Source organism: Anopheles nili, chromosome X (assembly GCF_943737925.1).
Source record: "Anopheles nili chromosome X, idAnoNiliSN_F5_01, whole genome shotgun sequence".
NCBI classification, from domain to species: Eukaryota; Metazoa; Arthropoda; class Insecta; order Diptera; family Culicidae; genus Anopheles; species Anopheles nili.
The window spans coordinates 13,264,250-13,327,017 of record NC_071293.1 but is presented as its reverse complement, the minus strand read 5'-3'; the positions used below and the strand labels follow the sequence as shown (position 1 = coordinate 13,327,017).

Genomic DNA, 62,768 nt, shown 5'->3' with positions numbered 1-62,768 from the left:
TATATATATATATATATATATATATATATATATATACGTGTATATATATATATATATATATATATATATATATATATATATATATATATATATATATATATATATATATATATATATATATATATATATATATATATATATTTATACATAAATATAAGCATGTACATGAATCAATAAAGCAAGCAGTTTCGTTTTCTCAAGTATATATACGAAGTTTTTATTCTTGATTCTTTTGGAAATACATGCCAATATTATAGCCCTGAAGCCACATCACAATAATTTGCTCATTTCGTTCAATTGCTATTTCTTGCTTGATTCATTTATATTTTGTTTTTTTTTTTCGTTAAACTTGTACATAACAGAATGAATCTTAATCTTAAGATGTATTATTGTCTTTTTCGAGCAGCATTATTTGGTAATTATTTTGTTGCAATTTATTTGATGTAACTGTTGCCATGTAATATGATTGGGTACACATTTTGGTACACGATTGGCATATATTTCGCTGGAATGGTTTTCAAAACCCCCCATATATAGGGCTCTCATACAACCATAACCGCAAATATTTACTCAAAATGCAAAATATGCCCGATTCCGATTTAACTGAAATTTGTTGCATATTCATTTCATTCACAAAAACAAAGACTGTTGAAGTTTCAAACTGTCGACTGGGGTACAAAGGGGGTTTAAACATGCTTAGGATTCAAAATCAAAGGAAAAATTGTTGTCAATACTATGTTCACCTATAGAGATTGATACAAAATGAACCTGAAACAAGGAAAAACTGTACACAGTGTCGCTATCTGGATGCATAGTTATGGAAAAAAAAACTATTTATAACCAGGGTTCGTTCTGGGCTGCTGCACAGTGCCTTGGTGGTAGAATAATGAGTTAAGTTAAGAATTTCCAATCCACCATCACCTGGCATGTGACGTTGGTCATGGTCATTTTTATAAGCCTGGTAAGCTTGGTCGAGAAATTCCAAAGAGATCATTGCGTCGTAAAGTTTTATCATAGCTAAATTCGACAATTTAGGCTATGAAATCTATAAAGAGATGGAATGATTGGAGCTGCTGCTCCGCCATCTTCTCCAAGATCTGCCGTATGGTAAAGATCTGATCAGCGGTTGATTTTCCATTTCGGAATCCTCTCTGATAGTTTCCAACTGTTTCATCTACAATTGGGACAAGCTCTTCTACCAGACAAGGGAGAAGATCTTATTCAACATCGTAATGCCCCTCTAGTTACTGCACTGAAGTTTATTTCCCTTCTTATATATGGGATAGATGATGCAAAGATTCCAATCGCAAGGCATCGATTCGCTATCCCATATCTCGTTTCGAATGGTTGAATTTCTTGTTGTAGTGCTGCACTCCTATTATTTATCAGAAAATTAAAAAATATGTTCAAGCATACCAATCACGTCCGATTTAAATTAAATTAGCCATAAAAGTACATAAAAAGTCTATCGTACTAGATACAAAGAATGGGGACGATGTAACTCTCCCAGTGAGGAGCAAATGGGTGGAGGGCATTTAATATCTTTTCAGAATATTTAAAAAAATCTAATTAAAAAATAGTCCAATTTTACTAAATCTTGGCATGTACGTCTCAATCCAGTCCAGTGCATTTTTAGATTAGTGCATTTTTATTAGCTCAGTTTTCTTCGCCTTTTCTAGAGACTACTGAAGACTCTAAACTACACCAAAAAAATCAACTGTCTCTCAGTGAAATCATATTCGTCGTTTCTTTATAAGAGTCTAGAACAACTAGCGAAATGATAGAATTTTATTGGAAAACAACGGTGAAAGGATTACTCGCGCAAACACCCATTTTTATTCCCTCCCTGCAAACACGCATTGATCCCATTTCACGGAGCCTGTTTGAGAGTTCGCGCATCAACAGTAGAGAAGATCAAAAGTCAACGGAAAAATATACCTTTATACTGAAAATAAAACCTCCGTCAAACCACCTGAAGTATTGAATTAAAAGTCGAATAATATGTAACAGGTTCATTTTATTTTACATAAACGAACTAAGGCATTTTTGTTGCAAGTTCCGCCCAAACGACTGAATTAAATTACTTAATTTCAATATGCATTAAAATCCTTTTTTTCAAATGTTAGTACACGGCTCCTTGCTAGATAACGAATAAAATATGTAGCTCCTAATTTGGCACAGGAATATATTTGCTGTTCGAAGTTATCGAATTCAACTCACGCATTATTGTCCATGGACGAGTATGCTTTGCGTGTGGACTCACGGGCTCTCAGACAACTTGTTTGATCGACGTACCCGCGGATTGTTGGCCATGTTCCACAAGCTCGTGACAGTGGTTTATCATACGGAACCGGGTCTGACAGGTATCTATCAACATCGCTGGATAGCCGTAGTCTCCTTCCTCGGCAGAGGTGTGATGAAGAACATTGATGAACGGCAACCGTTGAGCGATCATATTTGGCATTTTGGAGATTAGATATTTTTGGCGATAATCAGCGAGCTCAAAACATTCTCGGTCGCGTTTGTTTTGTCGGTGAATACGAAACCCTAAAGCCTACAGCAAACCAAGTCTGCGCTCTAGCCTACAGATGTGATTCGAGAGGTCTACGCTTTCGAGCGCGTTTCACCGCTAAGAAGGTTTGATTTGTTTTCGCGGAGTTGACGGTTGTTGGTAAGTACCAACGATGGAGAATGTGGTGGGTGGGTAAATAAATATAAAGATTAAAATAAGAACTTACGGTATCGACAGGCGACCGGAAACAGTTAGCTTAAGGATTATAATTTTGAAATTCAAAGCATACCAGACGCAGGTGAGGGATCTAATAAGCAATGGTTAGAGAACACAGACTTTGAACAGAAACAAAAACGCGTAGCAGATGTTTGTTTCAAAAACAATATCACCGCCAGATATAAACCTTCTAATAATGTTAGAGCTAACTAACTACTGTGTAATCGGTGATCGCGTGTTATTGGAGTCAGAAGTTCAAAAATAAAGTTCGAGAAGTAGCACGAATTAGTACAAAAATCAATTCCTTGGACGAACAGAATTTACGCAAATGTCTTCAAAATAAAAGCGTATGTTGATTATTATAATTATAAAAAGCAACAGCGCAACATAAACTAATCATTTGTATGAATTCAATACAGAAGTCGATCGGCATTTTCTCTTCTGGAGGCTTTGTGTCACAAAACATTACCGAAATCACCTGTAATGACCGTAGAGAGAAACTATCCTACGACCATCGTTGTGGCAACGTTCTGTTGGCTAAAAGATATGTTTCGAGACTCACAGCGCAGCTCACTGACGCAAATGATGATGTAGCAACCTGGAGTAAATCGAGTGTGGTAACGCTCCGAAGACTTTAGTCATGCGGCGCTTCAGCCACCGTCGAGTCAGACTCGAGGTAAACTGTCTTTTCCGGATCATGTTGCCTGTACCGGCTCGCATTCCACATAGTCAGATCGGCTATAACCGGCACACCAAGTGTGGAATGCATCGTCTCAAACGAGAACGACGCGACTGGCCCACGCTTAATATCCTGCTGTGCGGTTCTACCGTCGATTCCTTCGGTGCTGCGGGAAGTATGCACTACCGTGGCCATATTTGCAATGGCATCACTGGATTTCGTTCCAGTTACAGCCTTCCGGCGACTGATAGGATGTGGGGGTTGCTGCGGGTCCTGTACGAGATCCTCACTAACATGCAATAGGGCTCCAGAGGGTCCATCGATCGGCGATGCTTCCAACGGTTTGAATGGTGATGAGGCGGTAAAACTTTTCGAAAAGGCCCCAGTACCGACCGGTGGCAGCTCCGGTACTGGTGGTGATGCCATCGACTCGTATGGCGTAGGTTGCCGTGCTGGAGGATCCGGAGCCGATGCCTTCCTGGCGACGCGCATGGAAGATGATGGAACATTGTCGCAGGTACCGCTAGCGCCGGGTCTTTCGCCACCACTGTTGCCGTAGGTATCTGGGTTGGGTGAGGTAGTAGTAGTAGATAGGAGCATATTTATTCGCATAGGCGATTTCCAAAATCAAGGTGGCAAGGAAGTGATGAATGGTTGGATAACTCGTACCCCCAAAGGACCCTCCGCAATCCGGATGATCTGCGTGAGCACACAAAAATCCACCACAACGCACCCCACCAGATGAGTGAGAAACGAAAGCAAACCCATTTCTTTGGCACATCATATGACTAATCGGCCCGGAACGCGGTGGATGTATCACCACAAACCTAGCGTCTAAACAGCGGCGGCTCTAGCTCTAGCTGTGTGGTGGTTACTGCGTAGCGAAGGATATGCGTTCGGAATAGCAGATAGTAACGATGAGTATCAATGATCTGAAACAGAGGTGGGTATGTGTGCATTTGGCGGAGCAAGGCTCATCAGCAAAAGCCAATGAATTGAGCTATGATGAAATGGATCGAAAAATAATCGAGGATATTCTAATGCTGTTAGTGCCGTTCTCTCGTCGAGAGAATGTCAAACGCAAAGCATACGAAAGGCAAAATGTTGCAGAAATGAAGCACGAAAGTGCATCTTTTCAAGCCTCTGGCGAATGAAGACTTACACGTACATTAGATGCTTACATGTGCACGTCGCGAGTGCGTATTATACTATTGCTAGCATTCCGAAATTACTTCAAGGTTAAGATTAATGGCACACTTAGGAGATACATGCGGACTTATCAGTACAAGAACGAGGTTTCCCCCTTTGTTCTGATCATTCACAGAAAGGTTAATGTTACAAACACACACACACAAACGCTTCCATACAGGCTTAATAAGAAGTAAGTTCGCATCAAAATACTAAATAGATCTTGATCCACCAGCGTCTGGACCAAGCAGGACACATATCGAATAGTTAGTGAGATGATTATGGCAATTAGCAAACTGGACGGGGCATGGAGAAAATGGCAGGAAAACTAAGTAATCCGGCGCCAACGCATTACCTGCAATCGAAGCGTACTCTGTGGTCAATGGTTTGTTGAACGGGTTTTGCCGTCTAGGAGGAGCCTTGGGCGGGGCAATTGTTGTGCTTTCAGGCGTCTGGTCTTTGCATTGCCCCTCAATTTCGTCTAGTTGGCGTTGCAGTTCGGCTATCATAAGCTTCATATAATCGTATCCCGCACACGTGAGCGCTTTCATCCATTGTTCCATATTTGTCTGCGATTCCGTGCTCAGATAGTAGGTACGATTGTTCGGACCGTGGAAAACGATCTGAAAACAATATTGTTCACCTTCTTCCGCTAACTCTGCCAATACAAACCCGTACGATTACATGAACGGATTACAAAATAAACGCGGGAGATATCAGTCGTAAGCATTTAGGTATTGCAAGCTATCCTGTATGCTTACCAACAGTACAACCCTCCAGGATTATCATGCCAAGCGGTTCCCTGTCGTTGCGCTTATCGAAGTAAAACAACAGATTACCCTTCAGCACGAACCACCTCCTTTGCCAGCTTTTATTTAGCTCGCCTCGCTTGTTTAGCCATCCTTCGAGATCGGCTGGGGGAGTTGTAGCGAACATGCATAGATTTTTCTCATTTATTTTCATCTCGCTCGCTTGCTATATGGTCACTGATTTGGTTGATAGTTGCTGTTCAAGCAATATCCCAGATATACTGTATGGAAGTGAACTTCGAAATGGCACTGCGCCGCCTGCGAGAATGGTGGTAGATACTTTTACTGCCTTCTTTTTCAATTGCTCATGGCACGCGCTTTTTACACACTCTTTGCAAATCTACCATATCTGGACAAAGTTGATTGCTCTTTTTACCGCCTTGATGTATGACTACCACCTGGTTGATTGCTGGTGGTTTGTATATTCCGGCACGCCTTAATATGGCAAGCTGAAATTTGCAAGGAAAAAAATGCAATTAGCAGTGAGTTATATCAAAATAATTCATACGCGGGTAATACACTCTCAAATTTTAAAGTATAATTGTTTCAAAATATTGTAACAAAAAAATCACATATTCTGCGCTTATTATATTTTATTTTACTTACAAATGAATTCGCACGTATTATCTCATATTATTGTTTTTTTTCTTGTTTCTGTTGATGATGAAACTGTCAATTTTTCCTGGCAATGTGTATAGCTCCTTGCGTGCCAAGCGTTTTTTTTAGGAAATCCCACACAATGCCACGATTCAAGCATTTCTTGCCCATATTTCATAGCCACGGTTGCGCTGGCTCTAATTTTTCACGTTCTACGTTTGTGATGAATTTTTGGCTTGTTTTACGTTCATTCGTATTTGTGTTTAGTCGTAAATATGATATTTAAGAATAATAGCTGTTCTAAATATAAAAAATTTGCATTTTAAAATCAAGTGTTTTTGCCGTCACCCAAAAATGGGTGACATGACATCTTGAAAAATTTGCCACTTTTTGGGTGACACGTTGCTCAAGGTGATTTGTATCTATAAGACCAGTTACCCCAAAGAATTGAAAGAAGTGGATGTATTTTTTAGCAATGAGTATGAAAAAACCATAATTTCACCTGTTTAATATATATTTATACCTATAAAACCATGCAGGAAGAGAAGAATGAAATGGAGTTTTCCTATTGATTATAGACGAAAATAATCACGATTTATTAATGTGATAGACGAATTATCACGAAAACTTTTTCAAACATATTTGAGTAATATGATGCTGATTTTAAACTACACAGTAGTAGGCTTTATTAATTACGCTTTATTATTACGAATATTTTGAATATTTGTATTGTGGTTGAGTGTAAGTAAGTAGAATTAAGCTCATAAAATGCATTTTTTACAATTCCCGGCGCTACCGCATTTGCCTGAATATTTTCAGAATGGTTATATAGGTTCAGAATGGTTATATAGTAAAAGTAAACCGGTACATTTTAAACTTTTCGTCCGTTCAATCGGTAAATTTTGAACCGTTTAACCAAATTTGACACATTTTTGCAATTCACAATTTCATTTCCACTTTCACGATACAATCGGGGGTATTCAGCGCAACTGCATTAAATACATTTTTTAGCTAGAAAATGATTCACATCGATAGTTTCATTGATCCCCCATCGTATGGTATGAATTACTCTGATTTACTAACTAAAAATAGATGGCATTGGAGGAATGTTAAGTTTAACTGTATAGCGCTGTATCATAGGTTTTTCATTAACTAAGTAAGTTTATAATTTAAACGTTGACTGCCACGTCAACCACTCGTGAATACCAGCAAATCTCCCAACAGACGTCACCCATTTTTTTGTGACAGTAGAAAGGCTTGATTTTGAAAAGGAGTTTTGGAATATTTTGAACAGCTTATTATTAGCAAAGACAAACATTAGAAACAAACAGAAATATGGATGAGGGCAAGGAACGCCAAGAGTTTATCACAAACCCAACACTAAAAGTGTTAGGGTGGATGCAAAAGTCAGGAACTCTTCTGGGGAACCTTGCCTCTCTCCATACAAATTGTATGAGCGGTATCCGAAACCATAGGTTCTGACAAAATTACGGGAACCGATGCAACGGACCGATGTCTTTTTGTAGTAGTGAGTGCTTACGATCGATTGATGCTTGCGATACTTGGTGTTACATCGCATAACACCTGAAATGCCAAGCGTTTTTCAGGAAATTCTACATAACGCGTTTAGCGATTATTCATTCGATTCAAGCGTTTCTTGCTCATATGTATAAGCAACGGTTGCACCGGCTCTAATTCTTCACGTTCTAGGTTTGTGTTAACCTTTTGGCTTTCTTTACACTCATTTATATTCCTGTTTGGTCATAAATTTAATACTTGTGCAAAATAGCTGTTCTAAATATTTTAAAACTGCGTTTTAAAATCAAACGTTTTTGCCGTCACCCAATATTGAGTGACATAGCCTCCTGAAAAATTTGCCGTTACTCACTTTTGGGTGTCGTTACATTCAAGGTGTTAAGGTTTTGATTGAGAGAAAGAGAGAGCACGAGCGTTACATATTTTGCTTTTGGAAGTGCAGGAAAAGTGCATCATTGAATTTTATAATTTATTTTAGATAAACAAACTTATTATTTGTTATAATTAATCATTTACATTACATTCCTAATAATACCGTGGTAAAAACTCAATATATACCCCCCCCCCTCCATTTTTCGACAGAACCCTGATAATTTGACGTATGGAATGGTGACATATATTAACAAATGGGTAAGCTCAAAGCTCGCAAATAAACGCATTTTTACCAAAATATTATTTGGGCAAAAACTATATTAACGATGAAATTTGTTTGACAGTATTTAACTTTACCATGTAAACAAGACATTTTTGAGCCAACCTGTTTGTTATACATGTCACCAACCATGGGTGACGTATACATGACAGCGCTCGAAATGTCAGGGTCCTTTCAAAAAATGTGAGGGGAGGGGAAAATATTAAGTTTTTACCAATACCATTTGCAGAGAGGACAATGAATCTTTGGCCTTTGAATTTTTGGTAAAAACTCAATATATACCCCACCCCCTACCCATTTTTTGGCAGGACCCTGAAAATAGGAGCGCTATCACGTATACGTCACCCATGGTTAGTGACATGAATAAACAAATGAATTAGCTCAAAGGTGTCTTGTTTACATGTTAAAGTTAGATACTGTCGAACAAAATTCACCGTTAATATAATTTATCCCCAACTGATATTTTGGTAAAAATGTATTTAATTGAGTTTGGGGAGGGGAGAGGGGTTGTTGAGTGCTGGAGAGGGTTGTTGGGTGGGGGGGTTGATATTTTGCATTTGCCCCCCCTCCTCCAACAACCAATCGGATTGCAAACCTATGCAATGCAATGCTATGTGACGAGGGCTTAAATACATGAAAGCCATGGAAAGTTTCAGAACGGCAGAAGATTAGATTTGTAAAAAAGCACTTTGCTGAACCATAAATTATGGGTACGATTTATACTACAAAAAAACTGTCCTTTTCATCATGCACTATTCATTATCGGAAAACGGATTTTTCACACAGCTCAGAGACCAACGTGGGTTCCAATAATCTTGAAATGACGAGATTTATTAATTTGCTCTCTCTTCCACTCACTGCCTCTTCTTCACTTCACCAAAATGTGAGCTTACTCACCCCCAGCGCTATTGAGTGTCGCACGGCGTTCTCTCTGTCTCTAATTTGAACGCGCAATGGAACTCTCTGTTTCGAAACGATCAGCTGTGTGCGCGAACGATAATTTTTCATCTGTCGAGTTATTAAAAAAATCACAATATTCAGATATCTTTTCTATTAAATGACACGTATGATGTTCGAAATACAGTACATGCCCTACATTGACATGCCCTACATCAATAAACCATGTCATCATAAATCAGTGGAGGATACTTCTGATAGAGATATCAGCAACGGTAAGAGTAAAAAACCATCCATTTGTATATTGACGATGATGGTAGATATGCTACTAAAATCAATCAGTATTTCATGAAAGCATACTAATACGAGGATAAGCTGCAATGGAAGTTCGAGAGGAGGATATGCATAGTTTCCTCTCTGAAGCTTGTGTTTTGAAAAAAAAACTCCAACTATCTGGACCATGTAATGGGCTCAATGTCTTTTGGCGGACTTCAATGTTGGATATTATCGATGAACTACTCACTAGCGCTCCATACAAATGTTTGCTGACTGAAAACTACTATTACTTTGACGAATCGGGAGCATTTGTTGTATTTGTTTGAATGAGCCCCTCAATTGTATTACATCTCAACACAAATGCTGTAATGGTTCTTTTGGCAACGAAGAGCTGCGGATTGGTGGGATGTTTGGCATAGAATACAGTAAAAATGTATTTAAGCCCTCGTCCGACAGCATGGGTTGGTGTATGAGGAAATTAGCATTGACAGCACTTAGATTGACAGCATTTAGCTGATATTTTTTGTTTTCAACTAGATCAAACATGCTATAGATCATTTATTCAAATTATTCACGTATTATTCAATTTGACCGTTTCAAGTAAAAATTTACCTCTATTCCAAACACGATTACAGTTAAATTTAAAAAAGTTGGTGCTTTGACAAAAGATTTGATGGAACAATTGGTGAAAATCGGGGATGGAAAACCTTCATGGTGCATAAAACCCCTATTTGATCTATCAAAACACACTCTTGTGTTGTCTTACTAGTGTTGTTTTTCAATAAACTTTGTAAAAAAGTTCCATATTTAAAGTAATTTTGCTTAAATTACCGTCAGAAGTTTCATTCCTTATGTCACACCATAACCTCAAAAACGGGTGGTTTTGGTCGTTGAACCCTGTATCGTGGCACATAAAAAATCAAAATGGTAAATAATTTTAATTTAGTATGCTTAGTTTAAGAGTAAAGAAATATTAAAGACACCATAAATAAATGAAAATTTTTAATTTTTTTCTCACATTTTTGACTTTGACAGGCTGTTACTCCGAGAATAAAGGACTTAGACCCATAATATCTTGGTGTTAACTAAGTGTAACCCTCTATTTTAAGAAAATAATTACAATTTTTCAAAAATCTAATTTTTTTTTACTTTTATCCCGGCAGTTGCCCAACGTGGACTAGTGCACCGAAATCGTAAGTACGTAATTAATTCTAGCCGTTGCATATATTTCACAGCAAGCGCGAGAAGAAAACATAGCACGAAGATACGAGAACGAATGTGTGTAAAAGCGATAGAGAGAAAATAGAGCGGTACTGCAGAAGAGCACTATCCAGTGAGTGCACAACAACAGAGAATAATGAATCTACATTAGCCAGAGAAATGAGCTCGCGTGAATCACTTTTATTTTGGTAATTTTTTTTTACAATGCTCCCAAGTTGACAGGAGCTTTTTCACCGAGAACATCTGTCCTGCGGCTTCATTTTCGACTCGAATGTTAACCGAGTTTTGTTCTAGCCAAAAGCCGATAACCCGCGTTGCTGTCAACTTGAGAAACAACCAACTTTGCACTCTCATAACTTAGAAGAAGTTTAATTTTTTATTTCACTGACGACCTGACCATATCCTTCTTTAAACTAAATTTAATGTTCATTAACACATAATGATTTCGTTCTTATTGTATAATTTCACATAACACATGGCTGGTGGGCATTTCCGTCCATCAAAAATTGTAATAATTTATAAAATTATTACGATTTTACCAAAAAAGTAAAAAATCGGAACATATATATTTATGAAGAATCTATAAACGCATGGAGAATCTACATACAGTAGTTGTACGCTCCATGTACCCGAGTACTGCTCGAGCAAAACTATAAAGGGGTCAAAAACGACTTTTGCTTGTTTGGCAATATTAGCTTTACACATTATTTTCTAGATCTAGCGGAAGTAGCTCGCTTAACGGCGTACAGTTGGCAACGCCTGCTGGTACCCTAAGCACCATACTCTGAGGAAAGTGCGAATGCAGGGGTGGATACCAATTTGCTATTCTTACAAAACTCGGGTGGATAAATGCTGTTAAAATATAGCTTGATTTGTTGTCCCATTTTTTGAGTGTTGAATTGTACGTATTTGCAAAATAGATTGACGTCAAATCTTAGAATAGCGAGGGTAAACATAAAATAAACGCTCAAATATAGAGCTATTCCTTGAAAATAGATTTTCTTTGCTGAAGCGACCCCTGTAATGTATTGATTGCTTTGGTGGTGTCATAGCCAATGCGCAAACCTATCGTTCTTTCTCTTTGAATCGTCCGTGAAGAAGGTTGGCTTCGTGCTTAACTCGTGCAATTAGAGAAGGTTTAGTCAGGGTTCTATTCGTTTTCAGCCGCTTGGTTGTTAATCTCATGTTCTCGTGAAACGTTCACCGATTGTAAAGCGTTCACGGGAAAGTCATTTGTGATTGTGAAACGTTTATTTAGCGGGCTACGTACCACTTTAGTACTCGTGTGTGACGCTAGTTGACAGCGAATTCTGAACAAAATGGCAGACGTTCAAGATGCGGAAATGAATGGCGCGGCTCAAGAAAATCAAGATAATTGTAACAATCAGCCTCAAACGGATCAGTCGACTGGAAATGGTAATACGGAACCCGCCAGTGCTAATGGAAGCACGGAAAGCCACACCGTGCGAGATGACGACAGGTATGTTAAGCGTTGAAAAATGGCATTTTTTTCTATTACTCACCGCCTCGCCTCCAGAGAGCGGCCATGTGGGAGGCACATTCTGCAATGATGAATCCTAACCTCACTTATTGTTAGCGTGGTATTTTTACGCGTTGTGTTACAAGTACTGTTTCAAGTTCACTATAACGATGCGCAAAATAAATTGTTGTTTTTTATGTTGTATTTTTAAAAAAATCATAAATCACTAACTTTTGCAAATGAATAAAACGCGCCAGAAATGTTCGAATAATTGATCACATTCTTTGCCTTCTCAAGCGTCATTCTTTTATAGGTGAATATGAGTCCTTCTCAGGTTCTAGGTAGCATCAACACCTATGCTCTCTCAAAATGGCGGGTAGTGGATCTTTTTTTATTTTATTTACCCGGGCTGGATCGATTATTGCAGCAGAGAGCAAAGCGAAAAGCGACATTTACATTTAGGGTGGGTGTCGTAAGTTTGTGCGATTTTCTACGCATCGCGTGTATTGGAACGTAATAGATTTTATATTCGTAATGCTGGAAATCATGAACCCTCGTGGCACCTCTTGATATCTTTAAATGTATGTGAACGGTGTTAATAGCGTACACATCGTCAACACAAGTGGATATATGTATTTAAAATTCGTCGGAACATAGGTTCAGCGTATTTAGTGGCATTTATTTTCCAAATAAATATAAGCCATTGTCAATAATCAATGCTTCAGTTTAACATTAACATGTCAAATCAGACTGTTGGAAGGTTTTGCGCTTTCGGTTAATGGCGTTAAATACATATGAATTATATCAAGTTTTAAAAATTGAATTCGATTTTGATGGCAAACAGAATATTAGGCAATTGATTCTTATGCAGCAAATTCTAGTATTCGTATCCAATGCCAAATAGCCATTCAAAAAATTTTATCACAGCGGAATTGATATCGGTATATTGTTTGGAAACGTTATTAGTTTTACATTTAAGTTTAAAGTCGCTCTCTGTTGAATAATCGTTCAGCGCCAGGGCTCGAAATATTTTGTAGGATGACTTATATCTTTGTATTACATTGTATATCCATTTTTGGGGGATGTAGTAGAAAGATTTCACAGTGACATGTTTTTTATAAACAAAATTGTGGTCGTTGGTACCACAATCCTAAATTGCACTGATGGCTTCTGTTAAGCCAATATTTTTAATCGTAAGTGTAATTCATTCATTGCTAATGCTCATCAGAAAAATAACTTGTATTGTGAATAGTTTCAAATTACTGTTAAATTTTCTTTGGTCTAATGAAGTCCGAAGAGCTTTTTAATTTCAAATGGCAATTCGTATGGCTTCTATTAAAAAAAATAAAGATGCTGAAGAAAACAGGTCACATCTAGCATTGCAGCCGTTAAGCTTCGATGCAGGTTAGGCCAAATGTCAAATTTAAACGTAACTTGGCAACTGTCAAATCTATACCAATCCCATCAATCGATGCGATTTGGAAGCCACAAAATACAACAGAAATGAATTTTGTTTTCAATTTAAATAATTTTCGAACCTATTTATAATGCCGAATCATCGGCAAATGATACATTCGCTATTAAATTTTTTAGATAGATGAAAATCAGCGAAAATATTACATGCCATTAATGTTATTTTTGCAGAAGGGTTTCTTTGTTTTTCTTTTAATTCAAGTGTATACCCCTCTGCTGATGTTGAAAATATATTTAATTTTCCGTTACAAACGGCATAACGAACAAAAACCCGAAACATTTCGTCGCGAGGCAAGGTTGATGTTACGCTGCATGTTGTTTATGTCTTAAAGTTGCTTTTGTTATTACGCGCGCGCTCTGTTTTGAATGTAAAATGTGTTTCCTGTGCGAGAAATCAGTGATATTCCGAGGTCCGTTTTTGGATCTTTAATAGTGTCAAAAACGTTTAAAATAATGCCCTTAAATGTGCAAAACATCACGAAGCTCGCGATCGTCACGTAGCTCGTAGCCAGTTGTTCCTGTCGCTCGTTCAATAATGTATCTGTACTCTGCTTCAAACCGGAAGCTTACAGTGCGATACAAAATCATAATTAAATCACAATAAATGTAGCCCGATACGCGACCATCTCGGAGCATCGAATCGCGTGTTTCATTGTTCAATTAATGCTGCCCGCGCCATATACACATTTCTTGAACTAGGATCGAAAACAAATTTAAAGCCACCACCACCACCACCACATGAACATAGCAAAACATTCCTGTTTAGAGCGAACGACTAATATTGTTCCTCTCCGACAGGTGTTGAGAAAGTGCAAAAATCCTGAACTCTGAGGACATCTGAGAGAGAGAATGAGAGTGTTGGGGATTCTGCACCAGGATGTGCACGTGAGAAGATGGTATTTATTCTAACATAAATGACATAAGCCAAAAATATCATAAAAATTAAAATTTCGAGATCTTCGTACAGAACCAAAAAAATAATAAACATAAAAATTATACTCTATGAAAAAAATTCTTCAGTATAGACAAAATGAAGAAAAACTTGTAATTTTTATTATATAATTAAAAAAATTGTTCAAGTTTTAATTAACTATCAATTAAAAAGAATCTCGACTCCAGTAAAAATAACCTACACGCTCTTCCGAAATACAAGTATACGCGCGCGCATGTTGCTGATGGACAAGTGAGAATCTTCACATGTGTAATTATGCCTCATTTATCGCATAATATATATTCTTCAGCTTGATAAGCGAGGTTGTATCACATATGGTCATTTCTTAACAAATTGGTTGGATTTATGCTTCCAACTATTTGTCAGCTGACGCTTGATTTAATGTTTGCATGATTCATATTACACCGTTTTCTAATCCAAGTAAACATTTGCCAGCTGTATATGAATACTGTAAGCTGTAAGTAAACATTTGACGTCCTAGTAAAATGTAGATGTCTGTCTGAACATTGTTCAAACGCCACTAAACATTTTTAAAACGCAATTAAACCTTTGGCACCTCCTAAGTTATTCGTTTACATATTAGAGCTATAATTTTGTTTGTTGTTTTCAGTTCGAAGATCCTTAGAATGAAAATAGAAAAAAATTAATTCAGGCTGATTATACGTAAACAATTTTCGTGTCTCACCAATTGTAGCAACGCTGTTGCCTGTTTCGTTTGCCGGCACAATAAGTTATCGATCTTCGTTGGAAGTTGTTTTACGTTTTCATGGATTTCGGGACGGTATTTTTCATTATTTCTTTCTGTCATGTCGAATGCGGTACGAACACATTATTTTTACCGGCGTAAGTATCCCTCTACTTCGATATTGTACGTGTTCATTGATTGCGTGAAGTACATGCAATTACAAGCAACGAAAAGATATGTTGTAGCGTTTGAACAGTGTATTGTTGCGTTCGAAGGATGTTCAAATAGACATCTACATTTTACTTGGATTTAAATGTTTACTTACGGTTGAACAGTGTTCATATGCAGCTGACAAATGTTTACTTAGACTCGAAAACGGTGTAAAATTTTCCAAGAATTGTAAGTTTATGTTTGTCGTTCTATAGTATTCAAAGAGATTTTTGACTTTAACTATTCTATCTGTTCAGTAAGTGGAAGGAAATATGCAAACGATCGAAAAGAGATAGAGGAGAAGGTTATGAATGCAATTGAAAATAAGAGATCCTTTATTTAACATCTTCCGACTGCGAGAATTATTTTTTACATATGTACAGTTATATTCCATGGTGCTTACATAAGAGCAAAACCTATAGATGATTAATTGGACGAAACGTTACTTGTGTTTCTTACTAATTATAAGCTTTTCTTTTCCTATATGTAAAAAATACTGCTCTACCAGAGAAAAGGGAAAGAAATAAAGAAATTTCATGATGAATTCAAATTATTTACGTAGAATGTGCCTGATTTTAATTTTGTCTATTTTCATTCTACTAATCTTTTCAACAACAAAAACAAACGAAATTTACACTGTATCATGTAAACATATATGTTTGGTTATATCGAAGGTTAAGTTGCGTTTTAAGAATGTTTAGTAGCGTTTGAACAATGTTCAGATAGACATCTACATTTTACTAGGACGTCAAATGTTTACTTACGGTCGAACAGTGTTCATATGCAGCTGACAAATGTTTATTTGGGCTCGAGAACGGTGTATCTTCCTTACAAGTGGAAATATTTCTGAAATTTTTGGAACATTTCTCTCATTAGTGTAAAACATTCCGCGATAAATGATGAGCTGGTCGGACATGTTGAATTTTTTTCCAAATACTAGTGCTCACACGAATTCTTCACATGTGTGATATTGGACATCTGGCGAATACAAAAATAAAACACTCATACCATCTCAGGAAGCATGCGCGCGCAGATGTACATCCCATTTATGATTTGCCAATGTTTCGTTTTTGGTTCTATTTTTATTACCATGTGTGTGTACATATGTATGCATATAAATATATGTACATAATATATGTTTATATTCATATAAGTATATACATATAAAACATCCTTTTTATTTTTCTCTTCCGTCCATAATCATATAGTATTTGTTGCAATAAAAAAATCTATTCAACACCCCTTTATATTATGTGCATACAATATTTTACAAACACATTATAGTTTTCAATTTCAATAATTTGAATGAAATTAAAAATCGGAATAAAGCACACCCGACTTCATTGGACTATTCAATAAATTTATGCAATTATTTGTATTACGAGTAGTATAAACCTAATGGAAGTAACGTTAAGGAAAATATAGAGATGTTTCCCATCTGCTCCAAGTGATGGGGGGTCCCCTAGTAACCGGCAATAATAAATAGCTCTCCCTTCATCATCTGTACGTTCTGTGTCACTAGTTGCGGATGTTCATTCTGTATTAAATAATAAAAACACGTAAATATATAATCAATATATGCGTACGAAGCAAAGCTATAAAATAAATATTCATTGATCATTAAGCAAAAAAGTTATCGTACATGTTTTCTTATTTTCTTTCGCTCACATAAGCCAATCTGTCATTGTCGTTGTTTTATTGTTAAGCAAAGCTCTAAATGCTCAAAATGATGTCAATTATGGGAAGTCGAAATAAAATTAGCGTCAATCCACAAATTAAGCCGCTCTCGGTCACGTATTTTTATTACATGTAAAGTTTTTTCCAATATTTTTACCTGTTAAATTGATTCGTAACGCTACGATTTTTAATTATTACTCTATAAGCAACTATTTTCTATGCAATTGCCAAAGATAAAATATTCTAATTCGTAAATTTTCATCCACTTTTCCAGAAAATTATTCGTTGGTGGACTTAGTTGGGAAACATCAGACAGTAATATACATTTTTCTTTTTTAAATTCAATATTTTCTTAAATTATACAAAGTATTTTCGTATATTACATTATATATATATAAATTTCTATATTTACAATGCCGTTTTTACCAATTCCTGTTTTATTTGATCCAATCATTTCCGTATTTCTTATTTTGTTACTTTTTTCAATTAACTTCGCTCTCTATTTCCAAATAATGCTCTTTGTGGCTCTTTTTTCATTAACTTCTCTCCCTTCTATCCTTTTCCAACACATATTTTTAGCTCCAGCCTTAGGTTTTCCCATCTTTATGTTTTATGATTTTTAGTGTTTTGTTACGTAGTTAGCTTTCCTTCAACAAACAACTAGAACATTTTTATCCTTTTTCCTACTTTTCTTTAATTATTCCCATGCCATCATGGTTTCATTTATCCCATCTATCGTAAAAGAGCAATTAAAGCAAAAATCACACACACTGATATCCTATACATACACTGTCATACACATGAATTTGCGTGTCCTCGTGAGAGCAAATTTTGTGTACTTAAACCAATTTTTCGTGTAATTTTTTTTCAACCTCTTCATCGTGGTTTAGAGGAACTGAAGGATCACTTTAGCCAATACGGTGACATCGAGAGCATCAATGTGAAGACGGACCCGAACACCGGCAGATCCCGCGGGTTTGCCTTCATTGTCTATAAGAATGCCGATTCAATCGATAAGGTCGTGGCGGTTAGTGACCACACGATCAACAATAAGAAAGTCGACCCGAAGAAGGCGAAGGCTCGCTACGGTAAGATCTTCGTCGGCGGGTTAACGTCGGAGATCAGCGATGAAGAGATCAAGACGTTCTTCGGTCAGTTCGGCAATGTAAGTGTATCCTCTAGAAATTGTAATGAAACCCGGTGCGGTGCAGTGTAGGACAAACATGATGATAACCTTTACAGTTCTGCTTATGATCGGCTCTGATTATACAAATTTATCCACTAAGCAAAAAATAATTACTGAAGCTTTGTCAATTACGCACCACCGGATTCGGATTGTTCTTTAGGAAGAGAAGGTGTCATAGATGGGCTTATTAACGTATATTTTATTGCTTTTTTTAGATCGTTGAGGTTGAAATGCCGTTCGATAAGCAGAAGAACCAGCGGAAGGGTTTCTGCTTCATCACGTTCGACTCTGAGCAAGTGGTGAACGAACTGTTGAAGACACCGAAGCAAACCATCTCCGGCAAGGAGGTAGATGTGAAAAAGGCCACCCCGAAGCCAGATAACATGGGCCCGATGGGACCGATGGGTGGTCGCGGTGGTATGCGAGGACCACCCCCGCGTGGCATGCGCGGAGGTCGGGGCGGACCGGGTGGACCGAAAGGTAAGTCAAAGGAGCCATTTCGAAGGAGATTTCGGTCCTAGATTTCTTGAAACTAGCAGGACTTGCGACCAGGGGTTGCAAGCACTCGCTCATCTGAGATGTACCTTTTTTTTTCTCGTGTACAGGCGGTTACGGACAAGGCTGGGGAGGACAAGGATATGGCGGCTACGGTTATGGACAAGGATACGGCGGAGGATACGGTGATTATGGTTACGATTACTTACCCAGATGGTATGGAGGCTACAATAATGGTGGTTACGATTTGTCCGGCGGCTATTATGGTCGCGGTAAATACAACAACCGTTTGCCCAGCAAACAACATCACTAATTGAAAAAAACGAAGAGAGAGCGTGATGGAAGAAGTTATCGTTACGATGGTGGAATATTTGAACCACAAACGAGAGATTTTTTGGAACGAAGACGACGTACTGACAAAACTGGCAATATGATATGATTCGTTCAGCATCATCGTCCTTAATCTCTACTTTTCCAGTCACTGGGTGCCCCTCTTCAATTTATATATATATATATATATATATATATATATATATATATATATATATATATATATAATATGATATATATATATATATATATTTTTATGTATACATATATAATATATGTATATATATATATATATATATATATATATATATATATATATATATATATATATATATATATATATATATATATATATATATATATATATATATATATATATATATATATATATATATATATATATATATATTTGACGATCCATATATATTGTACTATGCAATTTTTATCTAATTTTTATACTTTAATGGAGACCCTATCGTGTTCTTTGACATGCTGAACACAACCAAAGGCCTTGCAAAATGTTATCACGCACACGCGGACCGGATGGTTTGTGTCCACACTCTCGATTATCGAGTGACGGAGAAAGCAAGAGGACGCAAAGAAAAGGACATTTATATTTACTTTTTTCGCTATATCCATTTATTCAAATAATCACAATATTGCTTTTCGTCATAAGGATCTTATTGGCGAGGGCGCCACATATTTTAATGAGAACAATTTGGTGTGTGTACTCGTAAATTTTCGTTTACATTCGTGTGTCCAAGAGATGCGCACGCAATATTTAGTTTTTCGTATTCATGTATTTGTTCATAGCGTTTGAAACTATTTTTTTTATTGTATTTTTCGTAACAACGGCCCCGTCAAATTGTGTTCTTTGTTATCTGTTTGTTTGCTTTGCTTTTTTGGTTTGCGTCGTCCCTTACGATGTGGGATAATGAAAAAGATTCCCTTACGTCTTCCCCTCGACGATGTGGGAAAATGAAAAAGGTTTCCTTACGTCTTTCTCCTCGACAATGTGGGAAAATGAAAAAGTTTTACTGAAACGCACGCGGCTGTTCAGAAAAGAAGCTTTCATTTTCACCGTTCATGGGGTTTGTTATAGTACAGTCCTTGTTTGGGCGTCAATGGAGAAAAATGTTGTGCATTATGTATCGTTTTAGCAAGCGACAATTGAAGACTTCTCTGAAAAAGCCAACACCTATGGCGAATGCACACGACTTGAGCTATCTATCTTAAGCGAATCTATTGTGTCAGTGATGTTGCAAGGGCGGTTGTTGTGTTTAACGCGAATTTCAGTTCTCCTTTTCAATACCACTGTATTCTCCAAGGGCTTTGTTGAGTTTTGTGTATTTGCAATGGAAAACCATCCCATGCTAAGCGGATAATGTTGATAATTCTTACGATTATACCTTATCGGATAGTGTGGTTGGAAATATGGTACTAAGTAGTATTTATATTTAGTTGCGGACAAATAACGAAAGTTAGCGAGAGAGAAAGAGATAACGAGAAAAAAAAATGTAGAAGAAGCTAAGCGACATAAAGAGAATGAAGAAGCGAAACCAGCAAGGAGAGAGCGAGAGTGCAGAATACTAGAGAAAAGGGACTGCGGGATTAATTCGAAGAAAAACGGCAGGAAGCGCAGAATAGTGTAACCTTTAATAACCTCTTAACCTTTTCTCGTTTGCCTCGCAAGTTTCTTGAATGCTGTTAATTTAGTGTGTGTGTGTATTGTATGTCGTTCACGTAGCACCTTCCTATAGTTAATATGACCCTGGCAATGATTCCCTGTGCAAAGAATTATACTTATGCTCGTTTTTACACTTCATTGACTCACTCTTTCCGCTTTGTAGTTTCACGATCGCAGTGTGTAATTTATTTTATGCCACTCTACCTTTACCACTTATCATATCCGGAAGTCTAATATTATTTTGTCGATAGCTTTATAGACATCTCCGTGAATGTGCAAACATGTAGAGCAAATGTTTTGTTTATCCCTTTTTACATTATACCCTTTTTTCTTTTGTACCAAGAATCGGTAAAGTGTTATACACGGCAGGAGATATGTAATGGCAAGGAACGCTAATGCTGATGAATGATTTTAAATGTTGGTTGCACGGGTTTTTGTTGGCCCAGCATATGGATACAATTAATTAACTCTACCCCCCCCCCCCCCCCCCTCCTTCACCCTTCAATGGTGAGAGAGTGCGACCAGCTGACGATTTCTAGTTCTAGAATAATTGCATAATCGGATGCGACTGATAATCAATGTGATATAATAGATTATTTTTCTCAGAGCCTAGGATCGTATTCACGCCCGTTTTCCATCAACAGTGTGTGTAGTATGTGCGCGTTACCATTAATATTATTCTTGCCTTAATGACAATATTTAGCCTTCGCCCCTTGGTGCCTATCTCTGTCCAGAGATGAACAGTCAAACGTTGTTGGTTGAAAAAAATTAAGCGCGACACGCTAAGAGAGAAACATAACTATAAAAGCATAGCCCCTCCGGGCATGCAGGTGAGAATAGAAAGAGCCAGATTCGTAGTTTTTGGTATCCATGCAATCGAAAGATTCTGCACAAGCCCTTTTTTATTGGTTTTAACGAACAATTAAAGTTGACAGTTTCCAAAGTTGGTTTCTCAGTATTGCAAAATCAATCTTTTTTATAGTCATTTTTACTCCCGGCTAAATATTGTAAATTCTGCAGATATGTTTTGAGCTAAATTATATTTCAAAACTTTGATGCAAAAAAGAAGTAAAGCAAATCGCCAAATGACGTGAGGATGCTTGGTACACATGCTTGTTAAGTCAAAAGCGTTTTAAAACATTTAATCGCGTATTACTTTGCACATAGCGGTAAAATGCTTCTTTTATTGTATAATGTATGTTCTGTGTTCTTGTTAGTTATGAATACAAAAGCTGCGTCACACGAGAACGAACGAATGGGACATGTTTGATAATAACTCATGGCAGGATCGATAGTAACAGAAGCTATACGAACAAAATTAAGTGTTCCGGCAAAGAAGGGCGAGCGTAGAGAAGCGTAATTGTTAGTTACGTTGTTATGCGTTTGAAACCTGTTCGAGATAGATTTTAGCAGCATGTTGGCGCGCATGCGACATATGAGCTATAAGCAGCAGTGGATCTTGCGAGCTTCCTTACACATGATAGCCGTTTTATAGGAATCAGTGTTTGATTTCCTCTAAATCATTCCTTTCTCTTAGCCCTTCCAACAATCATCCATGTATCTCATTCAATCCTGCAAACAACCAGGAATCCTGAACACATGAAACAGGGGGAGACACAATGCAAGGGAGAGAAAGAGAGAGGCTAGGGCCCTTGGTCGCAATGAGTTTTAAGTGTACATGCACCGAATGCGCGACATTAGGTCCATTCATTTTGTTTGGTATTCAAAAGTGAAAATGAAGATGGCTGAACAATGGTAGTGTTTTATGTCAGAAATGTTTTGCTAACATTGTTGGTTGCTAACATCTTCGATGAATGAACAAGGATTAATTACCCTCATTCCGTTTCATCTCGGATAAGCATTGAAATTCTAAAGGAGTAGCTTTTGCTCCACATTTTTGTTCATGTTTCCAACAAGGGGTGGCAAAGATTTCGATTGTACGCTGTTGTAAGAAACGCTTTGTACGTTAAGGGCAGAAATGTGCACCAATTGAAAAACACTAAAATTAAACCACACACATACACATTCACACACGACGCTCCTTTCTTAACTCTTTTATTTGGCACGCTCATTTCAATTTGTGCTATTTCATGCCTTGCTTCTGAAAAAATATCTTGTTCTCAGTTAATTGTGTAGCTCATTCTACAGTTATTAGCAGAATATATACATTGTTGCATATTCTGTGTAGCATGGAGACGAACAGAGAAGATGCAAAGTCAGATTTTTTTTAATGCGTGCTGGAAGAGTAGTGTTTGAAAAGTTCTATACAGGTGATGCTTGAAATCTCGCTGGTACGATTTTCATTATGCCATTCCAAGCATATTGTAGATCAAATGCCTGCCTGCGAAATGAGTTTTGTTTCATACGGCACCATCATTATGAGGCGAAATCTGAAATGGAAACTTTTTTTTAATCAAATTTTCTTTCACTAGCAAAACCACCGGTTTGCTTAACAATGATTGGCCCCCTTGCTTTTTTTGCAGGTGTACCTGAAGAAAGCATCGTGTTTGAAATATGATCCTTTTCTTTTTTGTTTGTTTTAGCTTTTCATGTTCTTCTACGCTGTTTTTCTTTTCATTGCACTCCCATATGCTACTAAAAAACCAAAAGTAAATTTACGCGCGCACCGCAACTGTATATACAGAATAAGAACACAAATGAATGAAAAAAAACACAAATGAATATTAAATAAAATAAGTGATCAAAAAAGTGACAAACGTTATAATACTACCTCAGCCTCTACTTCATCACCTCGGTTTTTATTTGTCCTTCGTTTGTTTTCTGGATTTCTCGAGAGAGAGAGAGAGAGAGAGAGAGAGAGAGAGAAAGAGAGGATCACAGATAATCAGAGATAGGATGGTCGAAAATGACACAAACAGGGCTGTTGAAGAGTTAGCTTTTCTAGTTTAATACAATGAACGATAGGAAGATATAAAGTAGCTTGCCCTCCTCCCTCGCTTACAGAAAAAAGGGATGGTTATATATTTCGTAACATTTTCTTTTAAGCCTTTGCACATTCTACATTAGCACGTAAACCGATCTGAAGGGCAAGTTATAACGTTGCTGCGCTAAATCCTTTACACGCATGATTACTTACTTCATCAAAGATATTGAGTTTCGATTTTTACAACTGAGGGACCCAAATCGCGTTCGTCCCCTTCGTCTCTTTTACTAGCTTTACTTTAATTATTACAATTACCTTAGCTGCACGTTTCTCAATAGTTGTTCTCCATGCTGCCGTGTGTGGTTGTTTCAATTTTGTACTTTAGACGATCGAACTCTCCTGTTTGTTTTTAAGTAGCTTAGTTAGATTAGGCTCTCTTTGCGCTCACGTTTCGTAATTTCGTTTGTCCTTGGTGGGTGTCTTTCTCGCTCTCTTTCGTCTTATTTAAATACGCAACTAATATGTAAGTACTTAGGAAAGAATGTAAACCAGACGAGGGTCGGATCGAATGGCGGCCCCTCATGGTATGTGCTGGTGGTATTGAAAGGATTGCTGGGAACTTCCGGTGCAATGTAAACAAAAAAGGGAAGCCCTCGCTCGTCTCTTTTGACAACGTGTGCGATAATGCACATCCGTATCCGAAACGCATTTCGAAATTTCATCGTCATCGGCAACGAGCCAATCCAGCCCTTTGGGTGGCCCTTGGCCCTTGGTCCTTGGTCCCTGGTTCTTGGTACGCATGGAACAGATCGACCGCGCCATCATTGGTGTTATAGCCTCCTGCCACCACTCTCATCTCGTCACTGGAACGCGCCGACACACGTGTGTTGATAGTTGGTTTTCATCCCAGACAAGAAGAGGTCCATGTGTGTATACGTGGGTTCGTCTCGTGGAGTAGTCTACTATAGCTACACTGTACGTTCCATGGAGTCATGGAGATAACGAAAGCCTCATCGTTGATGCCCGCATTATTATCCTCTCGGGGCTGGAAAACCAGTGTGTATGTGTTTGTGGTTTTTGGAGCCCGGGAGAGGAGACGGGGGCGAACCACACATCCGCTAGGAAAATTGTGTGTGTGCTGCTGTGCTGCGCGCGCCTCTTGGTGACGACGGTGATGAGAACTCGTTTTGTTATCGATTCCCCCGCGAGCTAAAAAAAAAGCCACACGACACTCATCATTGTGTGTTTCCATTCTTCTAGATGACTATGGTTACGGAGGTTACGATGGTGGCTACATGAATGGCCGACCAGGAGGTCCTCGAGGAGGGGGCAAAGGTGATTTAATGCAATGGCGCTATGCTTGGGATCCTTTTTGTTTTTTTTTTCGTTTCTTTAAAGTGCACAAGCTCAAATCGAAAAAAACGCAAAACGACGAAACCCAAAACATCCAGGACACGTTTTAGCACAAGGCATAATTAGTCCTTTCGTACACTCGCTTATCTACTCTCGATAGTCGTTTAGTGTGGCGTTTTGTGTTCTTTGATTGTACACTTTAATGAACGAATCAACTCGATTTGTGATCCCAATTATACACCATGCCACCATAATCTCCCTTTAGTCAAAGATTCGATTCTAACTTCTTTCTCCCACATGTGGCTCCCTCCCACATCCCTACCACGTATTCTTTTCATTTGTAGGTGGTGCCGGTGCATACGGTGGTGGAAAGCAACGAGGCAGCGGTGGGGGTGGCCGCCAACAACGCCATGCGCCCTACTAAACGAAGAAGGGACCCCCTAACAGAACAAGTAACGACCGACACACAGAAGCGAGAGTGAGATAAACGAAGAGAACACGAGAACTATAGCTGAGCTGGCGTGATGCGGTTAATCGTACAAAAACAACAAAAATTACAAAACAACCATGCACACACATATGTACCACATTACACCACCTTCTCTCGTCCACGGTTCTCTTCCTCCCCGCGCGTAACGATACTCTCATGTCAGATTCAATATTTTCGATTATTACTTTTTTTTAAATACAACGGCCGTTTCTGTTCCCCACGTGGCAGCGGGAGCTGCAGTGACACAATAGGCGTGTGTGGCGCGAAGGCGGCTACCATGAACAAATGGTATTTTGTTTTTGTTTTAAATAAGGAGTGCAACCTCTGTGGCGTTGCAATCAATTTTCATGCCTATAGATATAGATTAAAGAAGAGATAGTGAAGATTCAGCTAGAGAGCAGGTCGTTTAGTGCACAGGAGCCAAATCCTCTCCCCTCCCTGCTTCTACCTCTCGCGTACATACTTGCACACACTGGCTTATCTCTCTCGATAGCTTTTGTTCTGACTCTCTGTTTATTATCGTGCTCACGTGTATTTGCTCCACAAGGAAATGTAGCTCGATGTTTTATGAGATTACGAAACTTTTCGCACTAGCCATGGGTTTGTGGCCACTTGTAGGAAGAGAGTGGGAAGAGGAGCTGGGAGGGAAGAGAGAGAGAGAGAGAGAGCTGGTCCCACCTTCAGGTGGGTTCCACTAGTATTAAGCGGAACCGTCACCCCCTTCTCATACATCCTACTCCTTAAATTAGATATGAAGTGGGATGGGGTGCATGTTTTTCTGCCCTCTTTTGTCTCCCCTTCTCTTGGAAAACGAGAGAGTGAGTTTGCTAGCGTACGTGTATAGGTGTATGTGTGTGTGTGGCAGACGAAAATGGATTATTTTGTAGGCTTAAGATTCAGGCATCATCGTAATTTTGTTTTAGTATCCCCCACTCCAGGTCCTCGTATAAGCGCGCGTCTGATTTACATTACTTATATAAAATCGAATTTCCAAAACGAATGGAAAAAGTCGCCCATCCACAATAGGAGGGGAGAGAGGAAACAGCAAGACAAATTAACTAATTATTGCACATTAACGCAACTGATGAATTCTTGCGTTTCGGCAAGAGAAGGCGCATTGAAATCATGAAGTTCAGGAAACAAAATTGGAAGCGACGTGTAATGATGATTTTGGGGGGGGGGGGGGGAGAGGGTGGTTGAGGAGATAAATCGTAACCAAATATAAGAATTGAGAAAAAATTACAACAAATGAGTTAAAAGAAACACACACATTAAGATAAAATAGGCTACTTACTGAAGGCGAGGAGTTTTAGGCCTCGGAGAATTTAGGGTTATTGTGGAAACAAACTACTATTGCCAGTCCCAGGTGCAAGATTTTAATTTTAATCGCTGAATTCCTACGGGAGGATTCCAATTTAAGATGAAACACTTATGTAAACATATATTGTATAGCTAAACCCCACATCCCTCCTCCTTCCCATTCTCCAAATCGATAAGAGAGAATTTCACGGAACAAACAGCATTATTCGGCCCCGTGAAAATCTCGATCCCGCCCTTGGTCGGATGGGTCGCGGAAGGAATAACCACCTCTCCCTACGGTCTTACTCGCCGCTCTTGCTGATACCTTGAAAATTCTCTCTTGTCTCGATCAGCCTCGATACTTATAAGAAGAGCGAATAAATGATAGGGATAATTACGGCCAACTTTACGATCCGGGTTTTCTTTGCTCGTTCGGGTGGTAGTTATACTAGCTTGATCCGGGACTTTACACACGCGATTCGAAGTGGGCTATATGGGATATCCTGGACGTGGACAGACGGACGGATGTGCTCGTGTCAATTCATGTCGGAGTCCATAATTGGACTTAAAGTTATATTATGTAACAAATCGCGCCACCCCCAAAGGGACAAAAACTGTGTTTAGGTATCGATGATCTGGCCCACGAAATTTGAACCCTTGTCTCCGTTGTTGTAACGCATGTACTTTATGGATGGCGCATCGATTTATAAGGAGTCCTGTGAAACCAAGGCCGCAACCGTTGGTTAGAGCGAAGCAGCTTATTTAGTTTACACCAGGGAGGATTCACATCGTGGGACAAGAAGTTATTTGCAGTTTTTTCGTGTTCTTACGGCGCAAATGCTAAGCACCTGAATTGTGTGTTTAGTAGTGCTTTTAGAGTTTGGAGACAAATTATGTGAGCGCACAAAAACGAAAAGCTGCAGAGTGGACTGAAAATTGTCCCAAAAACAAAATGTGCTGACATGATCTCGGGAAGAGAATGCATATTGAAAGATATGAAGCATGAGGGCGCAAACTCAGTAAATTCTCGATGAAAGCAGCAATATGGTCCGAAACGCGACCGATTGTCGTCCATACATTATGAACTTTCATTCCTCGAGCAGTTCTATATATATAAATCTATATGTTGTTAGTCGTGATTGCGTTTTGTTCACACAGATCTTATTTTCGGAAGATATCGGCATGGACTAAGAAGGGTATTGTAGGAAGTGGGCAGAATATGAAAGATGCGTGATGAACCATTTTCCTTGAAATACATATTAAGATAGGGGGCAAAGATATACAAGTTCATTGTATTTTTGAAATTTTCCTGAAAATAAAGAATAAACGAAAACTAAAATCCATTGAGCGTGTTTTTTTAATAACATTTAGAGTTAATTTTGAAAATTAAATGCAACGGCTCGTCGTATTTTGGAAAGTAACGCTTTTTGGAAGCATAAAGTCAAAAAATGCGCGTCACGCAAGCTTGAACAGCACACTATCTCGCAGAAAGCTAAAGCCTACACACAGTTTAACAGTGTACATCGCACCGCGGCAGTTGCTATAAATTGTTATACCGCTAACGCCATGCATGAGGGCTACAGCAGCATTGACAAGTTGTTGCGCAGTAATGTCAACGCAAAAGCACGTAACAGCTAGTCTGACCAAGCATCTCATCACCAGTGACATAAACAGCAGTGTAAACAAACTCGTTCCGTTCGCAAAATCAGGTGCACAACTAATTGAATCGCCGAACCAGATAGATCATCGAGAAAGAGAGAAAAGGGAAAGAAATATCCGCAGAAAACAAGACAATCTTCGAACGGAGCCCGTTGTCGTTACTTGGGGTTTGTTGTTGTGCCGGCTAACCCCCGGCGGAAACGTGTTTTATCTTGTTTTCCCCAGCCAGCGGCCCTCACTGCTGACTTTTCACCTTCCGCTGCCAAAGCAGCAGCTGTAGCGCGGTGCACCCCGTGAATGCAGTTGGCGTTAGACTCGCTGTTTCCGTCGCTAAGTGTGCGAAACGTACCGTGCGTGTGCCATCTGGGATCTACTTTTCTAGTGCGCCAACTGCAATTGTGTAACGTGCGTTAGTGTGCAGTTTGCGGTGGAATCGAGTCTACCGACGAGTTGATCAAGTGACAGCAGCCGGACGGCTCTCCAGCTGCCATCGGAGCTGCGATGGCGGATAATAACGTCGAAGCATCGACCAGCCTCGCCGTAACGGCGGCCGCAACCGAAACACCCGAAACGGTAGAACCTGTGGCCAGTACGTCCGGTGTGGACAGCCAAACTGGCGTGCGGGCCACCACCCAGACGGTGTCGAAAGAGTTTTTCTCCCTGCTCTGGGGCAGCAAAATTAAGCCCGAGGTGTTCCGGCGGTGGTTGCAAGGTAAGGTGTGATTCACCGCTCGATCGGTGCGCGATTGGCAACCCTTGGGTGGATTTGGCGCGGTGTTGAGTTGGTGCAGTGTGCATTAATGTACCGCAGCATTTACATACTCCTCATACTTTCATGCGTACGTTTTCTTGGCAGGGTTCTCCTTCAGCGAGCACGAACCGTCCGCGTTGGTGCAACGAAATGGTGGACCGTGTTGTGTAATCGCCCCGGTGCAGGCGCACCTGCTGAAGATCCTGCTGGAGGAATCACCGGAAAAAAGCCTCAACGACGTAGGTGGTGTGGGAGGGATCGCATGCTTGAGGTCCGATCATGCACTCATGCATCTGCTTTCTACTGCTTCTAGCTTTCTAAGGACATGTGCAACACGCTGCTCATACAGGCCGTTTGCCACATACTGACGAAGTGCAAAACGGACGTCTACCGCATAGTGACGCTTGAGGACACCGGCAAACAGGGACAACCGTCGGGCACGGGCGGTAAAGCCATCGGGGCAACGCCAGCGGTACCGCCGACACCGGAACCGAGCACATCCGCCGGGCTGGATGTACCGGATGCGGCCATGACGGCACCGGCCACCTGTCTCGCGACCGACTGGACGTCGAGCGAGTTCCACGAGCAGATACGGTTTCGCGTGTTCGAGCACATCAGTGAGGTGCAGCAGTTCTACATGGACAACTTCCACTTGCTGTCGGATGAGTGCGGTGTGCTGTTGCTACTGTATACCGTGCTGCAAACGAAGGGCCTGCAGCACATCCTGGCGGAAATGTCGGACCCGACCGAGTCGCTCATACATGACACGTACGGTTGCGGCAGTCAGGCGTTGATTAACCTGATGCTGACTGGGCGCGCGGTACCGCACGTTTGGGACAACGAGCAGGACGTTGGTGGGATGAGTAAGTGTGAAGGGATGCGAGAAATCCGTGTCGGACATCCGTGCGTTCGTTTTTGGGGTCTTGCTATAGCGAAGAGACCAGCACCTGTAGTGGATATTAAATTGTAATGCAAAATTTCTCTCCCACGGGTTTCCCAAACACGCATACGGTCTAGTACTTCACACAACTTCCACCTAGTGCGTTCAACGTGGCACTAACCGACGGCTTTTCGTTCACATTCACAGAGCTAAAAGGCATCAACAAGCAGTCCGACATCGGCTTCATCACCGTGATGGAACAGCTGCAGTACTGCACCGTCGGTTTCTTCTACAAAAATCCAAAGAATCCGGTCTGGGTGATGGGCTCCGACACGCACCTTACGGTGCTGTTCAGCGCCGAGAAGCGCCTGGTATCACCGGAAACACCCAGCGAGGTCGCCCGGCGTGTCTTCCGCCAGTTCGATCCGGACGGTAGCAACTTCATTCCCGGCCCGGTGCTGCAGGACGTCCTGTGTGCGCTCGATCTCGTCAGCGAGCCGGAATAGTACGTACAGTGGCGTACTATGCGCGCTCACCATTGCTAATATGTCGTCTTGTTTCGCATCTTCCTTCACAGCGTCGACCTGATGCGGAGCAGACTCGATCCGGAGAATCTCGGTATTATCTTGTTGAACGCGTTCATGAGCGAATTCTTCCCGAGCGAGCAAAAGTCGACACCGGACACGTTCGATCTGGTGCATTATAATGGCATCCCGAACTCGAACCATGGTAATCGGGTCCGGTATCATCGTGGCCATGCGGTTCTGCTCGAAAGCGACGTGCGTATGGTCAACTCGTCCGATGCGATGCTCACCTGCCTGCAAACCAAGTGGCCCACCATCGAGGTGAACTGGGCCGGTAACCGTACGCCCTCGTTGAACTGACTTGTGCCCGTTGTGACCCCATCCCATCCTTCTCTCCGTTCCCCTGCGGGCGACTATTGACACTCCCTTTTTTCCGGAGGGCTTTCCTTGGGGTTTACTGACTAACCCAGCGACCCGGCGGGCGGCGGGGGGAGAGGCATACCGGTGGATCCAGAACATCCGGCCGCGGGACTATGGTTTTCTGGTGGTCTTTTTATTTCAATTCATACCCGTTTCGAGCATGTTTTGGGGTTTGGGACACATGGGGCCCTTTTTGTCATTACAATTATTAATTATTAATTTATTGCCTATTGTACGCCACCATCACCCTTCCTCCCTCCCTTGCGGAGGTATCACACCTATCGGCACACATACACATACACACTAACAGCTTAATCGCCCCGTATGTACACGTGCGCAGATATGAATATCCGCATCAGTAGGGTTTTACTTTAACTTTTATTGAACGATAAAACGACTAACCCTGCAGCAACACACGTGCAAGCGAATGTGGTTCTGCACTTTTCCTCTCCCTCCCTCCCTCCGTCTCACCCACCAATTTCTCCGGCGAGTAGGCGCCCAATCAAAAGAGGAATGAAAAAAAAAACACCGGCGAAAACGACACAAAATCAAGCGTACCGTCAAGCGGACGGCCATCAAAACCGTTAGCCTTTTTGTGAGAACCCGATCTTCTAAAGCCTGTTGAAAATACATTGCGACAACTAAACAGCATGTAACGTTCATTTTCGTCGTATTTACTCCTCGGTCGTGTCCTGATCCAGTAGCTTGTTGATGTTCATGATGTTTTTCGTGCTCCACGGCTCAAGCGGATCCGGTGGCGATCCCGCTCCATCATCCGGCTTCCGGCTCGTCGTTCCAGCCGCCCCACCCAGGATTGGGGCTGATTTCATGCGTTTATCCGGCTTCCCGTTGCTGCTACCCCCAGCACCGGTGCTTTCGTTCGAGTTATCTGGCGAAATCTTGTTATGCTTGCCCCGTCCCAGTCCATGCTGGTGGTGGTGGTGAGCCGGTTTTCGGCCCTTCGCATGCTTCCCACTGCTCTCGCTTGAGTTCGCATCCCGTTCCCGTACGGATAAACCACGACTGCGCTGATGGAACTGCTCCATGCGTCGATGTAGCTCCTCCACCGTAACCGCATCCGGTTCGGGAGCGATTTCACCCGGTCCGGATGGTGCACCGGTGACCGGTGGTTCACCAGCCGGCACTCCCGCACCCACCCGACCCTGTTCGCTCTTGTCCTCCCATGCAATCATGAACAGCGGGTGTTGGTCGGTTTTGCGTTTGCGCGTGGTACTTCGTGAAACCGCCGATTTGGCCCGCCGGATCAACGAGATCTTGCCCAGCACCGGTTTCTCGCCCGCCTCACTGTCTGTGTCCTCGAGTGCTTCCAGGGTTTTGAGGAACTCACGCTCCCGTACCGGATCAACCACGTCTTTGGGGTTTTGGAAGAGCGTTAGTTGGCCGATGTTTTGCTGGGGAGCGGATGGACCGGTTGCTGGAGGTTGCTGAAGACCGGCCGGTTGCTGGGGACCCGCATCCTGACGGCGATTGGAAGGTCCCGGTGATGGTATCGCGCTGATGTCGATCTCATGCACGTGATCCAACGTGGAAGCGTCGATAGCGAGGGTCTTCACGTTCTGCGCGTAATTCTCGTCAACGGACGCCGATTCGGAGATGATGACAAGCTCACGCAGAGGGTCCTTGTAGTCTTGGCGTGTCTCCACACCGAGACCTCCCATTGTAGCTGGGGCGCTTGCTGTCGAGAGCCTCCTTGGAGGTGGTTGCTGAGATGCAGGCCCTGCTGAAACCGTCGCCGTGGGCACGGTCGATGGAAGAACCTTCGGACCGGAAGCTGGTTTGGCTGTTGGTGGAGTTGGCCGACCAGCAGGAGTTGCACCTGCCACCGGCATCACCGCCGGTCCAACCGCCTCCGTGCTGACCATAACGATGTCCTGCGTAAAGGACATCACGTCGATAGCGGCCGTAATGGCGAACGGATCCCCAAGCAGATCGTCCACCTCGCCTGGTCGCTTCTTCTTCGCGATCTTGGCCGGAGACGTGATAGAGGACCTGCCCCACATGATACGCCGCAGCTCTTCACCCGTCATGCCACGCTTCTTCAGCTCGTTCAACGTCACACGCAGGACACTCTTCCAGTTACTGACGGCGCCCTTACGCTGGCGAGCTCGCGTTTTACTCTTGCTCTTGATCACCATAACGCCTCGGGTTTCGTAACGTGGATCATCTGAGGGCCCTAGACCGATCGAGTACTCCTCTAGGTAACGCTTGGCGTCATCTTGTGTGACGGCCCGTTCAAGGTTGACCACGATCTTGGCCCACTGTTTCATACCTTCCTTCTCGGCTTGCTCGATGACATACGCGTAGGTATTGCCCATCATGGCGATCAACATGTTGAGCAGCAAGATCGGCACGAAGATCATGAAGATGACAAACACCGTCTTCGCGAGGTTTGGGTAGGTCGTCAGATTGAGGTCGGCATACTGGAAGGAAGAGGTTGGGTTAGGCTTTTCGAGTAGAGAGGAGTCAACGTGTAGCATCACCTACGTCGTAGTCACCGAGTGTGGTCTGGAACAGTGCCATCCATGTGCCGAAGTAGCTCCCGAATGGGCTATCCTCCGCGTTTGGGTGGCCTTTGTAGAGGAAGAAAAACGCCTGCGAGAACCCGAATAGCACGATCATGTAAATGATGCCGAACGTGAACATGTCACCTGTGATCATGGAGAAGATCATCGTCACGAACGGGCCGGTGAGTCCGATTGCTCTGGAGAGGTATATAACGCGAGGCGAACGGGTTAGAATCGCTTGGTGCATGAACTGCAGGTGGCGGAGTTCTTACCCAGCAAAGAACATCAAGAGGAACCAGCTGCCCGGTACTGCAAAGAGTAATATCGCCTCTTCGGTCTCCGTATCACCCATCATACGCAGGGGAATACACGCCAAGATCAAGATGTTGGAGATCAGGAAGATCGCCTTCGCAGGTGCTTGACCCTATCAGGAGTACATCGATGTGTAAGACTCCACTCTGTGAGGTGTCCCTGACAATTGTTCCTACTCACCAGTGACTTGAGGAAGGAGAACAGACCCTGATTCTTGATCTCATCTCCCTGTTGAAGTACAACGTAACTGAGCACACCCATTACGGTGGCCACCTCGAAGCCATATCGCACCCAGGTGCTCAGGTCGATATCTTCGTCGGTTTCAAACTCGCCATCCCCCTCACTACCAGATAGGCTTTCTGCGACAGCCCCTCCACCATCTCCAACCTCACCGTCACCCTCCGAAAAAGTTCGCACCGGCCGGAGATAAACAGAACACGAGAGACAAAACAGGTGGATAGCGAGAATCAGCAACCGTTTGATGAACTGATTACGTGCGAACGTCTTCCACTTCTCATCCAGCAGTCGTTCGACGATACCACCGTCCAGCATGTTCAAGTGCTCCTCCTTCGTTCCGTTCAGGATGATGAACAACGCCGAGTTCCAGTTGGTGCTCCCATCCGGCATCAGCGTGTCCAGAGCGTTGAGCGGATAACCCGAGCAGGTGATGTTACTGTAACGCCAGAACTCGCGAGCAGACAACTCCAACATCTCGCGGAACACCTCATCACGACCCAGCCGGCAGGCGAGTGTCAAAGGCGTTAGACCTGCTGCATTGACGATACCATTCTTGCACGGCAACTTCGGGTGACGTAGTGCGTATCCGAACATGTCGAGCTTATCGCACACGACCACCATGTGCAGGATCATGTTGCCGAAGCTATCCTGAGCGTTTGGGTCGGCGCCACACTCGAGTAGTAGATTGTAGACAGACTCATTCGCACAGCAGGCCGCCCATGCTAGTGGGTACTCACCGAGGTATGCGAGACCCTCATAGTCGGTCGTTTTGACAGGTCGTAGACCCTGCTGGTCGCGTGGGAGAAAGAACCGCCCTGTCGCTCGCTGGGAAACGTCTGCACCTGCATCGATCAGGTCACCGACCAGCTCGTTGTTGCTGTATGCGATGGCGAGGTGGAGGGCGCTTGCACCGAGGTACTCTTCGCCCTCCATCACGTCGGTTGCCTGCTCTGGGAAGACGCGCAGCAGTATTCTGGCGAGCCTGGGAAGTATGCAAGATCCAGAGTGAGCTACTGTTATGCTAATGGTCCACAAGAGGGTGAATACGTACTTGGTGTGGATTTTCGTGTCGCAGATGATCAGCACATGCAGCAAGCTCTCGCCAAGAAGACCACGGTACTGCATCTGCCAGCATGCCTTATGATCGACCCATTTGCTAAGCGGATCGTGTGGTGATAGTGATGCCTCTATAGGGATGATAACCTGCAGACAAATCGAGCACATAAGTGGTAAGATCCCGCATGACTAGAACCGTTAAACCGACAACACTCACCTCGTGGTTGTCCATGTACTTCCACCTCAGGTACTCCGCCCGGTTGATGATCTGACCACGGCCCTTGTTGTACATGAACACTCCAAACTGCTCACGAATCAGCTGCTCCACAGCCTTCTGGCCACCTATCTGGAACGCGTCGATCAGATCCCCACCTCGCTTGTAGTTGGCCATCTTGTACAGCAGACACTGGTTAGAATCGGACGCTGACTGTGAAATCACTTGATCTAAGATAGCGCCACCCTGTGGCATCTTGCGTTTCTTGCGGCAGAACCGCAGCGGATCAAGATGCACCATTGTACCGCACCGATTTGCTCGCACTAGGCGGAGAAGCTTAAATGGCAACCAAAACCTGCCTCAATCGCGCTGAGAACACAACTTTACAGACTGTCTTCACACGGGAACAGAACCAATAGCCACTGACGAGCTCCCTGGGACGAATAAAAGCTGATCAGGCGAACGAAAGGCTTACATAATGCGATACATTCTGCACTAATATCCTGCCGCATGGCAACGAGTAACGATCCAACGGCAGTGCAGTCGCTCCGATAGCAACCAGGCCATCAAAACATCACCTGGCAACGCCCTCAAATGTAGGCCAGCCTGAATTCCTTCATACCACAAAACCCAATAATTCCAAGGTTTTCGTTTCGGCTGTTTTGTCGTGCGCAAAGTTGATATCATATCGATTTCGTGTCATGTGTTGTAAAAAATAGGGTATATTTAAAATGTCAGTAACTCTACACAGAGCTATGGGTAGGTTAGGAAAAGCAAAGAAACGATGGCATCGTATGGTACATCTTATAAAAACATATTTTGGTGCTGTTTTGCTAACACTAACCGTTTTAAAATATATTTTTCCTACGATACCGAGAACTTCCTCGGGTTCGTTTTTACAATTTACTGGATTGTAAAATTCTATATTTCTACCTTAGAAAGGGTATGAATTATATGTATGCATTTTGTACAATCTTTGTCACTTGATTTTATCTGATGCAGCTAGATGATGATGCTTACCTATTGCTAAGATTCACGAACTTTAATTTACAATAAACTACAAATATACAATCAATGGCGATGTGTGAGAATTCCTGACATTATCTATAATTGTTGTCCATCTGTAATACCTGCCATCGGCCAGTTTGGGTAAAGCACGTTAGCAAATTTGAATGCTATAGAATGCCACGCTTAGATCGCAAACACCCCATTTTCGATCCTCATCTCGCTTGCTCGTATCCTGTTCCTTCAGGACATTGACTTTGAGCAGAGCACATTCTAACGCTAACTATTAACTACAGCTTGTCCGGTACGTTCCAACATGATAACTACTACGAATTTCTTCGAGGTATAAGTACGGAAAATACATTTTGGGGGAGGGAGCTCAACGATGACCGTCATTGCACTGCTACTCTCATGGAACACAGCTAGTACGTTCTTCTTACTATAATACAATTTTATATCACACGTCTGCGCGCACCAAACACCACGATCTCGAAACCATATTGCGCAATCTGCCGTGCGGGTGCTATCTGTTGAATTTATCTACTGTAATCTTAGTCTAATCTAGTGGTCGGAGAAGGTTTCTGCGCCATCGATGATCTTGCAAAAGTACAATCAGCGCAACATCGACTGATGTTGCTGCATGAACATCTGGAAACGATTTCGCACGTTCGTGAGTTCACACGCAGCATCTGCCATCGCTCTAACGCTTGATGTAAAGCATCTAGAGTCGTTTAATATGCAACGATTGTAACATACAAAACCAAATTACCTAAAAGCCCAAATGTATCAATAAAAATCAACAACAATCCCGAGCAGGCGCGTCCTTACGGCGACCTAGTACGAATCTCCTATCTGCTGTATCACCTGTAACGCCTGTTAATGCCGTTGCTGCTGCGGGTTGTTTTGCAGCTGCTGTTGTTGATGGTGTGACTGTTTCTGTTGATGGGACTGTTGCTGATGCTGCTGTTGACTCTGCTGAAGCTGCTGCAGTTGATTGGCGCTAAGGAAAACACTGGTCGGGGTTGTGTGTATTATCGTGGGACCAGTTTGCATCGGTGCTGCTTGGATCAGGATCGGTTGGCTGGCGTTTGCCGTCCCAGTGGACCCGGTTGTCCGAATGAAGTTGAGCTGGTTTTGTGGTATCGATATCTGTGTGCGAAAGAAGAACGAAGGAAGCAATTAGCAAAGTGTTGCGTTCTGCAGAGTGGGTTCTGCGGAGGACACTTACCGGTATTTGCGTGATTTCTCCCGTCGGCGTGACGATGTGCTGCAGCAGTTGCAGTGGTTGACCCGTGGAAACCAGCTGCCCAGCACTTGCGGACGGAATGCCAGTAGTCGCCCCGTTGGTTATCGCCCCTGCCGATGTACTCCCATTCGATAGGATGATGCTCTGTCCTGACGCCGTCTGGAGTGCAGCCTGTGTCGCGAGAGTGAGCGATATCTTCTTACTATTCCCACTGATCTGAACACCACCCATCTGCTGCTGCAGCACGTTTCCTTGCGTGGTGCCTGTGGAGTCCCCAGTTGAACCTGGCTTCTGCTGCTTGCACGGTAACGTCACCGTCACCGGTGTCGAGCCAATGCTGGCAGCTCCAATAACGGTCGCGAGATCCAACACCGTCGTTCCACCGTTTGTGATCGCTTTGGGCGGATGTGGTAACGTCAGCTGGTGTTGTTGCGCCAGTTGCAGAAAGTACTGGACGTCATCGGTGACGTTCGGTGTCGACCCGCTACCTGCACCCTCAGGGGACTTATCATCCACCTCTGCCTTGTACAGCTTCAGATCGTTCCTAGGCACGATGTCGATCAGGAAGTCGAACTGATCGTACTGCGTGATGGCCATCGCGATGTCACTCCTCTGCAGCGTCCTGCGCTTGTTGTGTTCGGTGTGCAACCAAGCCCGAAGCGTCAGCTCCTGGATGAAGATCTCGATCGCTTTTGCGAACAGCAGAGGTGCGTCGGATGCGATCATGCGCACGTTCTCATCCAGCTTCATTATCTTCTTGATCCGCGCCAGTGGCAACGGTTGGTTGCCGGTTTCGATGTTCTCGACCAGTCGGATGTCACGCATCACGTTCGGCCAGAAGCGCTGGATGTTGCGCAACGTTTCGATCGATTTCAGCTTCGCGCAGGGATCCTCTACCGCGGTGGCGGTGATCACCGTCGTGGATGGGCTCGTCGTCACTGCCGTCGTGTTCGCGGTTGTCGTCGTGGTTGTTGTGCTGGTGATTGTGACCAACACCGAGTCAACCGTGACCGGAGTGCTCACGTTTGCCAGGATTTTTTTAGGCATATTCATTGAGTTTCACCGCACTGGCTGCCCATCGGTGGAAACGGACCTGCCGGTGACCGTGGAGTGCGCGGGGAGCACTCACACATGCGCATGCACACAAGCAGGACGCTGTGATGCTCGTACACCGGATTTGTTAGGTTGATGTGTTGTTGATCCTTAAGGTTGATTGACCAGAGAAGAGGCGTCTCATACCGGGGACGCCGCATCATCCCCAAACCCCGCACACTATCATCCCAAACCCCAAACACTACATAACCACCAATGGTGGGCAGGGGGAGGGGGGAGCACCTGCAAACATTAGGTAACTCAACAACTCAACTCAACACACGGATACCACAGGAAAAACAAACGACTTTTATTCTTTCAGCGATTGCGGCACTGTTTCGCTCTTTTGGCGTCGCGCGTGTGTGTGTTTTTAATGTTTATTTTGTTTATGTATCACTTTTGCACTTCTACCCAGCGATCCCTTCCCGCACACCTATCGACCCCGTAAAAAACCGACGTACTTTTGGGTGCCCTTTTTTTGTTTTTCTAACAGAAGGGTTACTTTTGGGCACCCCTCATACCTCTACCAGCACCTCACGCGGAGCGTCCTAGCCCTGCCCGGCCCGGCACGGCGTCTCTCGCGGCTTAATAGCACTCCGGCCCGCAACAGCAACGCCGAAACCAGCAACATCATACTTACCCGCTTGCGCTGCTACCGATTCGCGCTATCGGTCCTATCAGCACGGTTGCCCGGTCGAGAACCGGCACGGACAAGCTTCAGAGGGAGCAGCAGGGGGTGGAAACGGTTCCGGATGCACACGTCTAGGTCGAGTCCGCGTCCTGCGTCCAATCGGAAATCAGAAGTATTACCAATAGAAACGAAAGCCTGCAATGATTGGCTTGCCAGTGTGCACCAATTGCCAGATACTGGTTTGTTGGTTGGCGTTGGTGGTGTGTTTGCGGCCGCGGAGTTGAGGTGCGGAGTGGATGGTCAGGCCGTTCCCCTACTGGGTGCCATGGGGTTGGAAGGTTGGGAGTGCCTGAACGGTGCGTTTCCAAACGATGGAGCCCTTCCAGTGGCCATCGCGGCTAGTTTTTGATGGGAAAATATTCAAGTATGCACATCCGATCCACCGAGCGCACGCTGTAAACGGCACGCGGAGAGCAAGCTTTGTTTGACAGCGGGCTTATATTCTGGCTGCTTCTCGCGCAGAACGATGTGAGAAATGAGCTACGATTTAACGAACCACCCCACAGTCGGACCAATGCGCGTGGCCGGAAAATGTTGCGTTTTGATTAGTTTTTTTGTTGTTGGTGGTTGCGCCTTGCTGCGAAGAGCGCCGCTGAAAATGCCGTGGCGCTTTTCCGGCACGCGTGAGGCACTATCTATCTCGCTTTGGCGGGTATCGTTCGTTCGCTTACTTTGATTGCCTGCGAGACACATTTCGCTTGCTCTTTCATACTGACGCGGTTGATGGTGACGCAGAACAAAAGTAGAGCACCAACTACGTGCGATCAAGCAGATTGGACAGAAATAATGCACGAATTACCGTCCGATTATTTCACAAGTGGTGTATGAAAGCAACGGAACGCAAACCATGCTCGTGGGTGTAGAATACAACTCGTGCGGTAGAATGCCTTTTGGTAGCTATCCGAATTTCTTTTTCAAACCCAATTGCGAATGACTTTGGCCGTTAAGATTGAAACGAATGTAATTATTTTATGTAGGAATTGTCGTGTGATTCGAATCGAATAATACTGTTCGGATTTTATTTTCATTAGGGAATGCAAAATTGCAGATTCAGGAAATAGAGTGAGAATCTTTATTCTGAACAAAATTTCATTAAAAATACACTTACTGCACACGGGGTACTTATACGTTCATCGGTTTCGGTTGATCATCGTTCATCGGATTCGGCCGTACCATGTGTACACATGTAGGAATTCAAATATGCGAGCTGAACAGCCTAATGCGGGATTTTAGAACCAATATACACTAAAATAGTAATAATCGTGCCGAATAGTCAATAAATGAAACACTTCTGAAACGATGCTCATATGTGATTGAGATTGTTTGACGTTTTATTATTATCGATAGATTTCTAAGAACATATACATGGTCATAATTAACAGCTTTATTTTTTCCCGTCGTTTAGTTCACATTTTCTTGTTTTCTTTGCCACGAACTTACTTAGAAAAGTGCACATATTGGTAATCTTTAAGTAGTAAACAATTAGCCTTAAAAGTAAGTAGTTGCGGTGGAATTGTAATTAGTTTTTTTTCCATTATAACAATTAATGTGTTTTATTGTTTTTTTCCCTTTTCTTCTTCTTACTAAATCCTGACTCACACCACTCCTCACATAGCCCATGCATTCTATTCGCCCCTATGCCCCCTGGGACTATGACTTACGCATCCCATCCCTCAAATTTTACTACTGCACGAGATCTGGCTGCCCAATTTCAAATCCACTTAACCTAGAATGATTTTTCGTTTGCTTGTTTGTAATTAACTGTTAAAACACCTATACCAGCATTAAGAAATACATTGCTTGTAAAGTAATTTGTGAGTATCATGGAATTGCGATACTTTCGACGTACTCTTGCCGTGGTTTGTATTTCTTTATTTACCCTTGTTTGTCATAGTTGCTTTTGTTTTATTGCTATTAGTTCGGAAAAATGAACAGATTAGAGATGTCAGAGTGTGCTGCTAAAGAAGCTAGAGGAAACTAATATATCGGTACCAGCTAGATCCTGCTCCTGGCGCATTGCCCTATAAACCCGTGCCAATACTCCACTAGGAACTAATCCTGCTCCTGAAAGCAGGACATCCTGGAGCTTGAGACAAAGTTAAACAAAGGGTTTCGTGTTGGAATGAGGCGCTTAAAAAAAAAAGAAATCGCTTCGCAAGTGGGTTGAAAACGGAACGAGAAACATAATTGAGAATTCGCAGGGAACTCCGAGAAGAAGGCAAATAAATGAAAATAAAACAGAAAACAAAATAAAACAAAACTAACATTCGCTGCTCTCTCTATTATCTTTCGCTCTTCTCTTTCTGTCATAAGGATTGCTCTAACACCTCCACCTTTCGTTTTCTCCAACGTACCGGTTCAATTCTTATCACAGAAGGCATATTTTTTACTTTGTTCTTACTTTTGGGCATTGGTATGATTATTCATCATGTTGGTCCTAGTTAAATCTCTGTAGACGTAGTGCTGTAGTAGTAGATCGTATAGTTTCTAAATTTGTAGGCTTACAAAATCGCTAAACAACCAACGGTTAACGAAATAATAGTTCTTGCTACTTATAAGTATCGAAAGCCACCCGGACATGCTCGTCTAATTTCATATTCGAAAAAATAATACACATCTCGCGTAAGAGTACCCCTTTCTCGTGTCGGCGTGTACGGTGTATGTGTATCATGTACGTATGGCTGTGTGTAAGTGGAAGGCAAATCTTGAAATTGGGATTTGTAGATCGCTTAACCCGTATCCTTAATTTTTCCCAACAGACTTAAAGCTAATATTATTTGTATGATTTCGGCTCCCTCGGCTTCGTAGTTTGTCTCCAGTGTCTTTGCTCATTCCTCGCCCGCTGGCGCAAATTCTTTTTCCTGCTACGACGTGTATGACAAAAAGAAAAAAACACGCACACACTCATACACACATACACACACAAACGATGGCAAAATGGATTAAACAGGATCTTCTTCTTTTTCGTCTCCGCATGTTCTAACTATAGCTGCGGGAACGCTTGTGACGTGGAACCGGTATGGAACAAAAAACCAAGGTATAAAATGTGAGGTTTAGATTGCTTCTCTGGTTCTGTGCTGTGCTCAATTGCACTACTACATAAACCGCTACTGCATCAGCGGCATCTGGCAACCTTATACATAAATGCCACCGTTTTCGGTTTTGTTTCTGGTGATTCCAGATTTGGTTCCGGAACCAAATTTATAACGGTAGCGTATATGAGGTAGTGCTGCCGGATTTGACTGATGTATATTAGTCAGCTCAGGGAATTAGAGAGCCAACCGATAACCTTACAGTTTTGTACAGTGGTTCCATGTTCTGCATCAATCTCACAAGTGTGCCCTAGCGCTCTTGGTTGCACGTATAGTTGCGTAAGTTTCCGCGGGTATAACATTTAATTTTCGGTTGCGAAAACGGAAAAGAAAAATCACACCCAAAGAAGGTATCCACTATAGGGAGAATCACGCGGACGCCAGCTATACTAAACTACTAGCATTGTAAAATACATTTAAAACAGTACCTGGGCCATTCTACCCGTTTGCCATTTACTTAGAGCGCGATCAGAGCGACCACGATGACGAGCATGTGCGTGAATGCGTTTTGTCTACGAAATCCTTCTGTATCCTTTTTAACGGCAACGACAAGTGAAAATCAGTGCCCCGGGGAAAGAAGGAAAAACTCGCGAAACTGAAAAGTCACATCTATTGGGAGTGCCGTTTTCTGAGAGCGATGGGATTTACGTCGATTTACAACACTTACACGAGAGAAAATAAACGGCTACATACACACGCCAGTGAAGGAGAGAGATAGAGAGAAAGATAAACGACACACACACGTCGCCGTCTTCTGTTCGGGGCACTATTCGCTTCATATTTTTTCGTTTCTCTTAAGTTAGAAAATCAGTCTCTGTTCTGGGTGATGTATCAGTTTTTTTTCTTGACAATTGTTCGTTCTACTACTCGTGTGCTCTACTATCAGTGAACGTGTATGAGTGGGTGCGCGAGTTTGTGTGTGCGTGGTGTGTGGGTGTGGGTGCAGGTGTGCTTGTGCCCAGTATGTATGTATATGATCATCGTTTTTGTGAATGCCTTTTTTAAAGAGTGTGTGAACTAGTGCTCTCGGTGCAACGTGAACGTTATCAACGTGTGCTGTCATATATTTTTTTCCATTTTCAGTTTTCTTCTGTTTTTTCATACGATATTTAGGGGAGATGAGCATGGGTCTAAAAATCTATTTAGATAAACAGACGTTCCGCGGCTTCCCTAATTTCAAACACACTACAACATTTCTTCGAGCGGGATTCGATCCTGCACCGGCTAGATGTGGAGCCGTCCACATTATCTTCTAGGTTTCGGAGTTTGCTAATCTTGCTCATAGTCCGGTGTAAGTAGTATTCTCTATATGATACATATTCACAACATATGCAATGTGCAACTCGGTAAAAACGGTTTGATGAACTGAACACATATAAATATTTGCAAAATCGTGTAAGTAGCGCGTAACACTCCTCAGGTTGAGTGTGTGAGTATTGCCTAGGTGTTATTTTATGGTTCATAAAACTCTATAGGACTGCTAAAAAATATATGCCATAACACGATTGAAAGTGTTTGAAACTGCTGCAGTAAACTGTATTTTGCATGTGATTTTTGGTTTTGTTTGTTGTTGTATATATTTGTGTGTTTTTTCGTTATTCTATATTGCTATGTCATTTAATTTGTTGTGTTATCTCGTTTACGCTTTCGTTTTGTTCACTGAAGTACCGTAGTATCCTCTCATACTGTCTAGTTCGCTTTAGCTAGGATTAGTACGATATACAAGCAGCCTTTTATCGCTCCGAATCGAATGACTTCTAAGTGCTATCTACTACTCCCGAGTGATTTTGTAACCACTGCTGGAACGGTGCCCAAAACGAGTGTAGGATCAGGTTCATCCTATCCAACTGGTCAGGGATACAGTGTGCAGGTGTTAGGGCTGAATGTATGTCCCTTCAGTCGCTGTTCACCTCTCCCCCGAGCAGCTTGCACTCCGCCTCGGACCACGGTTTCGCCACGTAGCAGTCATGGCTAGGAACACGTCTCTGACGCGAAATCTTACAATGCTGCCGTGTGTTGGTGGTGACCGCATTCGTCTCTGGGTTCGGCAGCAGTAGTTGCTGCTGCTGCTGCAGTTGCTGCTGCTGCTGCAAAGAAACAACGGCACAATCGGTATATCTGGCATCGAACTCAGCAGAGCTGCCCGCACGCCAGCATTCCTCAACCTGTTCGCTTCCTTGCCTCTGATGTCCCGGACGGCACTAACTCAATCCATCCAATCTGCCTTAGGAGTCGAGGAAAGAAAGCACAGTGTTCTATTCAAAAATTTTGGACACTTCAATAATCTAGTTGAAACACGCGAAGGATATGTTTAAGATACTAATCTAACTAGAATTTACATATTTTACATAGAGCAAACTATACGTGTTCTCCTATTGAATGGCGGCAGTGGCGACCCGAAGGAAAAATCCTACATTTATACAGCGAAATATCGTCAGCGCATTATGCATCTACCTTTCTGGGGTTAAAAGTGAGTTTCGTATAGGAGTTTTATTCAACGTGTGCGTATGATTACACAGTGTGAACAGCATTCAAGAGACCCGAAATGTTGCGCCCCACACGCACACTCACCTTATTGGATGCGTTGGAATAGTATTTACTCTTACTATCATCTTCCTCGGATTCGTCCTCTTCGTCGATTTGGGTCTGCTTGAATCTAATAAGCGGAGACGACATCTTGGGCGAGTCCTTCATACTACTGCTGCTGTTGGTATCCTCGTCGGAAGGTTGTGCCGGGTTATCTTTGCGGTGGATCGAGCGCTCTAGCCGACGAAGGAACCTGTAAGATGAGACATAAACATAAGCAAAGTGAATGGCAAGTTAGTGACATGCGTGTAGAGGAGGGCTTTGTGACGTTAAAGCTACCAGGTAGCCGTACCTGATCTGATTCCCAATCGCTTTCAGTCGTCGTATCTTGTATGGGGGTTTCCGAACGTCCTCTACCGTTGCTTTAGGCAATATCTGGCTAGACACCTCCTTCACATGCGCATCGTATGGAAAGGAATGGGGGGTAAAATAAACGTTAACGTTGGGGGGCACAGGAGATGTTAATATTTGATCGTGCTAGCAAGAATGGGCACGCTAGATTTTTTTTACGGTGGATATATAGGTTCTGCTCTAATTGAATAGAATCTTAACAAGTGGACAATACATTGTAGTAACTAGGCGCTACCAAATATGCGTAAACTCAACGCTAATCTCATGTACGGAAAGAGTCCCCCGGAAGGGGCATATGCATAAGATGGTAAATTACGCCACATATGTATACACACAACAACGTTATACTATTGTTCGTATGTGCAAGTTAACAAACAAAATGATAGGTAAGTAAAAAAATGGTCAATGGAAGCACATCGCCAACTTTGCAGCAACAATCCACAGGCTCAGCTGCTCGTTTGACTATCGAAACAAACAAAAAAAGGACTACGTAATAAAACCTGCGTTTCTATATATACACTAAAGTGTCAACGGATGCGAAAGTTAACTCAACGGAAGAATTGAACAAGACACACGAATAATCAAAGCTTTAGAGAAAACGAAACATAAACTGCTGTAATATAGCTAGAGCAACTCGCTAGAGAATAGAGGCGGCAAATTGGCAACCAACACATCCACTTACGAACATGGTTTGTACAGAAAAAAGTATCACTAGCTATCTAGATGAGTAATGGCAGCTGGATGAGATGCTGATGAGATGCATGAAACTCATGAGGTGTTGACTGTTAACAATAACTACGCAATTATTTAGTTCAGACTGTCGACTGTTCTTCGCACGTAACGTATCGTTTTTTTCCTAACCAGTACGTCGGTCGAACATCTTTAGCTGGCTGTACTTAAAAACGCGATCCCCTGTGTACCCAGTGTACTCCTAGCAGTATGCTGCCATTGGAGATAAGCTCTTCCCCCTATCGCAGATCGTCCACTGGGAATGAAGCCCAACCACTTGAAGAGGAAGTATGCGCAAAACCGATCAGGGGTAACGTTCGGGGATCGGTTCTTCTACAAGTTCAAATCAATGAATGCATTTTGGAACGCAACAACTTGAAGTGCTGAAGACTACTTGATAAACGTCAGTATAGAAGTACATTAAAAAAACGATGTGAGTTAAGTGACCAGCTAAGACGGACGAGTAGAGAGTTCTGCCCGTGAATAACTGTTTCTCTTCTGGGCGGTTGGAGGGTAGGCAATTACTTCAACTGCGCTGTACCTACCTCACCTGTATCGTCACCAAAGTCGCACATTTCCACCGAATCTTTCGTGGAAATGGTGTGCGTCGCTCCGGTTAGGTCTGCTAGAGATGCGAGAATAGAGTTAAAATTATGTCATAAAGCTTGAATTCTTCTGAGCAACTGCATCGTCCAACTCACCTTTACTGGACCGGATGGCGTACTCCCGCATCGACGTCAGTGACTCCGTGGAGGAGGAACTACTGGCTAACGGTTGCCGATGGACGCGACGTTTCGGGCTTTTGCGTGTCGACGAAGTTCCTGTGAATTTGCCGCAGTTGTTATGTTGGGAGCATTGTGACACGTTCTCTTTGCTGTTGGGTACCTCCAGTAGCACGGAGGTGGACTTGGAAGGTGATTGAATTGCTAGTACAGAGCGAGCTACGCGACGATCCTTCCTACGTCCGACGCACTTGCGATGGGTGGTGATAATAGCACACCCAGCACTTTTACCATCGGACGAAGGAAAGTCGTACAACCCGTCAGAATCCGTGAATGGCAGATGTTGATCCTTCTTGCCGTAAAACATAGGTGAGAAGCGTTCCATGCTGGCGTTGCGTTCACTGTAGAAGAACAGCAAGATACACAGAGGTGTGATTAATGTGATGCATTCAATCTCCTCGAACCTCATCGTTATGCAGTACCTCAGCGGACTGTCCGAGCGCGACGAAACAGGAGAGTGTTTATCGAAACCTGTATCGGATTGTATGACTATCGATGGTAACTGCAGCTGGGACATGGAGAGATTTTCTTGGCTCATGATATCCTGCCCAGTCTGGATCAGCTCTTTTCCGAGGTACAGCTCCAGCTCCTTAGCGCTGCGAATTTCGCCCTCCTCTATCTTCTCATCCAGATGATCCGTCCCGATACCCTCGTCGTTCGACTCTAGGAGTGGCTCGTCAGACAACGTTTCGGAGTCGGAGCGGAGCCGAAAGGAGGACTGATGGTGGCCGAAGCTGGCGGTGTGGGAGGCGTTGCTATTGCCGACACCGGTGCTGGTGCTACTATCCGTGGATTTTTTCCTTACATTAGATGATTGTCGTCGGTTGTTCATTAGTGAATGGAATCCCGAGTAACCAGGGCCGGCCGGACCTTGGTAATTTGGAACGGAAATCAAGCATCAGCGTACAGGTGTTGCGGGGTGTATGTCTTCTTATGTTGGTCTCTGTTTTGCGCGCTAAACCGACCGAAACTTACCAGAACCAGGCTCATCGGATTCGTTTGAAAAGAGCGGATTGTTGGAACCACACCGGCTCGGTCCCGGACTCGCCATGCTGGAATAGCCGGATGAGCTGAGATTGCTTTCGGACGGAGCGCGATCTCCACGGATGCACATCGAGAACGGGCTTAGGTAGCACATTCCGACCGCACCACCCGAAGGTCCTAGTCCCCCACCACTGTTAACCTTGGAACCCTTCGGACCCATCGAAAGCGCCGGTGATGGGACGTCGGCGTCAGACACAACCTCACTGCTGTTGCAGGTGATCGTGATCATTGGCGGCGCGAATGGTAGATCGAGTGAGGTCGGTTTTTCCCACTGTTTCAGGAACCTGTTCCGAACACGCACCGGAATAGCGTGGTAAAACAAAAAGTGTATCAGGACGGTGTTAAAGCCGGGACACATACACGACAAGATGGAGACGGAGACGGAGGATTGTCGGGACGGGTTGTGAGTTATTGAACGCGACAGATTGCCATTGTTCGGTGCCAGGAACAGCTTGGCAAGCTTGCTTCTGTCGTGCTATCTCTTATCGTTGCTTTTTGGTACAGGTACAGGTACAGGAGTTGGCTATTGTTAATGCTTACCGCTGTAAGTGTGTGTGTGAACACTCACATCATTTACGAGCAATGGTCGTCCTCACCTCTTCTGTTGCTGCTGCTTGCCACCGTTGCAGGGCAGCGTGGTGACATCGAAGGGTTGGCTAGCACGTTGAGGTGGTGGTGAGCCTGGAAACACGACCACAGTCGTGCGCTCTCGTGTAGGGCTCGGTTGTTGGATCACCAGCTCTGGAATAATCAGATCGCGAGGACGTTCCGGGCTCTTACGCTCTGGTGTAGGTGGATGGATGTCGATTGACACCATCGGAGCGCTGTGCGGGGCAGAACCGTCGACGGTGGTATCACTTTGCGAGGACGAGAGTGTTGTGGAAGAGGAGTAGTCACCCCGCTCGGACTCGTCGGGTGGCCGTATTTCAATCGACACCTGATGTGGCTTCTGAATACAATGAGGGTTAGGATCAATGCTAGTAGATTTGACGTTTGTTTTTTTGGAGCATGGTAGTAGGTCCGACCGAAGGTGGTCGGGGAAGGAGGTCTCGTCAAAACAAGGCGCAGGTAGTTGGAGATTGGAAGGTGACAGGTAGACAGATAGATAGGTAGGTGTATAGAACTGTGCAGTGAGTGAGGAAGTTTGAGCTCATTTTTTTTCAGAGCTGTCCCAAAGATGGGTTCCAGCTGACAAAACTGACAGAGAAAGTATGCCGGTATTGTCGGCAGATTAAGGTTGGTTAATGGGAAGAAGAGAGTTTAGACAGGTAAGCCAGGGTTAATAGAAAGGAAGCTATAATTATATAACACAGACGGTTAAAAATAAATACAGAAAGTGAATAAAAAAGAATCCACTATTCTTTTGTTTTGTTGTGTGTACTAGTGCCGTACAAACGAATGTACGAATGTATACGAGCTGTAGCTATCATACAACAGATTGAAGAATGGTAGGGTCGCGTGAATGACAGGTCTGCTACATATGACATCAAGATCTTCGAACAGCAAAACTACTTTCCGCAGTCATTCATGTCGAGCAACTTGCAGGTATGGCATCGAAGGCGTCGTGCTAGTCGTGATGGTTATTACAATGAAAATCGATGGACGAGATCAAAAGGAGGTCGTGCCGCAAATGGTAAGGGTTTTGATGAATGAGTTTGCAAGTAAAACAGATAGAAAGGTATGTGGCTAAGGCTAACCGGGTGAGTTTGGCTAGAGAGTCAAAGAGAGTATGAAAGCCTACTGATACGGCCGCAGCACGGCCATGCTGGGGAAGGGCAGACTTACGTGGTAGTCGTCATAGCCACTGTTAAACGTGACGGACATGGACTCGTCGTGCATCGACTGTGGCGTTCGGATGCGCTGCGGTCTTGGCATGATCGGTGTCAGCGCAGGCGATGGTATGGGCGTTGGCATCTCTCGAATCGGTGACAGACACTTGTTGTTGATGCCGTTGCTCGGTATCTCGAGCAGGATCGTCGGTGGGTGCAGCTGGGCTGCCCCGGCAGACACACCACTACTGGTTGTGGCTGTCGCTGCGGACTTGTGCGCACTGAGCGCGTCCAACACCGGAACCTCGATCGTGCTCTGGCGGTAGAAGACAGGTGAGTCGGACGCACCACCGCTCGAGTAGCTGACGGGCGTGTGGTTCGAGGAGGTTGACGAGTCGTCGTCGCCTGGCACGTCATCCTGCGGACTGGAGGCGGTCGGCGTGGACGACGGCGAGATGACGATCGAGGACGGCAGCGTGTTAAGCGCGCTGCTCGAGGCAGCGAAGTTCTTGAACATCGCCAGTATAGAGTCGGCGCTTGACACCTTGGGTCGCGTCCGGCGGTTGCTGCTACGCAAACCGAAGTCGTGCAGTGCCAGCTCAGAGCTGGAAAGTGAATCGCTGCCCTGGTTCGACGAGGTACTGTGGGGCGATCGGATTTCGTTTGTGCACGGCGACGGTGGTACGGAATTTGCGCGTGGCGGTACCTCGTTCGGAAGACTTAGAGCACTAGAATGTTTCACTCCCTTTGGGGTTTTTGGCAGTGCCACAGCGGGGAAATGGAGTGAGGGTGGGGCGTGAAGAAATAAATAGTTTTCAATGAACTAGTCAGCTGGTCCAGGTCCACGAGAATGTTTGTACTTTTTTTGGCTTCGCTTAAGGATCGCTTCATACAATGTGTGGACCTGAGCAGGTTCTGGATGGTTGTGAACAATAGAACTAGCCAATTTTGTTTGCCGTCTTTTAAGCTAGCTCTACCCCTACCACTATGCTCACCACCCTCGTGCCAGGGCACGGTCGAACTTTCACACGAAGGGACTCACAAGTTCGATACAAATCAATACACCTCAGATTTAAGACTAATAATTGGTAGTACATGTTAACGTGTCGACGTGTAATACGAACAACCCAATGAAACAGAAAACTAAGTATGATAAAATTGTTGGTAATGTAGTAGTAGAGTTAGCAACAGTAGATTACAGAACGATTGCCTAATTTGAACGTTCAAAAGCCTGACGTTTGAAGCGGATGATTTACAGAACATGGTTTTCAAATGAGTTCCAAATTCAAACTAAATCAAAATAAAATCTGAAACCCAACATAAAACGGAACAGGAATACACGTACTACGGTTCGGATGGATGTTTGGACAGTATGCGTGCAAGTACTCACATTCGCTAGGTCTTCCGAGCCTGAGCTCATCTCTGCTGACACCTTACTGAGAAGTCGAGCGAAGGTAACCTTCTTCTCCAGCTTCGGGTCCGATATCTGCCGGACCATAGACGTCACGGAGAGCGAGTTCTCCGAGAACGTCGTTTCCTTCATAGCAGCCTCAGACTCAGCGTAGTTAGCCTTGAGGCGCGTCTCTGACAACTGTATCAGCTCTCCGAGGCTAACTTGCTGCAAAATTGGGAAGTAAAACAAAACTAGTTAAAAGCAGTAAGTAGTTTATAGTAACCATCATTCGATGATATGCCAGACGAGTAGATGTTAGCAGATCTAACGAAAACTGACTTTAGTGGCGGCGTTCTGGGCGGGTGAGACAAGTTGCTGGAGGATCTGTTTCTTCTCGTTGACGTTTTTCTTTGTCGGCGTCGAGTTATTTCGCTTTTTTCGAGGCGATGGTGTACCTGCAACGTACCACGAGTAAGATAAGAGCTGTTAGTGCGTCTACCAACTCTGGGCACCTGCCGCATTGTGGGAGCAGGAAATGACAGTTCATGGAAAGGACACTGTGTGGTGAAACTCATTGAACGAACTACTAAGAAGGGAATCGGCAAACCATGCGCTAGATGATGGTTACTGTTTACTTGATCGGAAACAACAAATACTAGCGAAATATAGAGCCGGCAAGATAGCCTTGGGATCTACCGGAAATGTGAAAGAATGCGTAATGGTTATGTAACCGTCTAATAGATATGAGTATGTTCTATTCAGGATCAAAAGTGTTGGATATTTCACAGTGTTACAGGACTTCTAAGCATTTCAAGCCATAGTTCAAAATATAGCCTTAGCAACCACATTCTTTTGCTTGCATTCGATAATCTAATAACCATGAGCACAAACAATATAGAAGTAAAACAGTCACCAGTATGGACATTTCTTAAATATGTCTTTTAATAATACTTTTTAATTGAATATATATATATATATATATATATATATATATATATATATATATATATATATATATATATATATATATATATATATATACATATATACATTTACATACGTATTTCAAAGTATGGTTGCCAATGTGTTCTTAAATATCAATATTGGCCAACTTTATATATAATTTGAGCTGATTGTGTAACGCCAATAGCTACTACCTGCGACTCTGGAATACAAAAATGTTTTGCAGTGTTTGTTCACATCGTCACTTCGAATAACCGTTCGCTGATGACTGTACAGTTGATATTGACACTCGAGCAAACATCAGGCAATTATGAGCTCAACTGAATACTGGCACATTTTAATCTATCATAATGGTGCATATAGGAACATTAGCACGTCCCGTGTGTTTAGTGTTTCTACTGCAAAAATTCATTGTTGAATTGTGAGTCACGGTGCGAGAAACACACGACACAATTACGGTGTGCGAGTTAGCACGTTCATTAGATCGAGTTTGCTGATAAGGATATCTAGCAGGCGTGTTCACGATCGAAGTGAAGCTCGCCGCAGTGTGCATTTGCTGTTAGTTTCTAAGTACAGCTAATATAATCCACAAAAAACATGAGTAATTGTTCAGCGATCACAATGATATAGACAAAACAGACAGACAGACAGACATACACTCAAGAGAAAAGAAATAGAGAGAAAGAGAGAGAGAGAGAGAGAGAGAGAGAGAGACATTTACATAGAAAATCACACAGTACGAGAAGCGAAAGTAAAACTAGCAAGGTTACAAATCGTGAGCAAGGCACTACCAGACACAGCTTAAGGTTCAAGTAAGATTGATATTATTTTCTGTAATGTTGTCGAAAAGGTAGGTTGTTTGGTGCTATTTTTCGATTATTAATTTATCATATGTTTGTCTGTCTTACGTCGAGGAGGGGGCCGTAAAAGATCATCTAAAGAAAATGTTCTAGCGGTAGCCCCTCCAACTTGCTGTGGGCTGCTGAGACTCAATATGGATGGTTTTCTTATACCCAATCGTCCAAAGATCGTCCGATGCGACGCAGGGGTAGTGACGTTCGAGGACGACACGGTACCGGCGGAGGCCTGCAGTTGCTCGCGCAAGGCAGTGTTGAGATGGTGTGGCGGGAACGTGCCTGCAGTGTTAAATAAGAGTCCCCAAGAGACCCCACCGTGCGTTAGTAGCATGTTCTGTCCGTTAACCAGCGGTGGAGGCTCAGCACACCTGTCGGCTTACTTCGATTCAGCTGTGTGTCGTCGGCGAGCAGCTTTTCGATCTTCTCCGGGAAATGACGTTTGGCACACCAAACAAGCCCGATGACAGCGAGTACGACAAACACCGTGATCAGGCCCAACCAAAACGGTTCCTGCAGCATTCGCTCCGAGAGTGGTTTGTAGGGGATGTGCATCATACGCTTCTCACACCGGGGTCCTTCCCACCACGCGTGGCAACGGCAGAAGAAACCACCATTCTTCTCGAAACACTCGCCTCGGCTTTCGCAGGGATTCTCTGCGCACGGCTTTTGCCGCTGGTCGCACCGCAACCCTACGAATCCAGGCTGACAGTTGCACTGAGGGTTGTAACCACACCAGAAAAGTACATATTAACAAAACCTGCCAAGCGCTGGGAAAGATTGCCTTTTCAGTACGCACCTTGAAGCTAGTAGCCGTCAGTTCACATTTGCCGAAAAAGCAAGGTTCCAGCTCGCAAATATTCAGCCCACAGAAGCGACCGGTGAAGTGGCCATAACATTGGCAGATACCTCGCTTGTGGTTGGCGATGATGCACTTCCCACCGTACTGACACGGGTTCGGTTTGCAGCTCTCGACCCATTCATCCGCATTCGAGATTAGCTTCATCTTGTACCCGGCGTCTTCCTGCAGGCGTACAGTAGCATTCAGCCGTATACCAGTACCGTTTGCGTTTCGCTGCCGTATGTGGATTGTGTTCAGGTATGAGGTGATGTAAATGGGTGCCGGTTTGGCTAGTCCATGGCTTCCTGTGGCTTGTAAATGTAGCTTCGCTGCCACGTGCGCTGGGTAGCGATGTTCGACTGCGTTCGTCTTCATGCTTTCTGCTTCAGGACCTGTGGTCTTGCTGTTCGAGTGGTGCTCGCATAGATGCCAAAGGGTGCCGTTGCTGTCGGTGTAGTTGTCGTAGATCTAGAAAACACACCTCACGACATGGTACTGGAGCGGACTTTAAGAATGATTTTGGTATATGTTACTCACCTCAATGAACCCAGTCTGGTGGCAACCGTGTTGGCTAAATCCAACACCGTACAGTTCTAGAAGAATTACTTCCCCGAGAGGTGCAATTAAGTGTTGTGTATAATCGACGTCATATGGCATTATTTGAGGATAGTTGAGCGAATACAGCATCCCGGTTGTTTTGTTCGAGAGTGTTATATACCGCTGTTCGTTGACATACGCCACTGTGGAAGAATCCGTTAGTAATTAGAATTACATTTTCGATATTTACCAATATCTTGTTCATCACACAGCAGATTAATAATGGAGCTTTTCATCACTTACAAGTCTTGAAGGTTGCATGAAATCCTTTCCCCTTGGGCGTTGAACCTGTTTTTAATCTCACAACCAACCGTTCTCCTTTGCTAACGAACACACCATCGTTCAGATGTGTCTCGTCGGCGAAGGGCTCGAATGGTCCATCGTCAATGTCCAACTGAAGCGTCGCATCTTCTGCTAGATCCATCAGCAGGAACTCCAGCCATACGCGCCGTCCAAATGGCGCTTGTATCACATATGTGCAGTCGACGTTGTTTAGCAAGAAATAAGGATAATTTGGGCTATATATTGAGCCCTCCTTCGACGTGATTGTCTGCAGCGGACACCCGGTCATGTCCACCGTGCTCCAGGTGGCAGAAAATCCCGCTCCGCTGATCGAAAAGTCGGAATGAAAGCGAATGATTGCCTCGTTGCCAGTAGAGATGAAGTTGAACCTAGCCATGTTGTTGTCGTGTGTCCCGCACCAGCGTACGTATGGTAGAAACGAAGGTGTGAGCTCGTCAAACTGTAGCGTGGGATCGTTCAACAACGACGTCGGGTGATTACTAGCTGTGTTGCGATCTGCACCTACTGCTTGATCGGTATTGCTGTACGCCATTCCAGAACTGCTGCTGACATATCGTATTCGTCGCTGGAACTTATTCGTTGGTTGACTATTATTTTGCCAACCAGGGAACGAGGAGGGCGATTTTTTGCTGTTGGGCTCCACAACGTCACCACTCGGGAAGTGCAATCCTTTCGGTAATCTTTGCTCGTCGACAAATTTGCTACTGTTTTCACTAAATTCGTGATGATACTTCGTCAATGATACCGACTCACCTTCGTTGTTGAAGGTGTTTGAGTAACCCATGCGGGAGTTGGGTAAGATCGGATAATTTTGAATGCTAATGTAATCGTACAAGCACTCATCCTGGTGTTCTAGATCAAGCTTTTGAAATTGAATGATGATTCGCCGATGCTCGGACGCTACTATCCGTATCCAGAAGTCCGTTTCAACTGGGTAAGGATTGGGATATCCCGGTGACTGTATTATGCCTTCGGTGCCAGAAAACGTCTGGTTCTTTACCGTTGTTTCGTCGAGGCGAGGTCGAGGCTTCTTGCAAACGTACCCACCGTTCATAGAACACTTCTGAGCCGTCCAGTGCAGACCAGACGATATCATGGGCGTCGGGGACACTTTCCACTGCAGACCCAGGCAGCAGGGCACTTTGAGCACATCTGACTTCTCCGGCCTCTGCCCAGGTAACCAACCCTGCGATGAAAGGTGTGTGCTGACTCGCGGTTCATTTTGGTATTGTGAGTTAACTTACTTCGAATAGCAACTTCACTCCATCCACCCATTCCAAGTTGCCGTTTGTTGTAATCTCGCCTCCAACCCAGTAGAGCGACCGCGGGGTGTAATCAATACTGTTGCGAATGTTGGACGTAATAAACCTATCACCGATAGATAAAATATATAACGTCGTTAATACACCAGGGCATCCGTCCCATGGGGGTAAACAAACACGCACCTCTGCTCGTCGGTTGTCGATATAGAAGCAAGTTGGGCTCCGATACCGCGGCAGATCTGCTGAGCAGTCGTCCAGTCCACATCGGGGTACGAGATAATCAAGTAGCAGGAGTTGTTGTACGCCTTGAAACGCTCATCATGACACTCTGATGTGACTGCAGGCCAAACGAGTGCGGGCATTAACGTGAGGTAAGAACAATGGCATGTGTTACCCATCAACCGACCGTAGCCAAGAGATATCGGTGATCACGGGTAAGAGGATCAAATTGAAATCGAAGCAACAATGGTCTGAGCTTGGATACCGATAAATGTCCGAATGTGGACATCGGACAAGAAGATGGTCTGCTGGTGACGGTCAGCAGAATGTGTTATGGTGTTATGTATACGGCTAACGATACTGAAACTCGAAGCGGCTTTCAAACACTACTGCAGGTAACTGTAACGCGTTAAGATAATCATCTCAAAACCGACGTTTAAATTAAGACAAAAAACCAACTGTGACAAAACGTCCTTAGTTGGTAACTCTACATGCACTAATTATCACTCTCATCAGCCATTCCTTGCGCATATTTTGGCAGCAAAACAAGATTGAAGTAAATTTAGTAAAAAATAAAAGTAACTCACTCCGATTCTGGCAATATCAATTCTACGGGAGCAACACATAACATAATTTGCAGCGTTTATACTTAGGAGTAATTTTTTCGAATATCAGCCCGTGGCGAGTATCTCTGCCCCACATCGAACCGATGTGGGCCTACAACAACTCTGAACAAACACAATAAACAAACGCTTGGAAAGGTGAGCAAAATGAGAACTTTGCTGATAACAAATGAAACATTAGAAGAAAACGAACACAGCTAGCGCAATAAAACTCATCATCCTTCTGCGCAAGCGCAATAGACCATAGAGGCTGGCAAATGCCATCTCCTGAGCCTGACAGCCCGAAACGGACACTGGGGACCCTGATCTCGTTGCCACCGGGAAGAGAACGTAGCTCGGCGAGCTTTAGTTAAAGGTGTATATCACGAGCCGTACGCTGCAGAGCAAAACGTTACGCAAAACAAATGATTGTAAGGCAAGCAAGTCTTAAAAATGAAGATATGTATTGGCAAGTGTAAGAAACAAATATCAATTTCAATCAGGTAACTAGAGAGCATAGGTAGGTTCAGGCAGAAAACTGTTTGAAACAGGTTGCACTTACCATGTGCCCTCGGCCTTCCTATGCGTTTAAATATAGGTATTTAAATTTATGTATCTGTACTGTACGTAAGGGAAATTGTGCGTTTCTTCAACGCGAACGTCTATGAACGTGTTTTTTGTTCTTTAATAAGCATCGTATATTATATCTCCTATCCTAGAACTAAACGAAAGCTCTCCGATGGCTGATTCACCTACTGAAATATAGCCTACAAGTTTGCGCTAGAGACAAAGAGAAGCTGCGTTTGATCGGATTTGGAGAGATTTTATTCTTCTAAACCGTTAAGAGTCATTTGAGAAGAGCTAACGCAAAGTACATGAAAAAGAAAGGATGAGGTGTTTACGAAAGAGAAACAAAGGAAACCCCTAATCAATAACAAACGTGATTAACAATTGAAGAGAGAGAAATTGGCTTGCTAATGGGGAAAACTGACGGGAGCTACTTGCTAGAGTGACGGTTTCAAATGAAGGAAAACTCTAGGAAAACCCGCTAGCGGAGTGAAGGATTGGCGTGTGTAAGTGGCTGCAGAAGCCTAAACTAGACTGGGGCCATCTTACCATTTTCCATCGAAATCTTCGCTTTATATCCACCGTAGTTGTTCGAGTAATCGGACACGAACCGCATGCCCAGCGTGGGACCCGTCGTCACATAACGGAGCAGCTTCAGTTTCGAACTCCAATCGCCGCAGATCTTACGCGGAACATTGCCCAAACTCAGCTCGGGCAGTGGTAGACTGCTGGTGTAGCGCGAGTCAGTCGGCTGCAGCACGATGCTCGGTACGTTGAAGCTGATGTCACGCTCGTGATACACGCCACTGGCATCACCCTCTGCAAAGCTATCTGTCGCACCTCCACTGTTTTCCATGGAGGGATTCTGCACGCTTTTCCGTCTGTGCTGGGTGCTGTACCGGCCGCTATGACGTGAATTGCGAAAGCGAAACAGCACCGTGTTGGAGAAGTCCTTCGCTGATTTTGACGGCACGTACGGGCTGGTCGTGTCCGGTTCAACGAGTTGTAGATAGTCATATGAACAGCTGCAACAAGCACAAGCCAAAAATAGTTGATGGTTAGTAAGAACGTTAGATCTTCTATCCTGACAGCACATATGAAGTACGCGTATACGAACAGCGGCTCGTTCTCCAGCACCATCTCCTCAAAGTCCAACACCACGCGGTAGCCTGGTGGAGCGAGAATCAGCGTGTAACAGTCAACACTGTCGGGATATTGCTGTGGAAAGCCTGAGCTCCAGATTGTGGCCTTCGATCGTTCCACACTCAGTGTGACGGTGACATTGCATTCCGATTCGTTCCACAGTCGCTCAGGCATTTCTAAGGGCGAACACGGAAACGAATTAAACTGTGCCAGTACTTGAGCCACCTCCAGGCTGTCCTTAGTACCTTCGTCCATCATTCGCTCACAGAGGAAGTAATTGTGGGCATCACAGTTTCGGTCATTCCACATGTACGACTTGGTGAGTGGGCTAATGCTGGGAGTTGTTTGCCCACTGCTGGAAGCGATCTGGAAATGGCGGCGAATTTCCACACAATCCTGCCCACTCAAACCGTCGTCGTTTGGCTGGCGGTTGTAATTCTCCTGGTGCACCCAGCCCGGGAACCAGTCTGAGTGGCAGTATTGAAATACAAAAATAATGAAGAAGTAAGAGATTGCAGCTTATGTGGTGGTGTTATCCCCCATTTGTGACATAGGGACTACATACTTGAGTACGTGAAGGAAAATTTGTCATTCCATCGGAAGTCACCTTCGACGATCAGGTCTGATGCACCGATCCAGTACGCACTGTCATCTTTGTAACCCGGACTAAAAAACAGGAACAAATCCACACAAATACACTCAAAATAGCACTCCTGTTGGCGGTAGGGACGTGGACTTCTTTGTCTGCTTACCTGTTAAATAGCAGCTGATCTGTGAGCTGCTGGTCCTCGCTCGAGCGTATCGACAAGAGATGTCCACCGAGTCGATTACATTCCGCTTCGGCCTCGTGCCAGGGTAGTCGTCGCTCGATGGACGAAATACAGAACTGAGCGGTTGCTATCCAACCGAAGGCACAACGTGAAGTGATGGGCTCGATCGGGTCCGCCCTGTACTCGAACAGCAGCGAGGCCAACGTGGAACCGTTGGTTCGCTGCCCGTGGAACTCGGACGACGATGCGGGCGATGAGGATGAGGACGTTAATGATGGATTGCTTGGCTCGTTGCTGTCATCGGTGATCAGCTGACGGAGCTTGCTAACCTTGAGGACGATGTTGTTCCCGCTGGACGTCAGCGAGTAGCGCGTAGCCTCAGAACTGCTGTTGATGCAGGACGTCCACCGATGGTGACTGTCCTCGTACAACTCTATCAGCATGCCGTTCGTCGAGGAGCACCTTATTGGGGCTAGAAATTGCTGGTTCGTGGTAGCAACATCAAGCGCACCGAGTTCTATCGACTTGTGGCTCACGGTGGCGTTGGCGTTGAAAGCTGTCACCGGCAGATCCAGCTGCCATTCGTTCGTCAGCAACTGCAGCGCTATCCGGTAGCCGTACGGAAGGTGAATGCGGAAGTAGCAGTCTAGGGCCGCATCGCCGGGCCTCAGTACAACTGTTCCATTCTGCTCCCGGAGAGTCATGTTGTAGCAGTAATCTACCAGTCGATACCGCAGGCTAAACAGTGGTGCGTTGTGCAGCTGCAGTGTGGTGTTTCGGTGCGATTGAAAGTGAAACGAACGCTCTGACGACGGCAGCTCTTCTAGCTTGCCGCACAGTGATATGGTTTGATGATCACCTCGAGCTCGTGATGCTTCATGGCCATGGTAGCCACCGTGGTAGCCTCCGCTGCCCGTCATAATGGGTTCTTGTTGGTTCTGATCCGACCAAAAGCGAAGGTACCCACCTCCACGGCAGGGCGTGTTCAGCCGTGTCAGTTGCAGTAAAAGCCCCGGAAGTTGCTCCTGTACCGTCATCGATCGAGAGGGAAATGTTAAATTGCAATCCTTGTAGCCACTCGGAAGTCTACTCGAGACGATAGAGCCTTGCGATTGTTTGAGATATAAGCTACATTCTGTAAAGTACGAGAGATGAGAAAGGACTTTTCAGAAAATCATTTCAAAGCTCTTACCTTGTAAAAGCACCATCGTGTAGATCAGTTCGTAGATCACATAGCTACTCATTGTACGGTATAGTACTCTGCAAAAGCACAATGTTTGTTAGTACAGCTGCAGCCATTTTTACACCCAATGACTTACCTAAAGTAAATGGTTTTACTCTGCTTCTCTACATCTCCGTTGGTACTGTTGGACTTGCCGAAGTCCGTTCGATACGTCGGAACATCTCGGGGCAACGTTTTTGTTCTCGGAACAGACCAATTGATTGCCATCTGCTCCTCGAACATCGCATCCTGATTCCACACGTTTCGCGGGCAGGCCAAGGATCTCGCTGCACTTAGTGGTTCTCTGCGTCTCACTCCTTCGTGCTCCAACTCAACGGAGTTATCGGTATCGTCCAGATCACGCTTATCGTCCTCATCGAAGTAGGCCGGAAAGGGCTCCCCGAATATGACGCGTTGTCCGGTATCGGACAGTATTGAATGCTGATCGTGCTCATGACCGGCCTGTTTCCGTGATGCGTACGCATGATGCAACCAGTCTACCTCCATGTCGTCGATCCAGGTACTACGCGGTATACTGTCAGCATCACCTGGAGCCTGCTTGTGACCGTTTCCGTTACGAGCACTCCCGTTGGAGTTTTTTACTTTAAACTGGCCGATTGGACGCGGCTCCTGAGACGACTGCTCGTAGCTATACGGGTCACCGGCGAGCGATTCAATGTAGAAATCCCGAATGTTCGTACCCAGCGCACGTCTCACCTCCACTGAGATCACAAGGAAGTAAAGTATGCATGAATATCTTCGTATCAGGTCCATCACCCCAAAAAGAGTAACTAAACTACATCACCCTCCATCTAAGGCATCTTACCTTGGTAAACGACTCCCGGCACAATTCCAGTGCGCGTTTCCAAAAAATCATGACTAATGTCGATGTAGAAGTTGGTATCCTTTGCCTCTGGACTGCGCCGTTCGGGTACGGTATGCTCGGATGACTTCAAATGCTCGACGATGGCAGAAGCACAGGGATTTGTACGTCGCGGGAATTCCTCATCAGATGGCGCTTTCACACCGGAGCTATGGCCCGGCTGCGTATAGTAGGCCGGAAAGCGACTGCCACCTCTTTCCAGCTCGTCCTCTACCAGCCCTTCTTCCTCGTCTGGCTCGAACTGCTCCTCCTCTATCCGATGTTCTCTTCCTCGCTCGGATTCCTCCTCCACGCGTTCGTCCTCCTCCTGCTCCTCCAGTTCCTCCAGCTCCTCCCCATTGCGTTCCTCCTCAGCCTCGTCCTCTTCCTCGATCTCCTCCCGCTCGTCCTCGACGTCGTCCTCATCCTCGGCGCTGCTCGTGGACTCGCGTCGCGGATAGACCAAACCAGTCTCCCTCGGAACCAGCAGACTCTCCAAGCTGAGCGCTTTGTGCGTCTCAGAACGCCCACCCGGCGACGCCACCTGAGGTGCACTGTCCTTCGTCAACACCAGCACCGGGTTGCGACCATCGTCACCCGCCTGCTCGTCGTGCACCGACTCGCTGAGCAGCTGCATTCCAGGATAGACACCCTGCGGACTAGCCCGGTCAGTCCTTGGGTCCCGCACACTAAGCACGGGACCACAACCGACGAGCAGCGTCACCACCAACACCACTACTACGGGCGCTAAGCTCTTCATTTTCCTTCACACTATCACTATTGCCACTACCAGCTGCACCGGGTTGCACATAATTTCGGCTCTACCGGCACACCCGGAACGGAAGCGGAACAAACGTGGAAACCGAAACAAGACAACTCTACAACACAGCAGCAACGAACCGATACTGGAAGGAAGGAACGGAAAAAACACTACAACTTGGCTACGCCACGTGGGTCACATGCAGCCGCTCGTCGTACTTCCGCAGGGTGGAACGCGTTTTGGGCGGGCAAAACGCGCACGATATCTGACACTATCTATCCTCGCCTACACCTTCGGCTGATTGCTTTGCTTTGCTGGTGGCTCGCGAAACTTCGGAGCTCGCTGCGAAAAGGATAATAGAGACATTTTTTTGTTGTTGTTGCTTCCGGTCAACTCGCGGTCGTGGTCGTTATTGCGTTATCTGCAACAGAGTTCCCTCCTCCCCCTCTCCCTCCCCGCCCTACCTGGCAAAAAAAAACAAAAAGAAAAAAAAAAGTTTGTGCGCAACACCTTCCGCTCGCTCGAACAAAAGATGCTGTCAGTCGTTACGCCAGACATTGGGGCGCGTTCTCAGGCGACTCAACTCTGGCACGCTCGCGAGGGTTACAAAGGGTTACGGTCTTTATTCACACGATTTCAAAGCTGCACCACCTATCAACCA

General features: G+C 44.1%; 6 protein-coding genes across 8 annotated transcripts; 2 read left to right on the top strand and 4 right to left on the bottom strand.

The window, feature by feature from the left end:
- Window positions 1-3,362: 3,362 nt before the first annotated feature.
- On the bottom strand, window positions 3,363-6,054 carry LOC128729021 (sesquipedalian-1). The gene is made up of 4 exons (XM_053822669.1): window positions 6,011-6,054; window positions 5,357-5,853; window positions 4,951-5,253; window positions 3,363-3,970 (listed from the first exon to the last, which is right to left on the bottom strand). The coding sequence occupies exons 2-4, from the start codon at window positions 5,556-5,558 to the stop codon at window positions 3,363-3,365; spliced, it is 1,113 nt and encodes a 370-aa protein (XP_053678644.1). The 5' UTR covers window positions 5,559-5,853; window positions 6,011-6,054.
- A 5,792-nt stretch (window positions 6,055-11,846) lies between these two features.
- Window positions 11,847-28,117, top strand: LOC128729134 (RNA-binding protein squid-like). 3 transcript variants are annotated; one of them, XM_053822786.1, is made up of 7 exons: window positions 11,847-12,063; window positions 17,335-17,375; window positions 17,951-18,225; window positions 18,462-18,726; window positions 18,852-18,926; window positions 24,903-24,977; window positions 25,340-28,117. In XM_053822786.1, the coding sequence occupies exons 1-7, from the start codon at window positions 11,903-11,905 to the stop codon at window positions 25,417-25,419; spliced, it is 972 nt and encodes a 323-aa protein (XP_053678761.1). In that variant the 5' UTR covers window positions 11,847-11,902; the 3' UTR covers window positions 25,420-28,117. The 3 variants fall into 3 exon arrangements, with proteins under 3 accessions (XP_053678761.1, XP_053678760.1, XP_053678759.1); XM_053822785.1 differs by having other exon boundaries at window positions 18,852-19,007; XM_053822784.1 differs by having other exon boundaries at window positions 18,852-19,013.
- Window positions 28,118-28,944: 827 nt separating this feature from the next.
- LOC128729020 (ubiquitin carboxyl-terminal hydrolase MINDY-3 homolog) lies at window positions 28,945-31,648 on the top strand. The gene is made up of 5 exons (XM_053822668.1): window positions 28,945-29,155; window positions 29,300-29,433; window positions 29,508-30,057; window positions 30,282-30,579; window positions 30,652-31,648. Exons 1-5 carry the CDS (start codon window positions 28,945-28,947, stop codon window positions 30,956-30,958), a joined length of 1,500 nt encoding a protein of 499 aa, XP_053678643.1. The 3' UTR covers window positions 30,959-31,648.
- Window positions 31,649-31,692: 44 nt separating this feature from the next.
- Window positions 31,693-35,662, bottom strand: LOC128728743 (uncharacterized). The gene is made up of 6 exons (XM_053822387.1): window positions 35,366-35,662; window positions 35,144-35,295; window positions 34,036-35,074; window positions 33,816-33,967; window positions 33,524-33,740; window positions 31,693-33,459 (listed from the first exon to the last, which is right to left on the bottom strand). The coding sequence occupies exons 1-6, from the start codon at window positions 35,660-35,662 to the stop codon at window positions 31,693-31,695; spliced, it is 3,624 nt and encodes a 1,207-aa protein (XP_053678362.1).
- A 1,486-nt stretch (window positions 35,663-37,148) lies between these two features.
- On the bottom strand, window positions 37,149-38,664 carry LOC128728561 (nuclear transcription factor Y subunit gamma-like). Its single transcript, XM_053822188.1, has 2 exons — window positions 37,596-38,664; window positions 37,149-37,495 (listed from the first exon to the last, which is right to left on the bottom strand). Exons 1-2 carry the CDS (start codon window positions 38,658-38,660, stop codon window positions 37,244-37,246), a joined length of 1,317 nt encoding a protein of 438 aa, XP_053678163.1. The 5' UTR covers window positions 38,661-38,664; the 3' UTR covers window positions 37,149-37,243.
- A 5,573-nt stretch (window positions 38,665-44,237) lies between these two features.
- On the bottom strand, window positions 44,238-62,523 carry LOC128729018 (uncharacterized). Its single transcript, XM_053822667.1, has 27 exons — window positions 61,611-62,523; window positions 61,312-61,553; window positions 60,583-61,207; window positions 60,456-60,523; window positions 59,246-60,398; window positions 59,059-59,159; window positions 58,739-58,960; window positions 58,468-58,669; window positions 57,900-58,375; window positions 56,146-56,299; window positions 55,945-56,068; window positions 54,641-55,886; window positions 54,338-54,540; window positions 53,759-54,268; window positions 53,322-53,676; window positions 53,014-53,241; window positions 51,482-51,597; window positions 51,140-51,367; window positions 49,766-50,494; window positions 48,577-48,929; window positions 47,912-48,264; window positions 47,359-47,806; window positions 46,856-47,277; window positions 46,700-46,779; window positions 45,367-45,551; window positions 45,060-45,267; window positions 44,238-44,575 (listed from the first exon to the last, which is right to left on the bottom strand). Exons 1-27 carry the CDS (start codon window positions 62,105-62,107, stop codon window positions 44,384-44,386), a joined length of 9,720 nt encoding a protein of 3,239 aa, XP_053678642.1. The 5' UTR covers window positions 62,108-62,523; the 3' UTR covers window positions 44,238-44,383.
- Window positions 62,524-62,768: the final 245 nt, after the last annotated feature.

Excerpts from the sequence above, each read along its gene's own strand:
- LOC128729021 (XM_053822669.1), bottom strand. The coding sequence starts at position 5,558 with ATGAAAATAAATGAGAAAAATCTATGCATGTTCGCTACAACTCCCCCA. Across the intron at positions 5,254-5,356 it reads CCTGGAGGGTTGTACTGTTG|AGTTAGCGGAAGAAGGTGAA; the intron begins GTAAGCATACAG and ends TTGTATTGGCAG. Across the intron at positions 3,971-4,950 it reads AGAGTACGCTTCGATTGCAG|ATACCTACGGCAACAGTGGT; the intron begins GTAATGCGTTGG and ends CACCCAACCCAG.
- LOC128729134 (XM_053822784.1), top strand. The coding sequence starts at position 11,903 with ATGGCAGACGTTCAAGATGCGGAAATGAATGGCGCGGCTCAAGAAAAT. Across the intron at positions 17,376-17,950 it reads TAGTTGGGAAACATCAGACA|AGGAACTGAAGGATCACTTT; the intron begins GTAATATACATT and ends ATCGTGGTTTAG. Across the intron at positions 24,978-25,339 it reads TCCTCGAGGAGGGGGCAAAG|GTGGTGCCGGTGCATACGGT; the intron begins GTGATTTAATGC and ends TTTCATTTGTAG.
- LOC128729020 (XM_053822668.1), top strand. The coding sequence starts at position 28,945 with ATGGCGGATAATAACGTCGAAGCATCGACCAGCCTCGCCGTAACGGCG. Across the intron at positions 30,058-30,281 it reads GCAGGACGTTGGTGGGATGA|AGCTAAAAGGCATCAACAAG; the intron begins GTAAGTGTGAAG and ends TCACATTCACAG. Across the intron at positions 30,580-30,651 it reads CTCGTCAGCGAGCCGGAATA|CGTCGACCTGATGCGGAGCA; the intron begins GTACGTACAGTG and ends CTTCCTTCACAG.
- LOC128728743 (XM_053822387.1), bottom strand. The coding sequence starts at position 35,662 with ATGGTGCATCTTGATCCGCTGCGGTTCTGCCGCAAGAAACGCAAGATG. Across the intron at positions 35,075-35,143 it reads GACACGAAAATCCACACCAA|GCTCGCCAGAATACTGCTGC; the intron begins GTACGTATTCAC and ends CATACTTCCCAG. Across the intron at positions 33,460-33,523 it reads CCACACTCGGTGACTACGAC|TATGCCGACCTCAATCTGAC; the intron begins GTAGGTGATGCT and ends TCTTCCTTCCAG.
- LOC128728561 (XM_053822188.1), bottom strand. The coding sequence starts at position 38,660 with ATGCCTAAAAAAATCCTGGCAAACGTGAGCACTCCGGTCACGGTTGAC. Across the intron at positions 37,496-37,595 it reads GAGAAATCACGCAAATACCG|CTCAACTTCATTCGGACAAC; the intron begins GTAAGTGTCCTC and ends CCACAAAACCAG.
- LOC128729018 (XM_053822667.1), bottom strand. The coding sequence starts at position 62,107 with ATGAAGAGCTTAGCGCCCGTAGTAGTGGTGTTGGTGGTGACGCTGCTC. Across the intron at positions 60,524-60,582 it reads AGTAAAACCATTTACTTTAG|AGTACTATACCGTACAATGA; the intron begins GTAAGTCATTGG and ends GTGCTTTTGCAG. Across the intron at positions 45,268-45,366 it reads GCGATTGGGAATCAGATCAG|GTTCCTTCGTCGGCTAGAGC; the intron begins GTACGGCTACCT and ends CTCATCTTACAG.